The 72,089-nt window shown below is 40.2% G+C and overlaps 1 protein-coding gene across 1 annotated transcript; it reads left to right on the top strand.

Annotated features, from left to right (window-relative positions):
* The first annotated feature begins 8,051 nt into the window (after positions 1 to 8,051).
* Positions 8,052 to 27,632, top strand: LOC127967833 (gastrula zinc finger protein XlCGF57.1). Its single transcript, XM_052568564.1, has 3 exons — positions 8,052 to 8,119; positions 10,397 to 10,517; positions 23,847 to 27,632. The coding sequence occupies exons 2-3, from the start codon at positions 10,433 to 10,435 to the stop codon at positions 25,445 to 25,447; spliced, it is 1,686 nt and encodes a 561-aa protein (XP_052424524.1). The 5' UTR covers positions 8,052 to 8,119; positions 10,397 to 10,432; the 3' UTR covers positions 25,448 to 27,632.
* The last annotated feature ends 44,457 nt before the right edge of the window (positions 27,633 to 72,089 follow it).

Raw genomic sequence — 72,089 nt, forward strand, 5'->3', positions numbered from 1 at the left:
GATCAGCGCATACAGAGTTGAAAACAAACGAATTTATTCTTGTTTAAGAGCTTTTTCAAATAAAATATTGCCATAAATGCACACAATACACCCATTATAACACAAGAGCTAAATGCAGGTGTTTGTGACCCGTTTAAATGTACAAGACTATTTGAAAGCGCGACTGGCACAATATCTCTCGAGCTGCAGGATTCTGCCTTTCGTCGTACGAACGAACACATCACGGACAAGATTATTTCAAAATACATAATAGCTTGGCAAATATAAACGAAAACAGCCACGTGGACATAAACTGTTGAGAAATAAATCTGAAGTAGATCTACTGGATTTGAATATTAAGTGACCGCATATATACCAGCTGCTTCTGTCTTCAATTTTAATCTACATATAAAAAAGGAAACTCATTCATCTTGGCTGCTTTTTAATGTGTGTACGTATTTATTTATTTATTATTTTGCTCTAACAAGAATTAATCTATATTTAATTAAATCAATTACATTTTATTTTACATTTGATTTGTCCATTTCTGCATCTAAACGCCTAAAAACCTAAAACATGCTCTATTATACTATTATTAGCAATTTCTTTATCGTCCAATTTATCTGGTGTACACACTTTCATTTTCATAATAAATTTGCTTGTTAGATTTTACACAGTTACAGTGGTCTATAATAAATGTTAACAGGTTTTATTCAAGCTGTTTAGAATGATTGCAGTAGGCTAATTTTTTAAAATGTAAATCCAAAAAAATAAATAAATAAAAAACATTGGAAAACAATAACTGTTGTACTTTTTCATACATTTTGTATAATTTCATAGTTTATGCATTATAGTTATAAAAACAAATAAATTTAGCCACTCACATAGAAATCTTAGGCCTTATCCTTTTCTGACAGTTTTAGGGATTTTTTAAAATACAAAAAAACCTTATTTGTGCTGCAAATAATAATTTCAAACTCATTTGATACTGACCTCTGACATCCTGTGACATGATATGTATTTGAATTTACATAATCTCATGGATGTAACAGTAAATCTGTTCAGCTCACAGATCAAGACTAAGCTGTAATGCAAGCAGAACTTTCACAAATGCTTGTAGGTCAATAAAATCATTACTAAACAAAAATCATTTAAGGATTTGATAACACTGTAAAATAATGTCTAATTTGTTAACATTAGCAAATGCATTAATAACACTTTGTAACAACTGCACTCATTAGTAAATAGTCAGTTCATGCTTTATAAAGCCTTGTCCCAACATTAATAGTCATTAGTAAGCAGTTTATAAATACAGCTATAAATAGCTTGGTTTATAAGCACATTTATTAAAAAGGAGAGTAAAGGGTCGGTTATCTTCCTATGAAAAATAAAAAAATAAAAATAAACAAACAACAACACAGATTGATACAGAACTCAGAAATTTTATTGTGGATTTATGATAAAATCAGCCTGTAAATGAATTCATACTCCTCCAAGAAGACACAATTAGTTCACACCAAACTTTTTTAACATGAAGCCAATATACTGAAGATGTTAAATTGCGAATGGGTTTAGGATTCCTTAAATGGTGTGGCCATAGCGATTTATTAAAGTAACATAAAAAAATACAATATTTATTTTACTATATGTTTAAAATTTTTCATTCCAACTCTTCACAATTTTTATATACGTAGAAGTCATCATTTGAAGGAAGCACAGTAAGTTTCATAGCTTTATCATTTTCAAGAGCCAGCATAAAATTAAAACTATCATAACTTATAAATCAAGCTTGCAATTCTTAGTACCAATAATGGCCACCAGATGGAGCTATAGGATTACTTTTAAATAATTATTGTAGAAACAAGTATGATTTAAATCATTTATAGAAATCTTTCAAAGAAAAATAATATGAATTTTATGTATTTTACTGATAAAATGACCCTCACTTAATTAGAATAACAAGCTGAAGTATTGTGAACTGAATATTAAGAATTATTCTTAATAGGCTTTATGGACAGATACGTTTTGAGTGACTCTTGAAGGTTCAGCACCACATCCTCTTTTACCACTGTTTAAAGAATTTATCTTACAGAACAGGTGCGAATGAATATTGGATAGCTTGAATGGTTTTGTCGTGGTGATTTTTTTAAATAAAAGTAAAAAAGTAACCAGTAAATGTCTTTTATTTTTTAAAAGTGCAGCTTTTAAACACTTCAAAAATATGTACACATAGAAGACAAGTCATTCTGAGGAAATATGCATAGTTTCATGACTATACAACACTATATGGATGATAGAAAATTAAAAAACTATCATACATCTGATGTCACTGTGGGTAATGTGTGTGTGTGTGTGTGTGTGTGTGTGTGTGTGTGTGTGTGTGTGTGTGTGTGTGTGTGTGTGTGTGTGTGTGTGTGTGTGTGTGTGTGTGTGTGTGTGTGTGTGTGTTTGTGTGTGTGTTAAGTGAATTAGGTGTGAAACTATCAGGGAGAATTTAGTCTCCAGCGCCAACATTTTACAGAACTGCCACTTTCCTGGAGTCTCGGAATTACAATGTGTCAGGTTCTGAGAGATCTAAGATTCCAAAAAATGATTTAATTAGAATACCATGAAGTATTGTGAAATACTATATATTAAGACTTTATATATAGGCTTTATGAACAGATTAGAGTGACTCGTGAAGGACCAGCATCACCTCCTCTTGTCCAATGGTTTGAGGAACATATCTTCCAGAATCCGGGATTAAGATTTAGGAGCTCATTTTTATTCCACCTCCTTTCCTGAAAGTCTGTCTTGCAGAATTTACTAAAAATTAATCTTCACATTAATTCCTAATTATTTGCAATTCTTTTTGTCAGCTCTTGACCTGTTTTTTTCTTCTTCTTTTCTGACCTCATGACCCAGTCAGCATTTTTTGTACAATGGTCAAGTCTTAACTTATCCATTTCTGTATTGCATTTGTGTTTGATATTTCTCATGGGCTTTACAGTTTGAGTTAAAACTCTTTTTTAGCGCATTTCATCTGTAAAAGAAAACATGCCCAATAATTCTGCACACATGAATATAAGGAGTTTTTCTCTTCCAAATAATGGTAGTTATTAAGATTGATATGGTTTGGAATTGGTAAAATGTGCTTGGAAAAAAATCACAATAAAACAATGTTTTAATGTTTAATTTGGAATATTAACTGACATGAATGAATGCTATATAAATATTGTTCATGTTAACATAATGTTTATAAATGAAATCTTATTGTAAAGTGTTAATAAAGTTATATATATATATATATATATTGTTCTGTGAATGTGATTTTAAAGTCTAGATGATTCGGATTAACCCTTTAACTGCCATATCATTTAAAACCTCACTGCCAGAGGGATATTGTGAATGCATGTGCCCGCTGGGCACAGTTTACCTGATGCCACCGGGGGTGGCGATGGCATTGGTGGCTTGAGCCCGCCATCGCTGCTTGCAGCTATATTTATTATTATTATTCTTCTTCTCCAAAATGAATCGCATTTTTGAGGGCCTAAACATGCTCGAAAAGTCATGAAACTTTGCACAAACCTCAGAACTGGCGAAAATTTACGTCTGATATGGGTTTCAGAAGTGGGTGTGGCAAAATGGCTCAACAGCGCCACCTATACACGTTCAACGGTGTGCGCCTCGAGCTACGTTTCATGTACATGTATGAAAATCGGTATACACATGTAACTCTCCAATACCTACAAAAAAGTCTCTTGGAGCAAAATCCGAAACCCAACAGGAAGTTGGTTATTACTAATATTATGAGCAAATTTTGTGTCATTTTTGTCATTTCCATGCGTTGTATTTTAACGAACTCCTCCTAGAGATTCATTCAGATCAACACCAAATTTGGTATGCCTAATCTGAAGTCCTTTGCGATGTTAAATTGCGAAGCTTTTGAGTTTTCGTTAATGGGTGTGTCCGTGGCGGCCTGGCGAATTTCGATGATTCGCCATGAAACAGGAAGTTGCTATAACTCAGACATACAATGACCAATCTGCCCCAAACTTCACATGTTTGATGAGACTCCTGACCTGAACAGATTGACATGCTCATATTCAGTTATAGTCATAGCGCCACCTACTGGCAACAGGAAGTGACATATTTTACACTGCAATGAACTACTCCTAGAAATTTTATGACATCAATGTATTTTTTGTGGTCAGTCTAATCTAAAGGCCTGTGCGATAGTAAGTTGTGAAGATCTTGAGTTTTCGTTTAAAGGCGTGTCCATGGCGCCGTCACGAAGTTCGATGTCTCGCCATGGGAATAAAAGATGTTATAACTCAGGCATAAAATGTCCGATCTTCCCCAAACTGCACATGTGTGATAAGAGTCCTGGCCTGAACACATCTGAAGGCCAAAATTCCATCAGGTGTGGCAAAATGGCTCGATAGCGCCACCTATACACTTTCAACAGAGTGCGCCTCGAGCTATGTTTCACGTACATGTACAAAAATCGGTATACACATGTAACACACCAATACCTACAAAAAAGTCTCTTGGTACGAAATCCGAATCCCAACAGGAAGTCGGTTATTTAGAATTTTCTCTGCAAAATTGGCGTTGTTTTTGCCATTTTCAGGGGTTGTACTTTAACGAACTCCTCCTAGAGATTTATTCAGATCAACACCAAACCTGGTCAGTGTAATCTTAAGCCCTTTGCAATGTTAAATTGCGAAGATCTTTAGATTTCGTTAAAGGGCGTGTCCATGGCGGCCTGACAAATTTCGATGTTTCGCCATGAAAAAGGAAGTTGCTGTAACTCAGACATACAATGTCCAATCTGCCCCAAACTTCACATGTTAGATGAAGCTTCTGCCCTTAACAGATCTACATGCCCACATTCAGTTATAGTCATAGCGCCACCTATTGGCAACAGGAAGTGACATGTTTTACGCTGCAACAAACTACTCCTATAATTATTTTGAGATTAACATATATTTTGTGGTCATTCTAATCTATAGGCCTGTGCAATGTTAACTTTTGGAGATCTTGAGTTTTTGTTAAAGGGCGTTTCCATGGCGCCATGACAAAATTTGATGTCTTGCTACAGCAAGAGAAGTTGTTGTAACTCAAGCATAAAATGTTCAATCTTCCCCAAACTTCACATGTTTGATAAGAGTCCTGGCCTGAACACCTCTGAAGGCCAATATTCCATTATAATGATAGCGCCACCTGCTGGCAACGGTAAGATTGGCACATATATGGGATATACTTTGATATATTCCATTTATATTTAGGACATTAAATGCATATTTCTCAACGTTCACCTTTTTACTAAAGCCACACGATGGCGGTGAGCCCGGGTGCGAGGGCCCGTTCATCGCTGCTTGCAGCTTTAATTACTAATATTAATAATGTTCATCGTCTGGTTGATTATAAGCTACTACTAAATATTTTAGAAACATAATTTGCAATGATTTGTATCATAAAAACACTATAACAAATAAACTTGAATTGAATAAAAATGAGATAATCAGCTTGATAGTTCTGCAATAATGGAGCAGTTTTGGGCACCACTGATTTCCACTGTAGGGACAAAATTGTATAGGTGTAAAAATACTGTGGAACTGCTTGGTTACAAATATTCTTTAAAATATATTCCTCTGTGTTCACCAGAGCAAAGACATTCATACATGTTTGGAACAACATTATAAATGATTAAAACTCTTTAATCAGTGACACCGATATACATTATAATAGATTAGCTGATGATGCTCTCGCTAGCTGTCAAATAGTGTTGCCCTTTGATTACACTCGCAGGTCCTAAAGCTGCACATGAGCATGTTCTTGCAGGTCATTTAGGGATTGGAAAAACTTATTACTGTCTCACGAAGTACTTCTATTGGCCTGGAATTAAGTCTAGAGGTCCAAATCTGGACACCAGTACATCTTGACAATAATGTGTACTGCGACTCACTTTCCCGAGGCTATCCCTCTGCATACTTTAAAAGGTAAAACTGTAGTCAAAGAACTAGTTAAGTTTCTTTCTACTTTTGTGTTACCACGAGTCATCCAGATGGACCAAGGGACTAACTTCACTTCAGAGTTGTTTGTGCAGGTGTTTAAAAGAGCTCAGTGTCAAGCGATTATCACCCACAGAGTCAAGGTGCTGTGGAACGCTTTCACCAAACTCTTAAGTTGATTCTGTGTTCAGATTGTTTCGAGTCTGGGAAAGACTGAGTTGAAGGCTTAGGGCCGATTCATAGTCAACGCGAGAAACGCGAGCAAGCAACGCGAGCGACGCGCTCCCTTTCATAGTCTAAACAGTGAACGCAAGCGTCACGGGTGATGCGTGTATGCAATACACCGCTCACGCAACAGGGGGTAGTAGAGTCGGGTGATATTAGTAGAGTCGGGTCGCGTGATATTCAGATCACAATGGCAACTGAAGAGGAGTGTATTCTGTTGCTGATGAACTATCGTATAAATGTGGATGAATACGTATAAGTTCGCATAATTTTTCCTCTTCAGCCGCCAATGTATTCAAACCTTCTTCTTCTGTACACAATATACTTGAATTAATGTACAATACTTGCAATGTCGCCCCCACCGACAACGCATGGTATTGCGTGAATTGGCGCGTCTAGGACGACACATTTGGCTACGCACCGACGCATAATGGCGGCCGAAGCGTAACGATGCGTAGTCTCAGGGACACGTATGCCTACAGATGCGTTGACTATGAATCGGCCCTTACCCTTGCTGATGTTTGCTTCCAGAGAAACAAAACTGGAGTTAACTGGGTTCAGTCCAGAAGAACTGGTGTTCGGCCATACTGTGAGGGGTGCTCTTAAACTGCTGCAGGAACAATTACTGTCTGCAAATCAAAGCCCAGTGTCTGTGTTGGATCATGTCAGCTGTTTTCATGAGAAACTTCATCAAGCTCATGATTTGCTAAAAGTCAGTTGTTAACTGCCCAGGCTAAAATGAAGACCTATTTTGACCACAAAAGTCTGAACCGCAGCTTCCAGCCAGGGGACTCTGTATTAGTGTTGCTCCCTATTCAGAAATCTCCTTTACAGGATAGATTTGCTGGTCTATACTCTATTAAAGAGAAAATGAGTGAAACAGACTGAAACACACCTGATTGTAAGAGAAAGACCAGGGTATGTCATAAACATGCTGAAAGACACATGTGAAGACATGGTGTGTCGAATAAGTAGGTTCCCTGTGCTGTTTCAAACTACTGTCATTTATCATGACTTTGATGTTGGAAACGCCCCTCCTGTCAAACAGAACCTAATCAGGTTAACCACCAAAAACGTGAGCTAATGAGAGAGGAAGGCGATACTTGTTGCAGCATGGTTTCGCTCAACCCAGTCGAAGCCTCTGGAGCTCACCGCGTTTGCAGCTGAAGTCTGACACTACGTATAGATTCCATACAGACTATCACAAAGTCAACAGTCTTGCTAAACCGGACTCTTTCCCATTACCTCGGATGGAGGATTGTGTTGACCGAATTGGTCCACTTTTTCTTTTGTCCATTTTGTTTGTACGTTCATCGACACAACTTAATTTTGGCTTAAGTAGCATATGTTACTCCCCTTGTCACCCCTAGACACAGAGGGGGATGAAAGAACTGCCTAAAATATACACTTGCCAGACGCAGAAGATGACATCACACATCTGCGACTTCTCTCCTCATGGTATTTAATTATTTACAAATAACCTGTAGTAGTATACTAACCCTGGAGAGTTTCCCGTCGCAAGCGTGAAAAACATAAGGAAAAAACTTATTTTCGATTATATTAGTATTTCCTGACAATATATCTGAAGTCTTTGCCTTTACAAAATGCCTTAATACAAAAATAAAACGTATGTAATTTTAGATAACGGTATGTTTGTCACTTTGTGAATGTTGCGATGCTGAATCTGGGGAGGTCAGGTGAGCCACAGGAAGACCTCATGTCTCACGACAAGCGCTTTATTCTGTGTTGTCGAGATCTTCTTGATCTCCCGAGGTATTCTGGAAAAAGAACGCAAGTCCATTGCGTTCTGGGAGCTGAGAAACAGCCTGAACGTTTTTCGTGTGAACAGGACTCTTATTTTGGCGAGGCCGTGTGACGTCATAAGGCTGCGCTGCGCGATTCTGCTGCTGGACAAAAAGGTTTGTGTTTTTCATCTTTTAAAGCGTTTAAGTCAGTACAAACCATTCATATAGTTTGGTAGAGAACTTAGAAATTAATTATGTTTTAATGTTAAGTTACAATGTGTCTAAAACTGTTAATGAACAGATTTGTGTGAGTAAAGTGCATCTACACAAAGTCACAGAAGAGATGCGTACCGATTTGACGTTGGATATTAGACCGATATTCAGCCGCGAAAATATGCAATAAATTCTTAGTGGACAAGTATAATTGTATAAAAAAGGCTTCTCTGGAACACAATATAACGTAGAACTGAAAACTCATCGCATTTCATTTGTTTTAATTCTCCTCGATTTGTTGTGACATATAAAGACTCGCTTAGGCCAGCTAGGGACCGTCCACAAAGTACACGGTCATGATAAAACGATCATTTCCCCACCAGAATGTTTTTATAATTAACCAAACAAGAACAATTCTTGCATCCAAGGTCTTTGAAAGATATAAAAGCAAACACTTATAATGCTCACTTCAATTTAAATAAGAAATATTGTAACACAACATTTGGCAGTGGTTATTATATTATTACTATTAATAAATATATTAATAAAATAAAAGCAATATTAAAAGCATTAGTATTCCATAATCCAGTTGTTATGCAGTAAATAAATAAATAAATAATACACTCTCCCGTATCAACCTTACGGTGTGTGTCTTGTGATTTGTTTTCAGAAGATGTTTTATATTTGTTTCAGTCACAGAACTATAACCGAAGCCACACTATTGAAATTCAGCAAATACTAGACACTGGTGAAGAGTGTTGCTTTGACTTGAGTTTGAGAATCTGCATTTTAATAAATTAATTTATAACACACACAGTTTATTACACAACTTCAGTGGGTGTGTCTTGTAACAGATTAGACAAACATGTTTAGTTGTGTTATAATAATTTGACCACCACTGCATATTATATATGAAATGCTAATCCAAAAAAGAAAAAAACTGCCCATATATATCGTATATTAGTTTATTGACATATAGTACATTCGTTTTTTGAAGCATATAAGTATGGAACAACACGAATCACAATTAATAGTGGACAGTTAAGGAGAAATAAGGGACGACTATCAAAAGAAAGAAAGAAAAGAAATGGAAAGGAATGGATTATTTATTTAATTCAATAGCATGTGTCCTGATTTACATATGAGTGTAAAACCTGAACTGAAATCAGAAACAAGACACACCTTTTGAAGTTGAAATAGAAGACTTTATTGATTTTAAAAGAACGTATAACTTTGAATGTCGTACTGGTTCAGAACAAGGGATGCCCCGATCCGATATTCAGATCTCACAAATCTCTGTTATAACACACTAAATATATGCATAATTAATGTTTTATAATGTCTACAATTCGTGTGTTATAATGAGAGGATTTGTGAGCATGCAAATGTCAGCACTGCATTGCTCAACGCTGCAAACATGCGTTATAGCCTAAATAGAAACTCTGCATACACTTGACATGCTAATCGTTTATATTTTATATTAGTTCATGTTGCTTTTGAGCAATAGATGAACAACCATTTATTTGTTTTAGATATTTTCTGCATAGATATTTCTATCATGCGTCAGTCCTGTGACTCATTTTCACACGAGTTCTCCCGCTCTCAGCATCATCATCCCGCGCCGCACTCGTTGCTTCAGGTCTAATCCACTGAACGCACTTGACTTGACAGTGTGTGTGCTACATCCTTTTACAATCGCGAGATCATAAAACACTGCATTCTGCCAGCAACGTAATGACGCACTAACCTATAGAGACCTCGGTTTGTAACTACACTCGAAGTTCTATTGTTAAAATTATAACGTGTTAAATTAACCCGTTACTAAAAAAGTAATCAAACTACAGTAACGTGTTACTGCCCAACACTACACATCATAAACGCACTGTTTGCTCACTGGCTCATAGAGAAACAGAGCTTTTCTCAACCAACTTAAATCAGACGATTCACTGTAGAGAATCTAAATACAAGAACAACAACACTAACATGTGAAATGAACCTCAAATACACTCACGATGACTGCATGAAAATGTGTTCTTTTATTGATCTGTAGTTCTAGTTTTGAGCACTTTTGTCTAATCAGGTCATTTAGTGTTTTTGTCTAATCAGGTGATTAACTCTCACTCTGACTGACTCCCTTACTAGTGTGCTGACTACTGAACTAGAGCTGATTGAGACACACCCAGAGATTTAGATTGGGTTTATCTTCCTGACTGCTAATTATTCTGATCTTAAACACAGAGAAACTCCCGCTGAAGTGACTGAGACACACAAAATATGGCAGTTATTAAAGAGGAGAGAGAAGACGTGAAGATTGAAGACACATTCAGAGTCAAACAGGAAGAGACTGAGACACAAACAGGTTGGGTTCTTTGGTCATTCATCTCTTTAACTCCATTTTATGCAGGAAGAAATACTAGGTGGGAGGGAAATTATAAGTTCAATGCTTTTCGTTCTCTTGCAAACGTTCCCCCAAGAAACTTTACATTCGATTGCAAACCATTTCAGACCTTTGCTATCACTTCATTATACAGTATGTTGCCAGACTGATATACGAGTTTTGGTTGGTTGGGGAAAATTGACACAGACACGAACACATAAATGAGTCATGGTGTTCATTTGTTTCTTTTAATGGCAGCAGTGAATAAACTAAACATGTAATTTATCCACAAAGTGTGCAGCTTTTGTCACTACAGTGTATCTTTCTATTAATATGTACACTATTAATTTTAAAATAATTAAACAATAAAAAAATATAGATGTAACTAAACTCACAACCAAGCAGAAGATGAAAATAAAGAATTCCAGAAGTGTAGTATGCGTTGCGAAAGCTAGACAGAAAATACCAGCAATTTTACACCTATAAGACCCAGTGACGTCGAAAGCGTCCTCTTATGCTGCGTTCACACCATCTGGCGCGAATAATTTCAGTGGTAAGTCAATGTAAAGACGTGTTTACGTGCGTCTGGAGGACTTGCGGTGCAGTAGACGTGAATTCGCCTCATTCAAAAATTGTCAGTAATACCTCCACCTTGCGCAGCTGTACCCGAGTGTCCCTGGGACATCAGTGCATTCGGAGCGCGTCTTCTCAACAGCTGGACATATAGTGAATAAAAAACACTCTGCTCTGGACCCCGAAAGTGTTGATCGACTTGTTTTCCTGTCCAATAAATTTGTAATGGCCCCAGCCTATTTGTGCATTTCATTATGCCTGCCTAGTGCCGTCTAGACTAAGTGTCGGTTACGTTCAATAAAAAAAACACATATGGCCTGTTCTCAAGTCCATTTAAAGTTTCATTTTTTGAACAGTTGTTTGAAATGGATTGAATCATTATTTTAAATAATCTTGGAGATATTTGAAATGCCTAAATCATAAATGCAGCCGGGTAGAAGCCTGCAGTGATGTTTTTCTTGTGTTATGGCAGCCGTCCCCTCTGCATATATATTTTTTCGAGAATGTTGCACTCCTGTTGCTGTTTGTTATTCTGCACTTCATGCCAATTGTGGCGAGTGGGGCGGGGCCGAGATGCGTGGGAACGAGGAGTGAGGCCAGGTGTAGTGATTGGAGATGAGCTACACCTGCGCCCCACCGCTAGTATCGAGTCCCACGTAGGAGATGGAAGGATATAAAACTGGAGTGACGACCGTGAAGGACGAGAGAGGACCAGGCCTGGGATATTATTTTAAGTTTTGGTTTTTATTTGCGCGCACCAGTCGTCCGCGAGGGGCTGGTGCGCCGTTGTGTATTTACTTTTGAGTATTAAAATGATTTTTGATTGTGCACCGGTTCCCGCCTCCTTCTTCCCGATGAATATGGAGATTTGCATATCGTTACAGTGGTGCCGAAACCCGGGAGAAGGAGGGACGCGCTGCTGAAGATCCCTCGCCACTGTGGTGAATCCGCAGTGCCCTCGAGCTGGCGAGGTACGTGCCGCCATTGACGCTCGAGGCGGTGGGCTGGAGCGAGTTGCCGGGGACGGGCGAGCTCGCTGCTGGCCGCCCACGACAAGGAGGGGCGGCTGCCGTCCGTGAGGGAGCGGAGGAGTCGGCGCCGTTCGCCAGGGGGCCGGAGCCTGCCGCCTCCGTGACGGAATCCGGAGGGGCAGGGAACGGGGGACTCCTGCCGCTGCCCAAAATCGGAGGAGCCGTCGCCGTCCACCGGGCGGCGGAGGAGTGTCGTGCCGTCCGCCGAGGGCCGTCCAGTGCCACCGCCGGGCACCACGGAGGAGATCACCCAGCTGGTGGAGGGCCGAGCAGCAGTGCGTCTGGGAACCGGATTTTTTTTTTTTTTTTTTTTCCTCTCTCCCCTCTCTCGTCCCTGTCGCTCCTCCTTCCATCTCCTTTTCTCTCGCCTCGTCTGTCCTACCCCCAGGTTCCTGCAGGTCCCCGTGAGCGGTCCCCCCCCGGAGGGAAGGGGGGGGGGGGGGAGTAGAGCGCAGTCTCGGGAGTACCCCCCGGCCTGCGAGGGGCGATGGGGGTATGTGGCGAGTGGGGCGGGGCCGAGAGGCGTGGGAACGAGGAGTGAGGCCAGGTGTAGTGATTGGAGATGAGCTACACCTGCGCCCCACCGCCAGTATCGAGTCCCACGTAGGAGATGGAAGGATATAAAACTGGAGTGACGACCGTGAAGGACGAGAGAGGACCAGGCCTGGGATATTATTTCATGTTTTGGTTTTTATTTGCGCGCACCAGTCGTCCGCGAGGGGCTGGTGCGCCGTTGTGTATTTACTTTTGAGTATTAAAATGATTTTTGATTGTGCACCGGTTCCCGCCTCCTTCTTCCCGATGAATATGGAGATTTGCATATCGTTACACCAATAAATAAGAAATATTGCTGACGTGTGTTTCCAGCGCTCTCTTTACGTTCGTCCGTTATTTGACGTTGAAAAAGGAAACGTCTTTTTTTAGACATGGAAAATCAATTTTACAATCGATTCAATGAACACTTATGTCTTAAAAATCGAAAATGCTTTTTTCACAAAAGTGACAGCCCTAGTCAGAAACGTCTGGCCCATTTATTGAGATCCGCATGCATGCTGCAAGATTGTCTCCTCGCAGCCTATTGCGGATGTTTGTCTTGACCTTCAAATGCATTAACTGTTAAATGTGATCGCTTAACATATAGCTAAAAGCAACAAATCCTATTGTGAAAAGTGTGTATTACCCTCTTCATGGTTGAGAAGTCCCTTTCACAGTTTACACTACTGACTAGGACCGTCAGAGCAATAGAAGCCAGCCGGCTGATGGTTGGGTACAGGACCCCAAACTCCTCATATTTTGAGGATAGTTCAGACAGTATTGCCAGCTGTGTCTTGTTCTGAAAAGGTTAAAAATTATATCAGTTACACGGTGTACTGTTCATGATAATGCCATCTAAAAATGTCATATTTGTAAGTTACCTTAAGTGGACCTAAGACCACTTGCTCCTTGAAAGAAGCCCATTCTTCGAGGACTGTTCCAAAATCGACACAGGAACAAAACCTCTCTAGTAGTATCCTGCGTTTTGTGTGTACAGTGTCATCAGGGAGTGTAGCTGCTTGTGGACCGACTATTCCAACCTCACAGAAACGTCTCTCGAGATGGGCAATGAGGCCATCCAAATATGGATCCATCACCTAATCAAACACATGAAAAATCTCAGTAAATTATTAGTGTAAATAAAACCGTGCAACAGCTATATTTAATTAAGATCAATAAAGTCAGACAAAAGCCACATAATCATACCTGTGATTGAAACCTTTGCCAGTTGTCCTGTCTGACTCCTGCATTACCCCCTCTTCTCCCACTTTCCTGTTCAGCAGAGATGCAGAATGCACACAGTCCTGAAGGGTCTTCCAAATTTTGGGTCAACTTACTCAGGTGTGAGCCAGGTTAATGACCACCAGAATGTTTTTGCCCTTTATTAAGGCCAGGATGACATGTACCTGGAAAAAATAAGCATATTGTCTCACTCATGTGAAAAGATTAATTGTGGGAACCTATATAAACAAAAATAAATAAACAAGATAAAACATAGCAGTTGAGTTAAGTTACCTGCTCTTTGATTGCCAAGAACATGACGTGCTCCTTCTGAAAGAGCTTAGAGAGGCGTGCCAGGTGAGGGAGCACATCAGCTTGCAGATGTTAAAAGCTTACACTGTGAGTACAACTACCTCATGTGAATGTCTAGCTGTCTGCACACAGATACATCTGTGGTCTCATCCATCTCCAAGCCTGTGGCTCGTGACTGAGAAATATCCCTCAATATTGGGTTTTCAATGACAGTTGCCAGAATTTCAAGCATTTCATCAATTATTCTATGTGATCTATAGTTGGTGCTTTTGCCATTCTAAGAAATGGAAAAGATGCTTGACAAGTAAATGCAGTATGAATTCTTTAATTTTATGCAATAAACTTTCTATTACTTGTCAATATATGGATCACATAAGACAAATAAGAAGTAAGCTAACAATTTACAAAAGAAGCTTACATTGAGCTTGTCAAAATAGGTGCTGCCCAAAAGATCAGCTAATTGCAGGAAGGCTGGATAGTTGGTGTGGTGGGATATTTCATGCTTTATTTACCCAGTACAAGCACTTGAACGCCCCCACCACAGCTTCATGTTCCAGGACAGCTGTGGGCTCAAATGATGCAAGGACGGTGTTGCCTGAAATCAAGTGAATCATTTGTAATAAAGAATCAAACATATTATTGATCGAATCATAATAAAATAAAATGACCTGCTATCAAACTTGACTGGCGCTGACAGGCTGTTCTGTGATGCTCAGATGACATATATTTGTCAAGATCTGTCAAGACTTCAAAGCCCTGCAGAGAGTTGTGCCCTTAGCTGAGCGCATCTCTGGGTCTGCTCTCCCCTCTTTGCAGGACATCTACCTCAAACACTGCAGAAGCAGAGTTGCTAAAATCATCAAAGACTTCATCCACCCCAGTAACTATCTTTTCACTTTGCTGCCATCTGGTCAGAGCTTCCGTAGCCTGATGGCAAAAACTGAGAGACTCAGGAGTATCTTCCCCCAGGCCATCAGACCTCTAAACTCAAAACAAGAGCACAAACCTAATGTTTTTATTGTGAGTGTGCACAAATGAAAGTAAACACTTTTCTGTCTCAGCTGTTTTGATCGCAACGGAGCCTGGCGCACACGTATATTCTAGCGATTCAAACTTACATCACAGTCTGTTGATTATAAAAATAAAATAGTCAACTGAACATTTAAAAGGTTACACTGGTCAGTTCAAATAGACCAGTATACCGGTCCACTCTGCTGTTATGACAAGGAAATTTTTTCCTGTATGAAGAGGATCATCTTTTCCATTTATGTGCGAATGTGCATAAAGTACAAGCCTAGTTTACATTATAAATAAGTTTCACGAGTTCACATCTACGTATATTAATACCGTAAGTTTATGCGTATTTGGCGTGCTGTCCAGGTGGAGGGCTCCGAGCTCAGGATGTGCTCGAACCCAGAGTACTCCCCCCGGTTGTGGTAAGAGTAGATGGATCTATAAGTGAGGAGAAATGGGGTGGAGGAGGGATGCTGAAAACCGTCAATGAACAGAGATAGGTTCTGCTGTTATTTATACCTTGTCATGAGTTGATTACTGATTGGTCTCCACTTGTGTTAATCAGGTTAATGAACTGCGACTGTTCCTCCCGAACTTTGTTATAAAACAGCATTTCACGAGTTCACATCTACGTATATTAATACCGTAAGTTTATGCGTATTTGGCGTGCTGTCCGGGTGGAGGGCTTCGAGCTCGGGATGTGGCCCGAACCCAGAGTACTCCCCCCCCCAAAAACAAGAGAGCAAAAAGGACAGCCGCCGGACTACGAACCCCCCAAAACGCAGAGATTTGGCGGGCTGACATTTTTAGAAGTATGGTCTTTTGACCAGGAGATCTCGCATTGCCTCTGGCAGAAGTAGAGGAGCAGGCAGGTCCTGTTGGTTAATAGTTGAGGAAGAAGCGGTTACGATGTCGGGAAGACAGGCTCCACCGTCTGCCTGCGAGGTGTAATGATATATTGACTAGATGCGTACTGTGTCTGCTGGGAGGCTGAGGCTCGCTGGACAGATAGAGGAAACAAATTATATTCCTGCATCTGCTGGAAGACTGGCTCGCTGGATGAAGAACAGAAAGAGATGGATGCATACTGCGTCCACTGGGAGACTGAGGCTCGCTGGACGGGTAGAGGAATGAATAGGCATTTACTGCGTCCGCTGAGACACTAGTGCTCGTTGGACAGACAGAGGAAACCAATAGATATTACTGCGTCCGCTGGGAGACTGAGGCTCGCTGGACAGATATGGGAGACGAATTATGTCCCTGCGTCCGCTGGAAGACTGATAGAGACAAATAGATATTTACTGGGTCCGCTGGGAGACTAGTGCTCGCTGGACTGGTGGAGGCAAATGGGTATTTCTGCGTCCGCTGGGAGACTGAGGCTCGCTGGACGGACAGTTGAATGAATAAATATTTACTGCGTCTGCTGAGAGACTGGTGCTCGCTGGACGGACAGTGGAAACTAATAAATATTTACTGCGTCCGCTGAGAGACTCGTGCTCGCTGGACAGACAGTGTAAATGAATAAATATTTACTGCGTCCGCTGAGAGACTCGTGCTCGCTGGACGGACAGTGGAAACGAATAAATATTTACTGCGTCCTCTGAGAGACTGGTGCTCGCTGGACGGGCAGTGGAAACGAATAAATATTTACTGCGTCCGCTGAGAGACTGGTGCTCGCTGGACGGACAGTGGAAACGGATGAATATTTACTGCGTCCGCTGAGAGACTGGTGCTCGCTGGAGGGGCAGTGGAAACGAATAAATATTTACTGCGTCCGCTGAGAGACTGGTGCTCGCTGGACGGACAGTGGAAACGAATAAATATTTACTGCGTCCGCTGAGAGGCTGGTGCTCGCTGGACGGACAGTGGAAACGGATGAATATTTACTGCGTCCGCTGAGAGACTGGTGCTCGCTGGAGGGGCAGTGGAAGCGGATAAATATTTACTGCGTCCTCTGAGAGGCTGGTGCTCGCTGGACGGACAGTGGAAACGGATGAATATTTACTGCGTCCGCTGAGAGACTGGTGCTCGCTGGAGGGGCAGTGGAAACGAATAAATATTTACTGCGTCCGCTGAGAGACTGGTGCTCGCTGGACGGGCAGTGGAAGCGGATAAATATTTACTGCGTCCGCTGAGAGACGGTGCTCGCTGGACGGACAGTGGAAACGGATAAATATTTACTGCGTCCGCTGAGAGACTCGTGCTCGCTGGACGGGCAGTGGAAACGGATAAATATTTACTGCGTCCGTTGAGAGACTGGTGCTCGCTGGACGGGCAGTGGAAACTAATAAATATTTACTGCGTCCGCTGAGAGACTGGTGCTCGCTGGACGGGCAGTGGAAGCGGATAAATATTTACTGCGTCCGCTGAGAGACTCGTGCTCGCTGGACGGGCAGTGGAAACGGATAAATATTTACTGCGTCCGTTGAGAGACTGGTGCTCGCTGGACGGGCAGTGGAAACTAATAAATATTTACTGCGTCCGCTGAGAGACTGGTGCTCGCTGGACGGGCAGTGGAAGCGGATAAATATTTACTGCGTCCGCTGAGAGACTTGTGCTCGCTGGACGGGCAGTGGAAACGGATAAATATTTACTGCGTCCGCTGAGAGACTGAGGCTCGCTGGACGGACAGTGGAAACGGATAAATATTTACTGCGTCCGCTGAGAGACTCTTGCTCGCTGGACGGGCAGTGGAAACGGATATATATTTACTGCGTCCGCTGAGAGACTCGTGCTCGCTGGACGGGCAGTGGAAACGGATAAATATTTACTGCGTCCGCTGAGAGACTCGTGCTCGCTGGACGGGCAGTGGAAACGGATATATATTTACTGCGTCTGCTGAGAGACTCGTGCTCGCTGGACGGGCAGTGGAAACGGATAAATATTTACTGCGTCCGCTGAGAGACTGGTGCTCGCTGGACGGGCAGTGGAAACAAATAAATATTTACTGCGTCGGTTGAGAGACTGGTGCTCGCTGGACGGACAGTGGAAACGGATAAATATTTACTGCGTCCGCTGAGAGACTGGTGCTCGCTGGACGGACAGTGGAAACGGATAATTATTTACTGCGTCCGCTGAGAGACTGGTGCTCGCTGGACAGGCAGTGGAAACGAATAAATATTTACTGCGTCTGCTGAGAGACTGGTGCTCGCTGGACGGACAGTGAAAACGGATAAATATACTAGTGCTCGCTGGATGGGCAGTGGAAGCGAATAAATATTTACTGCGTCCGCTGAGAGACTGAGAGACTTTTAAATTAAAATTTTTGATTATGTTTGAAAATGGCGTATTATGCAGAGGCTAATGCGACTGGGAATGTGGGGCATCAAGCTGATCATGAACCCTTGTTGAAATTCACGTCGCCTATTGTGAAAACTGAACAGCTTATTTCAGTGAAATGGCTTAACATGATGAAATTTTTTTTTTTTTTTTTTTTATATATATGGGGGAGGTACAGAAAAGGCTCCTGCGGGAGCAGACACTGCTGCGGCAGTGAGGAGATACGAAAGGGGCTCCTGCGGGAGCAGACACTGCTGCGGCAGTGAGGAGATACGAAAGGGGCTCCTGCGGGAGCAGACACTACTGCGGCAGTGAGGAGATACGAAAGGGGCTCCTGCGGGAGCAGACACTGCTGTGGCAGTGAGGAGATACGGAAAAGGCTCCTGCGGGAGCAGACACTGCTGCGGCAATGGGGAGATGTGAAAAAGGCTCCTGTGGAAGCAGCTATAAATTTTACCCATCCAAAGTGCACACACAGCAGTGAACGCACACACACCGTGAACGCACACCCGGAGCAGTGGGCAACCATTTATGCTGCGGCACCCAGGGAGCAGCTGGGGGTTCGGTGCCCTGCTCAAGGACACCTCAGTCATGGCATGGCCGGGCCGTGACTCGAACCCACGACCCTAGGGTTAGGAGTCCACTCTCTAACCACTGGGCCCCGAGTTCCCCCTCCTTGACTGTGGGAAGAGTAGACAGGTTAGTAACGTTTTCAACCTTTGTTCATTTTCAACCAATATGGAGGAAGTTTTTACAGTATAAAATAAGAGGCAAAAAATTATTTTACTATTGTAAATATGAGTTTATGACCGCATTTATAATTAAACCACGGTAGCAATAAATTTACCGTTGTCTGAGACGTCATGAACTGTTCTTTAGCATCATGACCATAGAATGTAGTCATGGTTCTGCAAGGTTTAGCATGGTTTCCAGAGATCTGGAGCTGATTCTGGGTAGCTCGGTGATTTGTGACTGTTGTCTCGTGGCACGCTGTCTTTTAAGGGGCCGGTCACCTATCACCCCCTTTTTTTTTTTTTTTTTTTTTTTTTCTCTCAGGCGCGTCCGCACCGCATCGAGTTGAAAACATCTCAACTTTTCAGGATGCCGCAGCGCAAGAATATCAGACCTGAACCAGGAAGTTGGTCACCAGATCACAGGGTAACCAGTTAAATTGCATGGAGAGCGCCTAGATGTTCCTCTGAGGTGCTCGCTCATCGCAGTTGTGCTGCCGTGGTACACCATATCGGTTTTGCAAAGGGAACAAAGAGACGTTTTATTTGTCCTCTGTTTAAAGTATTCTCATACTTTTAATAACAGTGGTCTCTGTTTGTGATAGAATGCAACTTCTTCATTCGCCGTATGCCATTATGCGAGATGTAAACAGTGTGACGCGTCCACGAATTTCGACGTATTTTTGTAGTCGACGTAAACGATGATGTCGACGCGTCGTTGCAGCACTAATTAGTGGTGGAATTATGATTCTTTCTAGAGATTCGTTCATTTTCGGTTCATTCACCAAAATGATTAGTTCAGAGATAATTTCTTCGTTTTACACAAAATATGCCAGCAGGTGGCAAAAGAGTGTATTATGTGTTATGTCTTACGTCAACGAACGCATTCACTTGTTACAAAAACTGATCTGGCTTTATTAAAATGTGTGTATAATCGCGTTCAATATATGAAGTCTAATTGAGTTGTTCAGATGAACAAAGTACAGGGTTTCTTGCCTAATTAGCATTTTAATTGTTTGGTCAGACAGTTTGTATATTATATATTCACATCCATAAATCGGGGATTAACCTTTCTTTTACGGTCTATGGATTAAACGTGGAGTTGCTAAATATCAAAACGAGCGTATGTGCACAGTACTGTACCTATAACTGCGCTTTGCATTTTCGAGATTGACATGCTAAAATAGCAGATTAACCCAGTTTACTCTAATTCATTTCGTTCACAAACAAGGTAAGCTATGTGCCAGTTCATTTAATTCACAAACGACATGTATCCGTTCATTCAGTTCGTTCACGAATGACAAGTGTGCCAGTTCAGTCATTTCACTCACGAACGGTAAGATCTCTAGATCTAGTTCAGACTCATATGAAACTCGTTCATTGAAGGGCGTATTCGTTACTACATTCAACAAATCACATACTCTGTCACATCTCATACTCGAAGGCTATCGGCTCGATGTTGAGTAATTCTTTGACAGGATGAAACGGTTGTTACCCGGTTCACTGAGCTGCGCATGCGCTGCTTAAAGCGCCGCGCTGCTATGAAGGGTGGAACTTTACTGAACGAGAAATAGGAGTCCGTGGATAACATGAACGATTTGTTTCGCCTAAAAGATTCGTTCACCTAAAAGATTCGTTCAAAAGAACGATTCGTTTACGGACGACACATCACTAGCACTAATGGATACATCTGGAACACTGGTTTCACGTTGTAGTATAGACTGTGGAAACAGAGGCTTCTGAAAACTATGAGAATCATTATGCAATGAAAATCATTATGTCTGTAAATCGTACCAACAGACATGATTATGGCAATAACGTTAATTGCAGTTATGTGCTATTCACTTACAAGCAGTTCTAAGGATATTTACTTGCATGCTTTCATATTACGGTCCTAGGGAAAAACTCAGAATTTACTCACACTGCTGTCCTGCGGCAAAACGAGAGTATAGTGATCACGCCAGTAGATGGTGAAATATGTCCCCAAAGAAATTGGTCCTGCCAGAATAATTGCATGAAACTTGTCTGTAAAACCTCAGTGAGGTTTAAACATGCACGGTAAGGCAGATGATATCTTTGAACATTTCAGTGTGGATGATGACTACCTCATGGCCTGATTTAACAAACTTTAAGCCTCCTTTCCACAGCACGCGACATTTGTACACGATTGTCGCATTTCTCCCTCTCGCGGCAGGCGTGCTTAACTTTCAAACTGGTCGTGCAGTAACTGTTACCTTGACATGTTCACCATGGTAAAGTTAATAATTTGAATGAATATAATGTATAATGTATGAATACATCGTCACAAATCAGATTACCCCCTAAATAAAAACAGTAGGTTTTATGGGGCTAATCACGTAAATAATGGTTTAATAATTATTTCTGCCATAATTATTATGAACCACCATTTTACATAAATTATGTTGAAGAATAATGTCAAGGTTAACAAAATATAGTTAATTCTGACCTCGCACCGAAAGATCACATCCGGTCGGGCGTTTGCACACGGCCTGGTCGCAGAAGTTTAAATATTTGAACGCATCCGAGGCTCAATTTCGATCTGAATTTCCACATACATATGTGATCGGAACTCCACGCGGCTCTCGCACTACTTCTGGCCGCAAACCTGTATTTACCGTCTTCATCTGAAAATGTATTGATTTATGACGCACGGTCTGCGCCGCTAGAGGAGGCGGCCTCAAACTGCGCCTCGGCCGGAAAAAGCCGCGGTGAAAGGCTGAGCCGCTGCGGGAAGTGAAAGAGGCTTGCTGCAGTAAGAACTGAGGAGCGGGCTGGTTGAATGCCTGCTGGTGCTGCGGTCTTGATCGGATCAATTGTGGTGTCAAGCGAGGCGAGCTTGAACTTTGCACGGTCTATTGGCCACGACGTGTGGCTTGGCAAGAAGAACAGCTGTCGCGATGACGTTTGATGGTGCTCAACGGCCGTGTTTAATGATCATGGTCAGCAAAGTAGCAGATCTGAAAAATCACCGGTATGGATCTCCTTGTTGGAAGGAAGATTTCGTCTGTGATAAGATGACAGACAGCGAGAACCGGGATGCTGAAAACCGTCAATGAACAGAGATAGGTTCTGCTGTTATTTATACCTTGTCATGAGTTGATTACTGATTGGTCTCCACTTGTGTTAATCAGGTTAATGAACTGCGACTGTTCCTCCCGAACTTTGTTATAAAACAGCATTTAACATTCAAATACATTGTGAACATGGAAACATTTGGATTTGTGTCGAAATTAGACATGAGCAATAACCTCCAAATAAATCTAGCCAAAGCCATGCTCACTCATACTCATATGCCGGATTTATAAAAACAAATAGGCCTACCGGAATGCAGAAATTCAAAATCTGACATTTTCCAGAACACAAAGCACCAGGATCAAATTAATGCCGTGTTCCAGGCGACCCCTAACCCGTATTTTCCTAACCTTAAACCTTAATCTAATTACCTGTCATTCACTCATTCACTGCTTAAAATGGCGGTTTCAGGTGGTTTGTCGACGTTGATGCCACCTTCACATAAAATTCAGAGGTATGAAAGCATTTTAGATTTCGAAAGCAAGACGACGATGATAGTGTTGTGGACAAGAACAAAGAATTTTTCATCTTGCATCAAAATTGTATTTATTTAAAATAATTGTATGCATTTGAAAATTAGAGATGGGTTCTGTTTTAATGTACCCAAGTGTACCTAAAACTAGTACTAGATCGAAGTACTCCGGGAGCTGACGCCACTCAGCACGCGAAACAACAGTGGCAACCCGACGGGATAATATTGCCTATGGATGCAGTGTTTATGCAAGTGGTACACGCTGAAAAAAAAAAAAAGATTTTAGGACAATATAAGGTTGCAATAAAATGTATAATCTACCTACAATTTCTTGTGCTCAGGAAGTTTGGTGTGACTTGCCTGGAACGTAAAGCCATATTAATGTAAAATTCTGATAGTGTTTTCTGAGTGCACAGAATGTGGCTGTCATACGGCATGAACACTAAAGTTCTCTTTTACACATAAGTTTATGTTAAGGAGATAAAAGTTACAAAAACAAAGTCGATTATGTCTGTGAAGGTAAACAGCTGGGAAGAAAGTGCATGTGTATATTAGATCTTCATATAAGTGAGAGTAATTTAATATACAGTACCCACTGCTGTCTACACTGTAAATATGAGTCAAACAATAAAATAAAATCAGAAAATCATAATAATAAGATTTTTAAATGCAGTAAAGGAAGGATAAATAGTGGACTGTTAACAGCTCACTCAGGGCGGGTCTAAGGTAATATAGGTTTATACTGTTTTACTTTATTGTTGTATGTCTGTATTTATGTAGCACTATGGTCCTGTGAGGCACAACATTTCGTTTTACTGTATGTCCACACATGTAGCAGAATGACAATAAAGATCAACTTAAACTTAAGGATCCAAACAAAAAATGTGTGCAGAGCTCTTATGAGGGTTTTCATGAAGGGTAGTATTTGAGATGTGTCCTTAAGAAAGTTAAGAGTTAACGGTGTTCTGGGATTACAGGTCTAAATGTTTCATGTCTGTTGCTTTGTGCCATTCAGCTAGTGTTGACTTGTTTTTGTTTCTCTTCACACTAGACCTGATGGCACTGAAAGAGGAGAGTCAAGAACTGAATGAAATGGAAGAGAAAAATGTCATGCCTGAAAAAGAATCTTTCAGTTACTCACAGAACCATAAAGCAGAAGCTAGAAATCTTAATACCCACATGACGATTCACACTCCAGAGGAGCTTTACACCTGCAAACTGTGTGGGAAGAGTTTCTCACTAAAAGGGAATCTGAAGACTCACATGAGAATTCACACAGGAGAGAAGCCATTCAAATGCTCTCAGTGTGGAAGGACTTTTACACAGAAAAAAACCCTTACGGTCCACATGAGAATTCACCCCGGAGAGAAACCTTACACCTGTAAACCATGTGGGCAGAGTTTCACTGAAGAACAAGACCTTAAAGGCCACTTGAAAATCCACACTGGAAGGAATATGTTTACATGCCCTCAGTGTGGAAAAAGTTTTATTCAGAAAAAAAACCTTGATACCCACATGATAAATCACAGTGGAAAGAAGCTTTACACCTGCAAACTGTGTGGAAAGAGCTTCTCTCTAAATAAACATCTTAAGGCTCACATGAAAATTCACACAGAAGAGAAACCGTTCACATGCTCACAGTGTGGAAAGAGTTTTAAAGGCAAAAGAGGTCTTAATGTCCACATGAGAATTCACACTGGAGAGAAACCGTTCACCTGCTCTCAGTGTGGAAAGAGTTTTAAGCAGAAAAGAGATCTAAATGTCCACATGACCAATCACACTGGAGAAAAGCCTTACGGATGCAAACTGTGTGGGAAGAGCTTCAAGCAAAAAGAAACTTTTAAGACTCACATGAGAATTCACACTGGAGAGGATCCGTTTGTTTGTGATCAGTGTGGAAAGAGCTTCAGATGTAGAGAATACCTCAATCATCACATGAGGATTCACTCAGGAGAGGACTGTTTTATATGTCATCAGTGCGAAAGGAGTTTCACAGAGAGGAATCAACTTGAGAATCATGTAAAAATTCACATCGGGGAGAAGCCTTACATGTGTCATCAATGTGGAATGAGTTTCACAAATAGATTAAACCTGGAGGATCACATGATAATTCACTCTGGAGAGACGCCTTTCACCTGCAGACTGTGTGGAAAGAGCTTCACAATTAAAGGAGACCTTAATATTCACATGAAAGTTCACTTTGGAGAGCAGCCTTACAAGTGTCATCAGTGTGAAGAGAGTTTCACAGACAGGAATAACCTTGAGAGTCATGTAAAAGTTCACATCGGGGAGAAGCCTTTCTTGTGTCCTCATTGTGGAAAGAGTTTCTCACACAGATCAAACTTTGAGTATCACTTAAGAATTCACACTGGAGAGAAGCCTTTCAGCTGCCCTCAGTGTGGAAGGAGCTTCACAGTTAAAGGAAACCTTACACTGCACATGAGAGTTCACACTGGAGAGAAACCTTACAAGTGTCTTCAGTGTGAAAAGAGTTTCAGAATTAAAGGAAACCTTAAGATTCACATGCGAGTTCACACTGGAGAGAAGCCTTACAAGTGTGTTCAGTGTGACATGAGTTTCACATATCACATAAGCCTGAAACAGCATTTGCAAAATCATTGTGAAAATAATTTCTCGTTTTCCTTCATGTGACGAGGTTTTTAAAAAGCAAAAATCTGTGTATTCACTCTGAGGAGAGACAATTTAATTGTGATCAATGCAATAAAATCAACACACTTATCCGTATTTGAATTCATGTAAATGTGAGAGCCCGTTTATGTTCTTAGTATGACAATATAAAATGCATCTTCTTGAAATCACAGCTGAATGTGAGTTTGAATGTCCACCTTATTGACCAATTATTTATTTGCATTATTCTATCGTATTATATACTACATCTCTTTATACAGGCTTTACCTTGAGCTTTATTATTTTATTTTATGCATGTTTACTGCAGAGAGAACACCTGACCATCTTTGCTACAGTTTAAAATGTTATATGGTTGAGGTAGACACCTTTTAATTTAGATTATGTAGAGGTGTTGCTAATTGTCATAAAAGTTCATTAGCTTTTCTGCAATGTCTTTGTGGGGTGTTTTGAATGTGCTGTAAAAGAGGGATGTATCTGGGGATCCCTTCAGTCATTCAGAAAAAAACAAAAGCCATGACTGTCCACGAAAGTACTTTCCACAAAAAAAGGGCATGCTCATGTTGGTATTGTTTGTGTCAACATATACAGAAGCAAGAAAAGGTTTGTGAGCACTACTGAACTGATTTGATGGCATGTTCAATAAAGACATTACATTCACAAAAATGTTGAAGAAGTAACTACCTGGTTGACCTGGATGACCCACAACTGATTTCTGAGATTAATGAGTCTCTTGTTTGTCCTTAAAAATGTAACTGTCCACGACTCTTCAGAAAAATTATCTTGGTCCTGCACATTCTTCTTAGGGTGCTTTTACACTTGGTTCACTTGCCTGGTCTGAACCCGAGTTCGGTTGCTCCCCCCGCCCCCGCTGGACTGTATTCATTTTATAATATTTGAGTCTGAACCGCGGTTCGCTTGTGTCATCAAGCCAGCAGCTGTTTACCCCGTTGTTTGGTAACGTCAGCACAGGAGAAGGCGACAAATGCATAACATTACTCTCTGCACTTTTATGTATTATGTTTTTGAACTGTTCGTTTTGTTTTTAAAGCTTCGGTAGATAACGGCACTTGCGTCTGTCTTACGAATGTACTGAAAATGGTCTAAAGAACGTTGAGTTTTATTGGATCTTAGTGTTGCGTTTGACACAATTGACCACAACATTCTTTTGCATAGACTTGAATACTTTGTTGGCATCAGTGGAAGTGCATTAGCATGGTTTAAATCGTACTTATATGACCGCCATCAGTTCGTAGCAGTGAATGAAGATGTATCATATCGATCACAAGTGCAGTATGGAGTACCTCAAGGCTCAGTACTAGGGCCGCTACTCTTCACGCTTTATATGTTACCCTTGGGAGATATCATCAGGAAACATGGTGTTAGCCTTTACTGTAATGCTGATGATACTCAGCTCTATATTTCTTCGCGGCCCGGTGAAACACACCAATTTGAAAAACTAATGGAATGCATAGTCGATATAAAAACTGGATGACGAGTAATTTCTTACTGCTAAATTCTGAAAAAACAGAGGTGTTAATTATAGGACCTAAAAACTCAGCTTTCAATCAACTAGAACACTGTCTAAGACTTGATGGTTGAAAGGACCTCTACATCCCTGAAAGACAGCGGAGACCAGGACAACTAGAGCCCCAGATACAGATCCCCTGTAAAGACCTTGTCTCAGAGGAGCACCAGGACAAGACCACAGGAAACAGATGATTCTTCTGCACAATCTGACTTTGCTGCAGCCTGGAATTGAACTACTGGTTTCGTCTGGTCAGAGGAGAACTGACCCCAACTGAGCCTGGTTTCTCCCAAGGTTTTTTCTCCATTCTGTCACCAATGGAGTTTCGGTTCCTTGCCGCTGTCGCCTCTGGCTTGCTTAGTTGGGGTCACTTCATCTACAGCGATATCGTTGACTTGATTGCAAATAAATGCACACTATTTAACTGAACAGAGATGACATCACTGAATTAAATGATGAACTGCCTTTAACTATCATTTTGCATTATTGAGACACTGGGCCCTATTTTTAATGATCTGAAATGCAAGTGTCAAAGCACCAAGCGCAAGTAACTTTGTGGGCGGGTCTCGGTGCTGTTGCTATTTTCCCAGCGGGATAAATGGCTCTTGCGCCCTGCGCAAATCTAAAATAGGTTGGTCTGAAGTAGCTTCATTATTCATAGGTGTGGTTTGGGTGTAACGTGAAATAAACCAATCAGAGCGACATCCAACATTCCCTTTAAAAGCAGGTGCGCAAGTTCCATTATGGATTGCTATTATTATGGTGTATTTACCAGGCGCACGCCAGGAGACTGATGTTCTTGTAAGAGCAGTGAAAGACAGAGAAGTTGTGTTGTATGGGGATGGGAGAATAATTAGCCTGAATAATTTGTAAGCTAGATTTATGCCTATTTTTTCACATCTTCGTGGTACACCACAATGATTTCCATCATCTCATGTGTTAATATTTTTTTAGTGTAACAATTTATGATTTGCAAAAATAACTGTTGCATCTGTGTAGATTACATGAGCAAAGTGTATGCATGCTGTGCACGCTATACATTATGGTCAAGCATGCGCCCTTAAAATAGCATAATGAGCAACGCGCCACTGACTTTAGGAACACGCCTCCTTTTTTGCACTGAACCGCACAGGGAGCGCAAGTTCATTCACTAGTTTAGCGACGTGCTTCTGTGGAGGGAAAAGCGTGCTTTGTGCGGGTGCAAAATAGGAATGACACATGCGTCAGTGTACAAAGTCAATTGCGCTGGGTGCAAGATAGGGCCCACTGTTTTCCTAATGAATGTTGTTCAGTTGCTTTGACGCAATCTATTTTGTTTAAGCGCTATATAAATAAATGTGACTTGACTTGAAGGAGAACATAAATGAGATGTACAGCTCTCTGCTTGACAGCTCTAAGTAAAGTGAATGAAACACACACACAAACACACATTTTCATCAAATAATTTGCGGTTCACCTCCGTGATTTGGTAAGATTGCGTTCACATAAGCAGCAAACCGTATCAGAGTTCACATGAAGCGTACCCCAGAGCACCGTTTTTAAGCTAACTCTGGTACGGTTCGTGGGTGTGCATCCGAGTACAGAAGACAGCGTTCACATCATCCAGACGAATCGAACTCTGACATCAATCGAACCCAGGTGCGCACCAGAAGTGCTAGTGTGAAAGCACCCTTACAGATTAATACAATCAGAGTTCAGCTCTTCAAAACTTTATAATGGCAGTTGATAGTGTTCCAGATTTTGAAGCAAAATAATGTGTGTCAGTCCATCATATAAAGTATTCCACATGGCTCCAGGGGCTTAATATATGGAGTACAGTATGGAGTACCACAAGGCTCAGTACTTGGACTGTTGACTTTTATGTTACCCTTAGGTGATATCATCAGGGATCATGGTGTTAGCTTTAACTGTTATACTGATAAAACTCAGCTCTATATTTCTTTACTAGGATTCATTGATCCGATACTCTGGATCGGTATCGTCACCGATACTGGCATTTTCTGCGGATCGGGTATCAGTCAGGCGAGACCAATCCAAATTCGATATTGTGCATGTACCATTCTGTGTTATTGTTGAGACCCACAAAAGGCACAAAAACATTATAAAGCACTAAGACATTTTCATGGACATATTTCAAGTGTCCTGAAGCTGTTCCATGTGAGGTACATATTAATATTGAAGTCATTAATATCATTAAGTGCCTTGCGCTGCTTATTTAATTTTATTTTTATTTTTTATTACATTCCATTATTTGAATGGTTGTATTTTATATTTGATCTAGTAGGCTCTATTAGTGTTATCTGTATGCACCATGGGTCTGAGAGTAGCACAATTTCATTTTTCTGTATGTATGTACTGTACATGTGAAAGAATTTACAATAAAGCAGACTTAACTTGATTAAATTCAAGTTCACATAAACTATGCTTTCCTCTGCGGCTGTCTGTCATCCTCCACATGTAGTGTTTGATTAATACAGTCAAAACCATGCAACTCTCTTCAAGAGCACACAGTAACCGAGGTTACTGACACTACGTATCAATATCTCTTCCCTTTGTACTAGTTATGTCCAGTTCGTGAATGAATTGTAAATGAAGTGACCCCAACTAAGCAAGCCAGCGGTGACAGCGGCAAGGAACTAAAATGCCATCGGTGAGAGAATGGAGAAAAAACCTTGGGAGCTCAGTTGGGGGGCCAGTTCTCTGACCAGACGAAACCAGCTTTGGTTTTTTGAGATGGAAAAATGCAGTTTTACAAATGCTAGAAACGTGGCTTTCTAAGGAAAGATTGCGATCAAGTAGCACACCTAGGTTCCTAACTGATGACGAAGAATTGACAGAGCAACCATCAAGTCTTAGACAGTGTTCTAGGTTATTACAAGCAGAGTTTTTAGGTCCTATAATTAACACCTCTGTTTTTTCAGAGTTTTGCAGTTAGAAATTACTCGTCATCTAGTTTTTTATATCGACAATGCATTGCGTCCATTTTTCAAATTGGTATAAATATATATACAAATATAAAACGTGAAAAGCAACGGTCCTAGTACTGAGCCTTGAGGTAGTCCATACTGCACTTGTGATCGATATGATACCTACAAATTTATGGCGGTCATATAAGTACGATTTAAACCATGCTAATGCACTTTTATTAATACCAACAAAGTGTTATAGTCTATGCAAAAAAATGTTTTGGTCAATTGTGTCAAACGCAGCACTAAGATCCAATAAAACTAATAGAGAGATACAACCACGATCAGATGATAAGAGCAGATCATTTGTAACTCTAAGGAGCGCAGTATCAGTACTATGATAGGGTCTAAATCCTGACTGGAAATCCTCACAGATACCATTTTTCTCTAAGAAGGAATATAATTGTGAGGATGTATGAATTTAATCAACTATTTTCCTTTCAAATTCACAAAAAGTAAATTAATATTGCTCATATAAAAGTACATTACCACTGAAATCAATAAAATAAAAGGCAGACAATACAGGTGCTGTATATACATTAGAATATCATCAAAAAGTTTATTTTACTAAATCTGTTTCTGTGCAGGTGTTTTGAGTTAATTAACTGATTAGAGTGTGGCACCAGGTGTCTTCAATATTTTCAACGTTTTCACAATATTATAATTTTCTGAGATACTGAATTTGGGATTTTCCTTAGTTGTCAGTTATAATCATCAAAATTAAAAGAAATAAACCTTTGAAATATACCACTTTGTGTGTAATGAATGAATATAGTATTTCACTTTTTGAATGGAATTAGTGAAATAAATCAAACTTTTTGATGATATTCTAATTATATGACGAGCACCTGTTAATTTCTTTTAGAAAACAGATTTGTTTATTTTCTCCATGTATCTGTTATTCTGTATGGGGAGTTATGTTTGTAAATTGATTTTCCAATAAATGAAAATCTGTTTGTGAATCTGAAAGCTTTAAAGATGTTTAGACACATTTCAGTACAAATTCCAAGCCATGTTTAATTAAATTTGAAACAATCACAAGCTTAATATTTATTGTTTTAATTCTTTAAATTAACTTTAAATTCTTCATGAGTTGAATCTAATCCTTTTTTAAAATGAAGATCAAGATAACCTGACTTTAGTTATCACCAGGGCTGGGGAGTAACGATATTCAAAAATATGAAAATACATTTTAAATAAGGGGTAATCAGATTACAGTTACATCTGAAAAGTATTTTAGATTACCAGTGATTACTTTTATTTTGATGTCATTTATTAATTTAATATTTAAGTAAACCGTTTGGGTATTTCAACCAATACTGCGACTGATTTTCTATTGAAACATAAAACTGCATGCAGCAGCTGTTCATTTATCAACTCCTAGTGAGTGATACATGCTCATCATCAACACACAATCATTATCCTAGAACTCACACTTTGCATTTAGTTAACAGATCCATACGAATCATGCATGAAATAAAAGGTTATAAAGTCAAACGATAGCTTTGTGTGTTTTACAGATGAACTTGACTTCTTTATTCATTCGAAATGTTCAATAACAGATCATCTTTGATTCAGTAATCCAAGTTCATGATCAGTTGATTCTTTTAAATCAATCTTTTAAAAGAATAATTTCTTTTGTTGAACGAAATCAGTGTGGGAACCAATGGTTCACGACCTGGACAGGGCTATACTAGTCTCTGAATGAACACATCGACACAAAATTATTTAAAAAATAATTGTCTCTGCAAGTATTCTCGTAAACACAGTCGGTTATATCTTAAGTGAACATATACAGTGGAGAAATAAATCTCCTGTGCGTTATTATATTGGATCTGTGCACTCGGTCTTAAAGGGGTAACAGCCTTTAAATACCTGCTGTTCCGTTAGTGGCACCTGCTGTCAGAGAGAGACATTTGCATCTCATTCTCAAAGATAAAATCTGACCATTTTGTTTTTACTTAATTTTTTAAAAATTATTATTTAGCCCCTTTTTTGGATAGTAATTCAAATGGTATCCTCTGGTTTAAAATATTTCTATAAGTTATTATATTTCTTTAAGTTGTATGATTTTTTATTTGATTTGATTTCAGTTTGAAGTTAGTTATTTATTTAACATTTTAATTTCACAAAGAAAAATGCAGCATTTTGTCTTTTGTCTAATAATAAAAGGACACATTTTTATTTATAATTTGTCTTAAATCTCATTTTGTAAAAAAAAAAATAAAAAAAAAAATAAAATAAAATAAAAAATATATATATACAGTCTTGTTCAAAATAATAGCAGTACAATGTGACTAACCAGAATAATCAAGGTTTTTCGTATATTTTTTTATTGCTACGTGGCAAACAAGTTACCAGTAGGTTCAGTAGATTCTCAGAAAACAAATGAGACCCAGCATTCATGATATGCACGCTCTTAAGGCTGTGCAATTGGGCAATTAGTTGAATTAGTTGAAAGGGGTGTGTTCAAAAAAATAGCAGTGTGGCATTCAATCACTGAGGTCATCAATTTTGTGAAGAAACAGGTGTGAATCAGGTGGCCCCTATTTAAGGATGAAGCCAACACTTGTTGAACATGCATTTGAAAGCTGAGGAAAATGGGTCGTTCAAGACATTGTTCAGAAGAACAGCGTACTTTGATTAAAAAGTTGATTAGAGAGGGGAAAACCTATAAAGATGTGCAAAAAATGATAGGCTGTTCAGCTAAAATGATCTCCAATGCCTTAAAATGGAGAGCAAAACCAGAGAGACGTGGAAGAAAACGGAAGACAACCATCAAAATGGATAGAAGAATAACCAGAATGGCAAAGGCTCAGCCAATGATCACCTCCAGGATGATCAAAGACAGTCTGGAGTTACCTGTAAGTACTGTGACAGTTAGAAGACGTCTGTGTGAAGCTAATCTATTTTCAAGAATCCCCCGCAAAGTCCCTCTGTTAAAAAAAAGGCATGTGCAGAAGAGGTTACAATTTGCCAAAGAACACATCAACTGGCCTAAAGAGAAATGGAGGAACATTTTGTGGACTGATGAGAGTAAAATTGTTCTTTTTGGGTCCAAGGGCCACAGGCAGTTTGTGAGACGACCCCCAAACTCTGAATTCAAGCCACAGTACACAGTGAAGACAGTGAAGCATGGAGGTGCAAGCATCATGATATGGGCATGTTTCTCCTACTATGGTGTTGGGCCTATTTATCGCATACCAGGGATCATGGATCAGTTTGCATATGTTAAAATACTTGAAGAGGTCATGTTGCCCTATGCTGAAGAGGACATGCCCTTGAAATGGTTGTTTCAACAAGACAATGACCCAAAACACACTAGTAAACGGGCAAAGTCTTGGTTCCAAACCAACTAAATTAATGTTATGGAGTGGCCAGCCCAATCTCCAGACCTTAATCCAATTGAGAACTTGTGGGGTGATATCAAAAATGCTGTTTCTGAAGCAAAACCAAGAAATGTGAATGAATTGTGGAATGTTGTTAAAGAATCATGGAGTGGAATAACAGCTGAGAGGTGCCACAAGTTGGTTGACTCCATGCCACACAGATGTCAAGCAGTTTTAAAAAACTGTGGTCATACAACTAAATATTAGTTTAGTGATTCACAGGATTGCTAAATCCCAGAAAAAAAATGTTTGTACAAAATAGTTTTGAGTTTGTACAGTCAAAGGTAGACACTGCTATTTTTTTGAACACACCCCTTTCAACTAATTGCCCAATTGCACAGCCTTAAGAGCGTGCATATCATGAATGCTGGGTCTTGTTTGTTTTCTGAGAATCTACTGAACCTACTGGTAACTTGTTTGCCACGTAGCAATAAAAAATATACAAAAAACCTTGATTATTCTGGTTAGTCACATTGTACTGCTATTATTTTGAACAATACTGTATATAGCCCTGAGGTGTGTTTGCCAAAAGCATCATTAATAGCTCATTGCTTGTGACCGTGGGAAATGAGCCCTGTCAACTCTGACTCCGCGATTCTTTTGCAACTCTTTTCCACTTAAAGTTTGCTCCATTCATTAAACAAATCTATTGGAAAACTGTGCCAGTTGTTTTGGCTACTATCATTATGTGTTTGGTGTGTCTGGATTCGTTTTGAAGCTTGGAATGCAGCATGAAATGGCACAGAATCCTATTCATTGTATTCAAATTTAATTTATATTGATTGGAAGATGTTGTTGTTTTGTTAATAGTAAAATTCTGTGGACAATTGATGTTGTTAAAAATAAAATGCAAAGAAAACAACTCTTATGGCTGGTAGATGTCAGAAAGCATAGAAACAAGACAAGCAAACACTCTGTGGGTGGTGTTATTAGTTGCGATCACTTCACACTTTCTTACATTTAGATACAAGACGGACTTTCTTACAGCAAAATCTGTGACATCGATAGCTTTCTGAATCTGTTTTATCCTCTCAATCCAACCTTTATCATCATTTACATTTGTTTTCTGTATGTGAATTTCTGTTTTAACATTGTCATTGCATCTGCACTTGAAAGTATAAAATCTGGCAGATCATCAGTTAGGATGGATATTATTAATGAAATATTCTACAGGATGTATGAAATAAAAGCTAAGGGTATGTCTACACAATTCATTTAGGTTCCTGCACATGTTGGTGTGGAGGGAAATGAAGAAACTCTTAGAATAAAGCAAATAGTTCTACATATGCCATTTAGTAAAGCAGAAGCTAAAGTAAACATTAGAACATGTACACAATCAGTATGGCAGATATATTGGGGTGACCATTGAACAGGTGGATTTATATAAAAACAGCTGATGTGGGAAGAAAGGAGAGTAGGAATCGAAGAGAAGGAGCTATCATTACATGTCTTAGAATTGGGCATACTGGACTTAATAGCACTTTATATTGAATTGGTAAGCACCCAATTAGCAAATGTATACACTGCATTCAACAAGAGACAGGTAAACATGTATTACTTCAATGTGTAAAATATAACAATGAGAGATATCGTCTTAATTCAGTCAATGAAGAAAGTTAAATACCATGACTTTTATTGGGGAAATCAGTTAACAAGACATATGACTATGTTATTAAGTTTATTAAAGATTGTGAATTAAGAGAATATTGAATATAATAAGGTTGTTTTTTTCCATTTGTTTTGTTTTATATGGCCCTTTTCTCCGCCATCATAGATACTGCATAAATCTTGATCCACACTCCAGTCCAGTCGGTGGTGGTAATGCACCTATGAGCTGGTTTGAAAAGTGCCAATAAAACACCAAAGATGAAGAAGAATTTCTGCTTTGTGTGAAGGGAACCTTTAATTGGGTGTGGTGACATGATGTCATAGGTCTGCGCCACACTCCTGCATCTGTGATTCTGATGATGAAAGGTTTGTTTTTAATCCTTTAAAGAGTTTAAATCAATACAACCCATTCAGATTTAAAGAGAGGTTTTATAGTGGAAATTTATAATGTATGGTTAAAATCTATTTAATAACAGGAATGAACAGATTTTTATAGGAAAGCACATCCACCTGAGTAACAAAAGAGATGCATCTCATTTCACTCTAGTATAGTGTAGCAGTTTGTTTACTGGCGAGTAAGTAATGATAGAGTTACAGAACTTTTAAAAAGTCAGATGTGCTATAACTAAATGAAACGCTTGTTAAAATGATTGCGGAGGCCGATATAATTCGGTCAGTGCTCTGTTCTCCAGCTCGTCAATCGTCGGCCCCGAGTTGGTTCTCGACCGAAGGCCGATGCCACGCTTATCTGTGTGCGCGTGCCCAGTTATTCATCTCTTTTAGCAACACACAGAGAGAGAGAGAAGAGGATAATCCCATCTGTGGCTTTCAGGTAACGTCACGATTTAACTTCAGCTCAATTAGACTGAAAATACTACTTTGTTAATTCTGTGACACTGAAAAGGTACTAGTAAGGCACGCGGTGTGTTTTATACAGTCTATGGGCAGCTGAAGAGACTGGCTCATTTTCTAATAATGTTACCGTTAACTTGTTTAGACAAGTTTTTTTAAAATAATGTTAACGCCAGTTTAATTGTACAGATAATAGCAAAATTGAATCTGTAAATGGTCTACTTTTTTTGTATACAGACATAATAACAACAAAACTTTGTGCACTTATAAAATAAAGATAACAAACAAGGTGTGCTGTCTGCAGCCTGTCTGCACTGATCTTCATTTACAAACACGTCATTAAAATGAACTGTAACTCAGTGAATACTCAACGAAGAGACATGAGAGATATATCTATAGAGAGCTTGACATGTCTACTTTTAAACTAAACAAGTGCTGCCGAAAACAAATATTCTGAGATAAAGTAATCCATATGAAAACAACGTGATGTCTATTTTTCATGTCTCCCTTCATTATATCTAATTCGACCACGCCCCCGCGCCGGACACGCTATTCAGATTCTAATGTTAAATAAAGTTTTTATTTTTATTTTACTGTTTGCTTCGCGATGAGAGGAATAAGATATAATTCAACCCAAAATGTGATGTGGTTGAGGATTTGACAAATGGATTTCCTCAGAAAAAAGAATGAAGCACTTTATTCAGCAGAGATCATAAACATGAGTAAGTCTCCTTTTATTTACTTATATACTTGTTCTAGTTTTCACATAACGTGTAAACATTTCACTAGTTAGACTAAATGTATAAATGTATAACTGCTCCAGGTGTGTGTTCACAGTGTGTGTGTGTGTTCACTGCTCTGTGTGTGTGCACTTCGGATGGGTTAAATGCAGAGCATGAATTCTGAGTATGGTTCATCATACTTGGCTGAATGTCACCTCACTTTTCACTTTCAGCTCACTCATTAAGACAGTCACTTGCTGCCACCTACTGTTGCCAACAACAGTTTTATTTAAACAACAGTTATGCACAATCCATCTATGAATTTTGTTGATCATGATTTCATTTGATTGTTAATAGCCAGCATGTCTTTTCTTTGAATAAATGTATTTATTAAATAAGAACCTGACACATGAAGACACTGATATTTTTATAAAAAATATTTTGAAAAAATGTTCTTGCTCAAAGTTATTTCAGGGTTTTGATCTCTGAACTGAGAGAACACATCATGTTACTCCACAGTGATTCTATGTTTGAGGGCATTTACAGTGTATAGGTATAGGGTCCAAACATAAGCTCAAGCCCAGGGTCCCCCACCTAAGTCCTGACCTGGCTCTATATCTCATTTCTGTTTGCCTTCAGCATCTTTTAGAGCATTTGCAGTACATTCGTAAGACAGGTGTAAGTGCCATTATGTACCGAAGCTTTGTAAACAAAACAGTTTAAAAACATAAATGTATGAAAGTGCAGAGAGTAATGTCGTGCATTTGCCAACTTCTCCAGCGCCGTTGTAACTAAGCACAGTGGTAAAGAGCTGCTGGCTTGATGACGCAAACAAACCGCGATTCAGACCCAAATAATATGAACGCAGTCTATTATAAAGATGGAGTTTAATAAAGAGGGGAGAGAAGACATGAAGACTGGAGAATTATTCAGTCAAACATGAAGAGACTGAGACAGACACTATTACAAAGATGGAGTTTATTAAAGAGGAGACTGAGGTCATGAAGATTGAAGAAACATTCACACTCAAACGTGAAGAGATTGAGAGACAAACAGGTTAGTCAAGTCATTTTTATGTAGCAATTTATTCAATAATGCTTGTCAAAGCAGCTTTACAGTGTCCAACAGGAAAATATGTTGTCAACTATGGAAGAAGACAATAACGGAGTAATTTTCAGCTGAAAGGTTAGTTTCATTCTTTTAAAGTCTTTCTTTAGTCATTCTGCATCATGAATCTCTTTTTTTACTAAACATAACATGCAACAAAATTAATGACGTCACAGATTAAATTATGATAAACTATGAAAATATTGCCAAAACAAAACAATTACACTGTGTAACTGGAAAAACTGCTGACTACTCTTGTCTTACTCGGGTTCGGATTCATTGAACGGCTACATGGTGTCCTGTCAGAACATTAGGTCTCACACCAGGAATGTATTTCAAGGTGATTTAGTGTTCAAAGATGTGTGTGATTCTGTAAATATAAAACAGTATACAAATATGAGTAAACACACATTAACAGATCTTTATACAACAGCATTGTAAATTATATACATGTAATATAGATACAAATACGACTCAGAGCTCTATTAAATGATCGCATTACTGCTCTGTGTGTCTAGCTCATCAGGTGAACAAGCCTGAACATGTTCCCCAAGATGCGTTTTAAGTCAACTCATTGTTGCCTAATATGCAATATAACATTAAATAGTCTATAAAACAAAAAACACAGGAGGATCATACCATTTTCTCTACAAGGAAATTTGTAAACCTAATATACAATTTGAACATTTAGGAGGAATGCTGCTGTAGCGGTCATTAATCTCTCTCGTGAACTTGTCATACAATGAATTAAGTAAATGTACTTACGATTAGTTGCACGCACACATATATCCACACAAACCTTAAATGGGCCACTTCTAACTAATTTAACTATGAAATATTTACTATAAACACTTCTACACATCCAGCCTCCATACTGTCTTGGTTCTCACTCTGTGGAAAGTTTTGGAACAGTCCAAATCCTGAACACAGGCGGGAGGGTTTGGAAGAGTTAACTTTCAAGGGATGGCCCTACTTACAGCTGGGTGAATTTGAACAAAGCCATACTAAGGATTGGAATGTCATTCAGTCAAAGGAGGTAGGCAGATGCTCACTGGCCTTGGGTAAGTTCTGTCTTCCACTATGATCTGACTCTTCCCAGGGAAAACTTGAACAATTCTTCCTACAGGCCAAACTGCGTGAGGTAGCTGTGGATCCACAATCATAACCGTTTCACCTATCCGTAGGTTGTCTATTTCTGACATCCATTTCTGTCCATTTGAAGGCTGGGTAGGTAGTTACGGATGGATTGCCTCCAAAAATGATCAGCTAGCAACTGACTATGTCTCCATCTCCATTGACTCAGAATCCTGGTATGTCATTTGGGGAAGTGAGGTGTCCTGCCGCCCCATCAGCAGGATCAGCAGTAACTGGGACAGTGTCAGCAAATGTCCGAAGATGTGTAACCAAGAGGTTTGGCATTGAGGACTCCCACAATTTCAATAAGAACAGTCTGCAATACTTCTTCAGTAAATACTGTGCTCAGAGTGTCACTTGCAGGGCTGTTTTCAAGGACAGAATAGCTGTTTTCCTGCTCCCAGCATCCGCCAAAATGTGGGGCATTAGGTGGATTGAATGTAAACTTAATTTGATGGCTTGCAAGTTGAGGTTGGAGCTCAGGATAAAGAGCAGTGTAGTAGGTATCCCTAAGTTCCCTTTCACAACCTTTGAAATTCGATCCCTGACAGGATTTCAAATGGTTTCCCCCCGTCGAGCAATGAAGCCAAGAAGGGCCATCAGCAATGGGTCACTGTCCATACTTCTGCGGAGATCAATATGCACTGCATGGGTGATCATACACTTGAAGATGATCCCCCAATCCTTATAATTTAGTCGTCCAAACATTATGAGATAGTGACCGAAGTAATCTATACCTGTCGAATAGAAAACTGGCTGGTGAATTCTGAAACTGGCAGGTGGGAGATCTGCCATCCTGGTAGGTTGGGTTGGGGGTTCGGTCATTAGCCCACAATTTCAGCGCATTGGCATTGGTGATGTTTGACTGTTGCTCGTCCTCTTAATACCCAGTATTTCCTCCTGAGCTCCGCAAACACCCTCTCTGGTCCAGGGTGATGCAAATGGTCATCGTAGTCTTTAATAATTAGTTTGGTGAGCGGGTTATGTGGGTCAAGGACAATGGGGTGAATGGTATCCTCAACTAATTGACTGATTTGTCGGAGGTGACCACCAACCCAAATGAGATTGGCTTTGATTTCAAGTGCAATATCTCATCAGGGAATGATTCTGCCTGGATCTGTTGGAAGGCTCTGAGCTCAGCTTCTATATAGTCTTATATGGAGTGAGAGCTTTCTGCTGATGGTAGTATAAGAGCATTTAAGTAGTCTGTGAAGTTGCAAAATTGATGAAGACCTGGCAGTGACAGAGCAGAGGTTAAAGGCCACAGAAAGTTGACCTTTTCGGCTCACTGTCTTGACTTACATGAGCTAATGGTGGCATCTCTCTCCAGCAGTCTGGTCTTTGTCAGAGGAATGCTGGGCCTTGGTTCCATTTGGTTTCTTTGTTGAGATCAGAGGCAGACTTTCCTCTTGTAATTGCATCTGCTGGGTTGTCAGATGACTGCATGTAATTCCAAGTATCAGATTCAGTCAAGTCCTGAACTTCTGCCACTCTGGTCCCCACAAAAAACATTAAAGCAATATCAATATTATAAAAGCCTTTAGCAAGGACTTTAATAAAAAAGGACTTTAGCAAGCTGTGCACCTGTGAGTGCAGCACACAGCTCAAGACGAGATATGCTCTGCCATTTTTTGGGAGCAACACGAGACCTAGTTGTTAAAAAGGCCACCTCCACTTTACCTTGAGGGTTCTCTGTTCTTAAGTAAGCCACAGATCCATATGCCTTCTCTGAGGCATCACAAAAGATGTGATGTTACCTAATACTACTAGAGCAGTCTTGTTCCTTGCTGCAGTGACATCTGTTTAAACTGATATTCTGCAGATCTTACAATTTACTCTCCCAGTGTTTCCAAGAGTTTAATAGGTCCTCTGGCAGCCTTGAGTAATCCCACTCCTTTTATTTGTGCCACAACCTATGCACTATAACCTTGGCTCGAGTGGTGAAGGGTACATTATAGCCAAGGGGATCATACTGGCTGGTAAGGATCTGATAGATGCTTCACATTGTGGGAACTTCACTGTCTGGTTTGCATCATTTGTAAGAGAGGGTATCTGATTGACAATTCCAGTACAGGCCAAGTGTTAATTCCTGAGCTTCTTGGTGGCCTTCACTGAGCCAGAGTATGCTACTCGGAGACTGACTGTCAGATGGCAGATGGCTAATAACTGAAGGGTCATTGCTAGCCCACTGTCGTAGCTCAGAGCCACCAGATGCTAGAAGGCTACAGAGTTTGTCTACAAGATTCTTGGCCATGTCAGGGGAAGCAAAGATCCGGAGGCACTTGTCCACAAAGAATGATTTCTCCACTGAAACTTGTGTGTCCTCTCCAGGCAGGAAGTGATCTTGAATGTGCTTCTTTTAAGCAAACAAGGCGCAACGTGGACTGCAAGTGGTTGCGAAAGGTAGTACCTGCTATTCATAGACATTGGGATTCTGTCTCTTTGCATGTCTCTCCAGATGTATCTCAGCAGAGGTTTATCTTATGGCAAGAGACGTACCTGATGAAACATCCTGCAGCTGTCACTAATGATGGCAACAGAGCAGTGTTAATTTCGTCAGCAAAGATGACGAAAAATATTCATTAAGAAACATTTTTTCTGCGACTTAGGCTACGTTCACACTGCAGGCTGAAATGACCCAATTCTGATGCGACCTGTATCTGATCTTTTCATGACAGTCTGAACGACACAGATCCAATCTTTTCAAATGTGACCCAGGCCACTTGGGTATGTGGTCCTGAATCCGATACGTATCCGATCTTTTGAAATGCGACCTCCGTCTGAATGGCCAGGCCACATGTATCCGACCCGTACGTCATGTGATACGCTACAAACGTCATAATTCTGGATTGAAGTAGGCGTTAACGAGAAGATAAACAACAACCATGGCGGACAATGCGGACAAGTTAGCTATCGTACGATAGCACCCACCTGTTGCTAGCCAATACACTCCAACTCCAACGCGTTTCTGCACTGTTATGGGCCACCGCAGACATGTCTTTTCCCATGACAGAGTTAATCAAAGGCGCTCACAAACATAATCGAAGGTGGATCTGGTCATTCGAAAGTTACTGATGAATGCTGTATTAGTGAAGCCGCTCACATCAGTATCCCACCACTCCTGGTTGCGACGCCGCACCCACACGTTTCTCTGTACCGACGTTGCTAACACTGCTCCACAAAACGCCATGCCCAAAAACCTTGCTCTCCTCCTTCATTTTAAATTTCTTCTTAAAACGAGAAGATTGTAATTGTGCTGGCTCCGTTGGTGAAATAACTTTAATATTGCAAAAAGAGCTGTTGACTACACTGTTGTTGACATCCATGTTTAACGTTAGCTTTGACTATCCGTGCACACCCCGTGCACATGAATGCTGTGTTTTCGTAAACTAGACGAGACTGGACTATAATGTTATTTGAGGACTACCGGACATTCAAAATGCATCCTATAAGCTATTGTCTTTCAAAATGTGCGTCCTTGTCACTGGATTGTGATCGGATAAGGGCTGTTTGCTTATATAGTCAGTATAGCAGCCACAATGGATAGACTTATAAACATGAACTATAGCGATCTGAAACAATGGCCTCAGCACCCGAAGGAGTAGGGATATGGTGACCAGACATCCCATTTTTCCCGGGAGTCACAATTCATTGTCGTTAACTTAACCCTTAAGGTGCCAGGGTTTTTTGGAAAAAATGCTTATTTGATTTCAAAAACTTGTGGCTTCAAAGGACTTGAAGATAGAGATCTACTGTCAACTAGAAAAATGTTTGGCATGATCTAAAGTTTATGTGGGGTGTAAATATACTCATCTAATTTGCATAATATGACATCACCAGGGGCAGCCATCTCGAATTTCATGATATTCAGGAAATATTAGATATTGAATTGATGTTTGTGTGTGTGTGTGTGTGTGTGTGTGTGTGTGTGTCTTTTTTATCCTCATTCCAAATTATAAGAAAAGAGGAAGCCATCAATAAAACAGTAGAAAATACTAAATTATTACTATATTACAGTGTTGGGTGTAACGCGTTACAAATTAACAAACGTTACTGTAATAATATTACTGTTTTCAGTAACTAGTAGTGTAAGGCATTACTCGTCTGAAAATGGTAATATTATTACAGGTTCCCCGAGCTAGTTACTTGCGTTACATTTGCCAGTAGCACCTTCATCACACACAAGGCACACAACACAGAGAACAGCAGGGAAGGGGAGGAGGGCGTGAATGGAACAGTGATTGGTCTGGGTTTGGCACGAGGTATCATTTACCATCACTGATTGGTCGACAGCCGGCAGCAGAGCGGCACGCTCAGACAGATGGGGAAAAATGGAAGCGTCAACAACGGCAAGCTTTTTTTCAGAGGAAGGTTCCCAGCAACAGAAAGCTAGTTTCGACGGGTCGTTTTGTAGGGGTGCTCCGATCACGATCGGCCGCTCGTTAATGCGCATCTCGTCAGTAACCGGTTCTCTAATCAGCGGTTTATTCCATCAGGTGCGTGAACCGTATCAGGTGCGTGAAACATATGTTCATACAACCGTGCTAATAAACGCTGAAAATGAACGTGGATTTGCGCATCTTCTCAGTTAATAACGGCTCTGTGTAGTGACAGCTGCTTTATGTGAAATCACGCACCTGATAGAATTAACCGCTGATTAGAGAACCGGCTTTACTGACGAGCAGAAATATAAGTGAGTTGTGTAAACAGTGATTTATTTGACTTCAATTATTTCTTATTAAACTGAAATCGAAAAGTAAAAAGTTTTTTTTGAAAAAACCACATCCTGGTGTTAGTCTTCATATGCTGCTGAATAGTGTTAACACGGATATAGAAAAATAAGGAGTGCAAGAGATTGATTCCTAATGTCAGTTTATTTTTAATTAATACTATAGTAGTTCAGTTCCCTTTACATCTTTAACTACCCGTTAATTTATCAATTGAATGGGTGACCTATCCTCATTAATAGAGAATTGGCAGGAGCCGCCACTGATAAAGACCCTAAAGAACACTCCTCCTTTGTATGTTCTCCCTCCATCTGATGCATCTCAGGCAATCATAGAGTAATTAAGAAAAAAAGATGTAACTAGTAATATAACTAGTAATATAACTAGTTACTTTCTCCAGGGAGTAATAAAGTAAAGTAAGGCATTACTATTTTTGAGAGTAATATGTAATATGTAATATATTACTTTTTTGAGTAACTAGCCCCAACACTGCTATATTACTACACTATATAGTAGTAAAACGCAAGTGAACAGTAGCCTACTTTTTGATCGGTTCATCAGTAATATTCAGGAAATAATAGATATTGAAAGGGTGTTTTAACTTATTTCCAAGTTTTTTTTTTTTTTGTATTTGATTGTTGACTTTGATGCTTGGAGGATTAAAGGTAGTGAAGGTGGGATAGGTTGAATCCATACAGTCCATACAGTATGGTTAAATCGTGCTGATAGAAGTGTTCTCTCTCACGCTTGCGCTTCACTTCCTCAGTTCTCATGTAACGTTACAGTGCGCGATCAGTTCTCAGCCCTCAAATACACCCAAAGCAGTCCAAATGTTTATCGTGTAGAGTATCTCTCATAAATACAGTAGGTTATGGATTAATTGAACGTGAACAAGTGGGTGAAAACTCAACATGTGTCAGTATTTCATACATGCCTTTTGACTTAAAAGGACAGCATTACAAATTAAATAGCTATCTGTCATTAATGTTAAACAAGTAATTTGCTCACTTTTCACTTAGAGGGATAGTTCACCCCAAAATTTAAATTGTAATAATTTATTCAAGATTTTCCAAGTTCAGTCCTTGATTCAAATTTCTCATAAGCTTAATTGATTTGGTCTAAAGGGAGAAGAATAAATGATTATTTTAATTTGAAAACTACATATAAAATAGCACATGGTGCAGAATGTATCAGTGTCAATCCCAGACGTGTTCGTACTGCTGCTGGCTCACCAGAGGACCCCAGTCGGACTGGTTCTATGGATGTGAGGAGGTGGGGGCAATCGGAGCCAAGGAGATGAATGGGATGTACCTTGTCCAGCTGTTGTAGAGGTAACCCTGCAAGATGCTTACATTTCTGTTGCAGGATACTGACTGGGTGTGTATGTTCTGCCAGATTGAGTGCTTTGGCTGTGAAGGCATTACGGATCTTGTAAGCTTTGCTGGGGTTAACAGTTTGGAACACAGTAAAAGTCACTGCCGCCCTGTGAGTGATCTGGGTATCCTGTCTCACTGTACGAAGTACAAGGTCCTCTGGCTCCCCCACAAGTTCTGCACTGCATCATTCAGAATGATTGGTCCCTTCTGATTCATCATCTAATATGGTGTAAGCCTCAATTGCCACATTGCCATACTTGATCAGAGCCTCAGTCACTTTGAGCAGTACTTTACTTCCCGAGTTCCGAGCCAAGTTCAGCTCATTCCTGTGCAGTTTTATATGTTGATAGAGATGGCTTGACCTGTTCATTGACATTGACATCATGTAGTACCATAAGATACTTCAAGAAGCTCATATTCAAACCAATCTGCGAAGTCCACCAAAGTGGGAATAGAGACTTGCAAAGGGTGGGTGTGCCACTTGAAACTTGATCTGAGGTTCACTCAGGAGTCGAGACACATGTGATCTACATTCCAGCTCTACAGTAACTATGTGAAGTTGCTGCAACATACTGACAAGCGAGCACACCTGTAGTCTGAACATCCTGAAGGTCTTTATATCTCCAGTGTGTATATTGGCTCAATCCATCAGCTCTGAGCTTTCATCTTGCACAGCTGGATGTGACAGTCTCTTAGTGGCAGATGGTGGCAACCTGGAGCGTGGAGCTGGTATTGGGCGGTATGGTTGTGGAGTCTGTAAGTTAGTTGCATGCACACATATATTCACACAATCCTTAAACGGGCCATTCCTAACTAATTTAACTATAAAATATTTACTATAAACACATCTACACATCCACCCTCTCACTTTGAAATCCAGAAATGCTGTTGTGTGTGGGGAACCCCGAGGACAAACGCGCACATGCCCTGGAGATTATCACTTGAAACGAAACAATATCCAATCAGAAAGCGAGATGGAAGACTGAAGTCATGGTGCAGCACAAAGTGAAATTGATGTGGACAGCAGAGATAGAGGATCAGCTTGTTGATTTATTTAAAGTTTCAAAGAGAATAAGATCTCTTTTCCAAGAGAGACCTGAGAACAGCAATTATAAAAAACAGCTCTGTGATTTTTTTTTTTTTTTTTTTAACAATTGGTCACCTCTAGCTCACTCTGTAACTTGTACAGACCAGTTCCCGCCATTCCCACGACTTCACCCAAACCCTTTTCTTTCTTTTTTTTCATTAATTTTCAGTGAAAATCATTCAAAACACTATCATTGCAATTTCTTTCTGCATATCGTCCACCATGTTTATGTCATGCTATGTGATATGTCGGCAGCCATATCACCCTGGAGCCCTAGACCGGTTTCCCACTGAAGCTAAGCAGGGCTGAGCTGGTCAGTACCTGGATGGGAGACCTCCTGAGAAAACTAGGTTGCTGCTGGAAGAGGTGCTAGTGAGGCCAGCAGGGGGCGCTCACCCTGTGGTCTGTGTGGGTCCTAGCGCCCCAGTGTAGTGATGGGGACACTATACTGTCAACAAGCACCGTCCTTCAGATGAGACGTTAAACCGAGGTCCTGACTCTCTGTGGTCATTAAAAATCCCAGGATGTCTTTCGAAAAGAGTAGAGGTGTGACCTCGGCATCGTGGCTAAATTCACCCATTGGGCTCTGACCATCATGGCCTCCTAACAATCCCCAGATCCGCTGATTGGCTTCATCACTCTGTCTCCTCTCCATCAGTAAGCTGGTGTGTGGTGGGCGTTCTGGCGCAATATGGCTGCCGTCGCATCATCAGGTGGATGCTGCACACTGGTGGTGGATGAGGAGATACCCCCTGACTATGTAAGCGCTTTGAGTGCATAGAAAAGTGCTATATAAATGTAAGGAATTATTATTATTTTGGAAGTCTCTAAAGGTTTTGGGAGACTTCCTGTGTTAACAGTCGAGACTCTGGTTGAAAATCTGTTTGTGTGTGGACACTATAGGAGCAAAACGGTTGAATCTAGGATTTTTTATCCTAATGTTTGTAGTCGATCACATTTTCAAAATCTTATAAGATGTAAAAAAATATTTTGGTGTGTACCCAGCATTACAATAATGTTAAACCCAAAATCTACTTCTATCTTAAAAACAATTAAAATAATTAATTTCTATCAGTTATTTATGTAAAAGTTTTTAGGAAAATGCAAACAATGAAATTTATTAAATTTACATTTGCTGTCTATATATTACTTTACATTTGCTTTAGTCATCATAGAATTATCTAAAAAAAATTATCAAATTGGGGTCTTGTTAATATTTTCTTTTCTTCTGCGCTTACTGATGAAAAACATTTACTTCTCAAAATAATAACTTCAGGAAAAAAAAAGCTTAAACACTTTTTGTTTTTGGGAACGGAAAGCATTAAGTGCTGTTTTTATTTATTTTTTTACATTTCTGTTCAATGAACATAGAAGCTTAACCATACTCTCATTAAAAAATAACTGCGGAGACAGGATTTGTCTAATGTGTTACAGATGAATGGCATATTTGTTCTGTCTTTAAGTAACCAGTTCTCCTGGGTCAGACTGTGGGTTATAGTCCTGCAGGGACTGTTTACTTGATCCCGCTTGTACTGAGTTTCTGAACATTTCTGAACATTCACACAGTGATTTCACTCCTGCCTGCACTGGTAACATTGCGACAGCTTGCTATTATCAAGTGTTTCTGAACCAGTGCTGCCTTGATGTTGCTGAGTTTGAGTGCTGCCTTTAATAGCCTAGATCAGGGGTTTTCAAACTATGGGTCGCAGAGTGGGACAAGGTAAGTCGCAAAGTCACTTAGCCTCAGATGGATTTTGCATTTCAATGACACACACACTCACACAGATCAGTCCAGTGCTTCATGATATAACAACATTATTTATGAAATGTTATATTGTTAGTGAGATTTTTGAATCACAATTAAGTCTGTGATTTAAAACATGCATTGCAGGTTTGGGTCTCTGACAGTTAATTATTAAAAGGCTCAATAGTTTCGCATTATTAAAAAGAAGAAAGCTCACTTTTGCTTTTTGGGTGTCCACAGGTGCATAAAAGTCTTAAAATGTCTTTAATAATATTCTCCTTAAACATGAAAGTCTTAATGTCTTGCATTTGGATTTGATGGATCTTAAATATTTTTGGTCACATTAGTGCTAAAACATCTTCAGTCAGATGGACCTCATTACTGTCTACAATCATTGAACAGACCAATGATTTCCGCGGTGAGTTACTGTGTCATCAGAGAGAATTGCAGTAAGTTAGCAGGATACAGAAAACAAGGTCGTTCAGGTGCGCAGCGAAGCTGTGAGGTAATCGGGTGGATTTGGTGCATCGGTGCACAGGTGTGTCTATTGATAAGAGCTTCCTGTTGGGCGTCCTCGTGAGCGTTCCTTTCAGTCACATCGATCCCTGACCAGGACTGTGATGTTAATCAGCGTTGCGGCGTATTGCGAGAGTTTGAGAAATAGTCTTTGTTATGGAGAATGTGAAAAAGAGAGTATTGTAACCAATTCAATTCAAGTTTATTTGTATAGCGCTTTTTACAATACAAATCGTTACAAAGCAACTTTACAGAAAATTATGTTTCTACAATATTTAGTAGTAGCTTATGGTGGTGACTGTCAGTTTGTGCACGTATGACAGGATTTGTAGAAAAATTAATACAAGACGTAGTCAGCTAGACGATGAACATTATTAATATTATTAACTAATAACTATTATATAATGCAGTCACACATGTAGCAATAATTGTTAGTTCTGTTTGTTGATTCAGGGTTAGCATCATCTGAGGTCCTCTGAGGGTCAGCATCATCTCTTCTCAGGTGTTCTGGATCCAGACGTGGCAAAACATAGAAACAAAATATAGACATCATTAGCATAGCTGCTGATCCAACAAACTAAAATTAGTTAAACCCAAGCTAATGAATAAAAATGCACATTTGATCAGATGCAACTACACTCACAATTTAAGAGATAAATTATTCCAATGCTTGGTGAAAGAGATGTGTTTTTAAACAGAGAGAGTGTGTCTGAACCCCGAACATTATCAGGAAGGCTATTCCAGAGTTTGGGAGCCAAATGTGAGAAAGCTCTACCTCCTTTAGTGGACTTTGCTATCCTAGGAACTACCAAAAGTCCAGCGTTTTGTGACCTTAGGGAGCGTGATGGATTGCAGTGTGGTAGAAGGCTAGTTAGGTACGCAGGAGCTAAACCATTTAGGGCCTTATAGGTAAGTAATGATAATTTGTAACTGATACGGAACTTCATAGGTAGCCAGTGCAGAGACTGTAAAATTGGGGTAATATGATCATATTTTCTTGACCTGGTAAGGACTCTAGCTGCTGCATTTTGGACTACCTGTAGCTTGTTTATTGACGAAGCAGGACAACCACCTAGAAGTGCATTACAATAGTCCAGTCTAGAGGTCATAAATGCATGAACTAGCTTTTCTGCATCAGAAACAGATAACATGTTTCGTAGCTTGGCAATGTTTCTAAGATGGAAGTTTTTATAACATTGGAAATATGATTTTCAAAAGACAAATTGCTGTCTAATATAACACCCAGATTTCTGACTGTAGAGGAAGTAACAGTACATCCGTCTAATTGCAGATTGTAATCTACAAGATTCTTTGTAGTGTTTTTTGGTCCAATAATTAATATCTCTGTCTTATCCGAATTTAATTGGAGAAAATTATTTGTCATCCAATCTTTTACATTTTTAACACACTCTGTCAGCTTAGATAATTGAGAAGTTTCATCTGGTCTCATTATATAGCTGAGTATCATCTGCATAACAGTGGAAGGTAATTCCATATTTTTTAATAATATTACCAAGGGGCAACATGTTTATTGAAAATAGAAGGGGACCTAGGACGGATCCTTGTGGCACTCCATATTTTACTGATGATTATTGAGATGACACTCCATTTAAATAAACAAAATGGTAGTGATCGGACAGGTAGGATCTGAACCATCTTAGAGCCTGCCCTTGAATACCTGTATAGTTTTGTAATCGATCTATGAGTATGTCATGATCTATGGTGTCGAACGCAGCACTAAGATCAAGTAAGACTAGAAATGAGATGCAGCCTTGATCTGACGCAAGATCATTTCTCATTTGTAATTTTAACAAGTTCAGTTTCTGTGCTATGGTGGGGCCTGAAACCTGACTGAAATTCTTCATACCGATCATTTTTATGCAGGAAGGTGCTCAATTGAGCAGACATCAGGGTTTCCCATACATTCATTAATTTGTGGCAGCCCGCCACAATATCAACGCTGACCGCCACGGATTGATTCAGATTTTTAAACTATTTAATATGGGTACAATTATATTTTATTGTACAGCTGTGCGCTGCTTGATCCCTCCCTCTTACAAACTGACAACGGAGGCACGCACGACTAGCCCCTTCTCTTCTAACACAATCTGAATCAAAACATGAGCATGCGTTAGTTAGAGGACTGATCACCGGTGCTTAATGCTTATTCCCCAGGCGAAGATTCCAGAATCAATCTGGAGTTGAATGGTTAGTAATGCTAACACTATACTATAAAACACTATTGCTAAACATAACTCTGAGAAGTTAGTCTGAGTTAAGTGCTGTCGCGTTTCCATTACAGATTCACACAACACTTTTGTGTTTTTTTTCTAAATATCGATAAACAACTATTGCAAAATGACGGCATCTCCATTAATTGATTTTATGCGACTAAAACGTCATTTTTTTTCCTCTCGCGATCAGTTATTCCAAAAATCATGGCAACGGAGGTTGGTAGGTTTATATATATATCACAGCCACCAGGCTAGACATTATATTATTATTATTATCTCCAGGTTCCTATGGAAGTCAATGGGGACCGAGATCTGTTTGATTCTGTCATTCTTCCAAATATCTCCAAATCTAACCAATTTATCCCTAAAGGTATCTGAGTGTTGGCAATGGAAATGTGTACTTGTCACTAAAAATATATGATATATATTTATTCCCCCTGTCCCCAGTCCCCAAACACCACACCACCGCAAATAGAATCTAATTCTGTGGGAAACACTGGAAACCACTTTTTCTAAAATTTTAGACATAAATAGAAGATTTGAAATAGGCCTATAATTTGCCAGTACTCTAGGATCTAGTTTTGGTTTCTTAATAAGAGGCTTGATAACCGCCAGCTTGAATGTTTTTGGGACGTGACCTAAAGATAATGACGAGTTAATGATATTGAGAAGTGGTTCTTCGGCTACAGGTAACAACTCTTTCAGTAATTTAGTGGGTACAGGATCTAATAAACATGTTGTTGGTTTAGATACAGTGATAAGTTTATTTAGCTCTTCCTGTCCTATAGTTGTAAAGCACTGCAGTTTATCTTTGGGTGCGATGGATGAAAATGAAGTGTTGGATGCGGTAGAATCTACATTCGCTATTGTATTTCTAATTGTTAAGTTCAGAGTTTGGCTAGGTACCAGCTAAAGGCAAACAGGCTTCACAAAGGTTGCAGTGAGAACACAGTCATTTGTTTATTGGTACAGGTGCTGCTTAAATAGAGCATCACATGGCATGGACACATGACCAACACACCTGAGAGGAACCCACAATAATTGGGAGCATACTCATTTAACCAATCAATCAATTAACACTAATGTTATCTATTTCATCAGTGAAGAAATGCATAAAGTCATTACTATTTAACGTTGGTGGAATATTTGAACCAGTTGGCGTCTCGTAATTTGTTAACTTAGCCACTGTGCTAAATAAAAAACCTTGGATTGTTTTGGTTATTTTCTCTGAGTTTGTGTATATGCTCTGCCCTAGCAGTTTTTAGAGCCTGTCTATAGCTGGACATACTGTTTTTCCATGCAATTCTAAAAACTTCCAAGTTAGTTTTTCTCCATTTGCATTCAAGGCTACGAGTTACTTTCTTGAGAGAGTGAGTATTACTGTTATACCATGGCACAGTACGTTTTTCTCTAACCTTTGTCAATTTGATGGGGGCAACAGTTTCTAATGTATAAGAGAAAATAGTGCCCATGTTGTCAGTCATTTCGTCTAATTCATTTGTATTTCTGGGTACAAATAGCAGTTGAGATAGATCAGGCAGGTTATTTGCGAATCTTTCCTTGGTGGCTCGAACAATAGTTCTGCCCAGACGGTATCGCTGAGACATATAGTTAATATCAGTTATACGCAGCATGCACAATACAAGGAAATGGTCTGTAACATGATCACATTGAGGTACAATATCTATATCAGTAAGATCGATTCCATGCGATATAATTAAATCTAGTGTATAATTAAAACTCCAAAAGAGTTTATTAGGTCAGTAAACGCAAGTCCTAATGTATCATTTGTATTATCAACGTGAATATTAAAATCTCCCATGATTAGCGCCTTATCAACTGTAACTAGAAGTTCTGAGAGGAAATCTGCAAATTCTTTTAAGAATTCTGTATACGGCCCTCGTGTTCTATACACAGTAACCAGAGCAAGAGATACATTAGATTTCTTTTGCATGTCTGACACTGAAAATGCTTTCTCCTCCTTCATTTGTTGCTCCCTAATAAGGGCGTAACAATTGGGGGCTCGTTGAACAAAAATTTGGGTATGGATTTGTGCAAATTTATTTTGGAAAGACAATTGTCTTTGAAGGAGGATAAAAGGTAGGATATTTGAATTGAATATATTTGTATATTATCCGCCTATTTGTAAATTGATAAGTTGGAACGCTCTATTAGTTTGTTTGGTTCTATAACATAATTTGTTGGGAGTATTTAAAGAACAAACCTTCCGGGTAGGTTTAGTACGTGTTTGGGCACATATATTTTTTTTATTTATGGTTGGCTTACCGATGTAATTGAAACATTTTCTCGGTCTCCGACGGAGGAATTGTTAGAGGGAATGAACAAAGAGCAATTATTAGAATTATCTGCGCATTATAAAATCGAGCTAACTTATAATCAAAAAAGGTCAAAAGACGGAATTAAATTAATCGAGACTGCGCTGTGTTATCTTGAAATCTTGAGAAGGAAATCTAGGGTGCCTGATTCAGCTGCATTGTCTGCTTTAAGCACTCTTGGTCCGATTGCTCTTTCTCTGTTCTCCAGAGCTGAGTTGTGCTTTAAGCCTGCCTATTCCGACTACCCTTACATTGCCTGATTTAAGCACGCTTTCATTTGAGCAACAGAAATAATTGTTGACGATACAATGTGACACTGAGTGTGAGAAGCGCCGATTGGAATGTGGCAAGGTACGTTTGGATATAGAGTTGGAGAAAAGTCGACAACAATTAGATCACCAGCATTTACAGACTGAAAGGTGGCGACTAGATTTACAAGTAGAAGGTAAGCCGGTGGATGCAGGTTTTGATATTGGTTCGACGAAACTGAGTGTGGCATGAATTTGCGGCTGGTACTGCCATTTAAAGATCCTGTTCTACGTGATCCCATGTTTTAAACTTTATTTAGTGTGTAATGTTGTTGTTCGAGTATAAATAATATCTATAAAATTATAAAGGTCAAAGTTCAGTGCCAAGCGAGATTTTTATTTAACAGAATTCACCTACAATGAACGACCAGTTTGTTCTACATCCCCCTAGTTCCTGCAGTATAGACATCACTAAAACAGTTTTTTGACCCACATGAATTCACAAAAAAGGGGGCATGGTCTTGTTGCACTCCGGAGAAAAGGAAGAGCTGCGTTTATGTTTGTCGCCATGTCGTCGAAACGCTGTTATTTTCATCTCTGAGTCCAATCATCTTTGTTTGGGCTTCCCAGGGACGCTGTACTTTGAGATCAATGGTTACAATTTATGTTTAACTCTGTTCCCGAAAATTATAATCCACATGTAAAACTATGTGCAGCACATTTGGCTGAGGACAGTGAGTTTCCTCAATCTCAATCAGTTTAATGCCGTATTTGCACAAAGATTATTCTTGAAAGATGGAGTAGTTCCCTCTTTGTCTGGAGAAGGCGATTCGAAAAATCGAATGCGATTTTCATGCGCATCTCGTCAGTAAAACACTCCTGTGATTATAAGTACATCTCCAGCACATGCATTCTTTTACTGTCTATGGTTCTGATCAGGATTACCAGGTTTTCAAAACAAATCCTGCCCACTTGCTTCTCAAAACTAGCCCAATCACGTTTCCAGGAGGGCAGTCTGCGCTCAGCTGCTATGTAATCACAACACAGGAACCGGTGGCACAATCAGAACTCTTTACGTATTTCTCAAGGAGGGACTTCATAGAACAAGGAAGTCATCAGCCCATTTTTATGACAGTGAAAACAGCGGTATACAGATAGGTGAATTGTGTGAATTTTTTTTTTTGTTGTGTGTGTTTTTACACGCAAAACATGGACATGTTATATTGCACACTGTAAACACAATCAAAGCTTCAAAAAAGCACTAAATACGGGACCTTTAATGAGTCTGAGTTGGAGAATTTCTTTTCCTGTTTGAGCGAGTCACAGTAGCATATAAATAGAGTAATGTTGAACGCACTATGTTGCTTTAGTGTGTTTTAACAGGTAAAGCCCAACAAGCCTATTCTACGCTGTCTGATACTGACAGCCATAATTATGAAGCCATTAGGGCTGTGGTGTTAAAAATAAATGAGCGTGTGCCAGAGAGTTATCGGCAACAGTTCTGTTTGTTACAGTGAAAGTTCATAAGAGGATTTACTGTGCAGTTTGATCGTTGGTGTACAGCGGCAGATAGTACAACAATGGATAAGCTGAGAGAGTTAATTTTATTTGAACAATACAGAAATACACTTCCTTAAATTGTAGCTACTTATGTTACGGAGCATCAGGTTAAAACTGCTTCAGAAGCTGCACTGTTGGTGGATGACTGGGAACTTATTCATAAGCCCTATGTTGAAAGATTCAGTGAACATCAGGTTCATACACGGGTGATTTCTTCCATTGAAAAACATCAAGTGACTATGATAACTGCAATTATTGTCTGGGAAAAGGAAATTGGAAGTCGAATTGTCCAGTGCTTAAGTCAAAGAATTCAAGTGTAAAATTTGTTAGAGATTCCCATTCCGCGAAGCTGGCTGTTCTGGCTACTTCTGTTCCTGTATTAAATCAGGCTGGTATTTTGAAAGGAATACCGGGGGTAGCGCCCAAGAATGTACAGAATCACCAGCAGTTATTTGAACAATTTTTTTTCTAATGGTTTTGTGTCGCTTCCAGATGGTGTTGAGAAAGTAGCAGTGAAAATTCTCCAGGACAAGGGCTCATCCGAGTCATTTATTTTGGAGTCTGTGTTACCCTTCTCAACTGAGTCCCACACTGGTAGTTCGCTGCTGATTAGCGGAATTGGGCTTAATACATTATCTGTACCTCTGCATACAGTTGTTTTGATCTGTGACCTAGTGCATGGGGTGGTGGATCTTGGTATACGCCCTTTTCTACCTATTGATGGCGTTTCTCTGATTCTTGGAAATAATTTAGCCGGCGGACGCGTTTGGAATAATGAATCGCCCTCTCTGGTTGTGACTAATGAACCGTCCTGTACTGATGGTCTGGATGAGAATGTGCAACAGTATCCGAAATTGTTTGTTGCATGTGGGATCAACCTAGAGCTTAAGAAAAAATCTATGTATGAAATTGAATCATGTTTTGTTTTGAAGGATTATCCCATTGTGGTTTCTCGGGAAGAGTTGTCAATTGAACAGCAGATTGATGAAAATTAAAACCATAATTTGAACAGTTTGTTGACAGCAATGAAATTTGTGACCGAGCAAAATTGATGGTATGGGAGATTCTGTCATTCAGGTCGTGATACCTGTAAAATTTTGCTCGTTAGTGTTAAAAAATGGCCCAAGATCAGCTCGCTGGTCATGCTGGTGTTCAGAAAACGTATGACGGAGTTCTTTGCTATTTCTACTGGCCTCGTATTAAAAAAGGACTTTGCCAGTTTTATTAAAACCTGTCATACATGCCATCTTACCAGTAAACCGAACCTATCGTTGATGCAAGCTCCTCTGCGTCCAATTCCGGCTGTATGTCAACCGTTCAAGCACCTTATTATTGATTGTGTCGGTCCACTTCCTCGCTCGAAGGCTGGAAGTGAGTACTTGTTGACAGTAATGTGTCAAGTTACGCGTTATCCAGCTGCGTACCCATTGCGCTCAATTCATACAAATCTATTGTGAAAGCACTCACTCAGTTCGTGTCTATTTTTGGGTTACCAAAAATTATCCAATCGGACAAAGGAAGTAATTTAACTTCGAAATTGTTGCGGCGGTGCTTTTCGAGCTGGGTATTAAACATATGTCAACCGCGTACCACGCCCAGAGTCAAGGGGCACTTGAATGTTTTCATTCTACGTTAAAATCCTTATTGAGAGCCTACTGTCTGGAAATGCAGCGGGACTGGGAAGAAGGTCTGCCATGGTTGATGTTAGCAGTCAGGGAAGTTACGCAGCAGAGTATTGGTTTTAGCCCAAACAAACTAGTTTTTGCACACAAAGTCAGGAGGTTATTAGCTGTCTTACGTGATCAATAGATTGATTCAGAATGAACGGAAAACTTGTCAAAGTACGTACTTGGTTTCTGTCATTGGCTTTCATTAGCTGGGAATGTTTACAGTTTTTTTCAATCGCTAACAAGCGCTTAACCATACTTCAGATACTTTTTCTAAACTCTTAACACAGACTAACACCTACAAAACACAATTGGCCAAATGGATAATTTTCTTCTCAAAAACACATTTTGTTAAATATATACTAAATCTTCATTTCAAAACAGAACACATCTTTCTCTGCACACACCAACTTTACCAAAACACTGGAAATCTTACTCAAAATTAAATTATTCTGTCAAAGAATAACACTTGTTTTCACCTCACAAGATACATGCAGTCAATCAAAGTACACCAGGTTTTACACTAAATGTCTTGGTTAGGAACTGTATGTCCAAATGTACAGTAATGTTCACATTCAAAAGCATTCCAGTAAAAAAGTTATTTTTTTCCTTTACTGTTTACTGCAGGAGGTACAGTAGAAACACGGTTAGATAGAACAGAAAAGGTTTGACAGTATTGCCTACAGTGAACAAAATATCCATGAAACACATAAGAGCATTCAGAACAAAAAAACAACAACAGCAAAAAAAGGAGGGGGGGGGGGTTAAAATAAAAACAATCTCTCACTGCTCCTGTCACTGCTCCTGCTCCTCTCACTGCTCCTCTCACTTCTCCTGCTCCTCTCACTGCTCCTCTCACTGCATCTCTCACTGCTCCTCTCACTGCTCCTCTCACTGCTCCTGCATCTCTCAATCTCTCACTGCTCCTCTCACTGCTCCTGCTCCCCTCACTTCATCTCTCACTTCTCCTGCATCTCTCACTGCTCCTGCTCCACTCACTGCTCCTGCATCTCTCACTGCTCCTGCTCCTCTCACTTCATCTCTCACTTCTCCTGCATCTCTCACTGCTCCTGCTCCTCTCACTGCTCCTGCTCCCCTCACTGCTCCTGCTCCTGCTCCACTCACTGCTCCTGCTCCTCTCACTGCTCCTGCTCCACTCACTGCTCCTCTCATTGCATCTATCACTGCATCTCTCACTGCTCCTCTCACTTCTCCTGCATCTCTCACTGCTCCTGCTCCTCTCACTGCTCCTGCTCCTCTCACTGCATCTCTCACTGCTCCTCTCACTGCTCCTCTCACTTCTCCTGCTCCTCTCACTGCTCCTGCTCCTCTCACTGCATCTCTCACTGCTCCTGCATCTCTCAATCTCTCACTGCTCCTGCTCCTGCTCCTCTCACTGCTCCTGCTCCCCTCACTTCATCTCTCACTTCTCCTGCATCTCTCACTGCTCCTGCTCCTCTCACTGCTCCTGCATCTCTCACTGCTCCTGCTCCTCTCACTGCTCCTGCACCTCTCCCTGCTCCTCTCACTGCTCCTGCACCTCTCACTGCTCCTGCATCTCTCACTGCTCCTGCTCCTCTCACTGCTCCTGCATCTCTCAATCTCTCACTGCTCCTGCTCCTCTCACTGCTCCTGCTCCCCTCACTTCATCTCTCACTTCTCCTGCATCTCTCACTGCTCCTGCTCCTCTCACTGCTCCTGCATCTCTCACTGCTCCTGCATCTCTCACTGCTCCTCTCACTGCATCTCTCACTGCTCCTGCTCCTCTCACTGCTCCTGCTCCTCTCACTGCTCCTGCTCCTCTCACTGCTCCTGCATCTCTCACTGCTCCTGCATCTCTCACTGCTCCTCTCACTGCATCTCTCACTGCTCCTGCTCCTCTCACTGCTCCTGCATCTCTCACTGCTCCTGCTCCTCTCACTGCTCCTGCATCTCTCACTGCATCTCTCACTGCATCTCTCACTGCTCCTGCTCCTCTCACTGCTCCTGCATCTCTCACTGCTCCTCTCACTGCATCTCTCACTGCTCCTCTCACTGCATCTCTCACTGTTCCTGCTCCTCTCACTGCTCCTGCATCTCTCACTGCTCCTGCTCCTCTCACTGCTCCTGCATCTCTCACTGCTCCTCTCACTGCATCTCTCACTGCTCCTGCTCCTCTCACTGCTCCTGCATCTCTCAATCTCTCACTGCTCCTGCTCCTCTCACTGCTCCTGCTCCCCTCACTGCTCCTGCATCTCTCACTGCTCCTGCTCCTCTCACTGCTCCTGCTCCCCTCACTTCATCTCTCACTTCTCCTGCATCTCTCACTTCTCCTGCTCCTCTCACTGCTCCTGCTCCTCTCACTGCATCTCTCACTGCTCCTGCATCTCTCACTGCTCCTGCTCCTCTCACTGCTCCTGCTCCTCTCACTGCTCCTGCATCTCTCAATCTCTCACTGCTCCTGCTCCTCTCACTGCTCCTGCTCCCCTCACTGCTCCTGCATCTCTCACTGCATCTCTCACTGCTCCTGCTCCTCTCACTGGGCCTGCTCTTCTCCCTGGGCCCCTTGCTTTACTCTTCCTCGTCCATACATTACAGTGTTTGTCTTTTTCTGTTTCTGTTTCCAAAAACATCACTCTTCAAAGTCCTCCTTTTATTGTATAAGTGTCAATGTAATAGAAAAAATAACCCCTGCCATTGAGTCTAAGCCAGATAGGAATCAGCTGTGGTTGGCCCAATTTACACAACATAAATCAGCTAAAATATATTGTTTTTTAACTGATATAATTGCAGAAGCAGAGGTTTTTATACTGTCTCTAAGGTTGGGAACATTGTTTTTGCTATTGTGTGATGTTGTGTGTTAACATTTGTAAATACTACAAAAACGATCCATAATTTTGTTGGGAGGTATAGCTTGTCTGTTCAGAAAATGTAAGTATTGTGGAAATGTATTTAATGACCCCATATTGTGTGAAAACGACATGAAATGTGTGAATGGTATGGCCACAATAGACAGATGCTGTGCTAATTGTGTTTAGAGTTTTGAAAATGTGACAACTGATTGGACAAATGCTTGTTAGCGACTGAAAAAAACTGTAAATGAAACTCAGGGGAAAATGAAAAAGTTCATGGGCACTCCAGCTAATGATCGTCACAGCAGGGCCATGGATAATTACACGATTCTGACGCCAGACCGAAGAAAGAGATCCCAAGTCTGTCATGTAAATCTCCTTTAGCCTTATTATCAGCGTAACCGATTGGTTTTAAAGCCAGGGGCACCTGTGGTGCTAGTTGACAGCTCCCCCCAGACAGGTGTTCCACATGAATTGATTGGTTTGCTTTCTGAGTTCCCGGAGCTGTTCTCGAATTTTCCAACTCAAACGACCGAGTTGGAGCATGATATCGAGGTGGGCAAAGCTGCTCCTGTCTGTCAGCGCTTTTACAGGGTTCCACTGAATAAACGAGAGTTTTAGAAAAGGCAGTCCAGTATTTGCTGGATTACAGATTAGCTAAGCCTTTATTTTTTCAGCTGGTCAAATCACCTTTATTTATAAAGCACTTTAAACAAAATACATTGCGTCAAAGCGACTGAACAACATTCATTAGGAAAAGTGTGTCAGTAATAGAAAGATTTAGACAGAGCGCGCGTGCGCGAGATTTCATTGTTTATAACACCTAATGGATTATTTTGTTACTGGGTCATGAGTTTTGGATGATACGAACGTGGTAAGTGATACATGGTCAGAAAACCTTAAAAGTTTACACTTGTTTTTAGTCCGTCTCTCTCAAGTAAGTCTTATCTTGCTAAGTGTGAGTTTGCAGGAGCAACAGTAACGTATCTGGGTAAGGTAGTGGGGCAAGGAAAGGTGCATCCAATGAGGGAGAAGGTGAGAGCAATAGATGAATATCCTGTTCCAGTCACTAAAAAGGAGTTAATGAGCTTTCTAGGTCTGGTAGGTTTCTACCGTTGTTTCTGTAGGAATTTCTCAACGTCGTTGCCCCTTTAACGGACCTATTAAAAGCTACTATTTGTGTTGTCTGAGTCTTGTCAGAATGCCTTTGAGTCAGTGAAATCGTTGTTATCTACGACACCTGTCCTAATGGCAACTCAGCTGGAGAAAACATTCAAAATTCAGGTAGATGCCAGTAAAGAGGGAGCAGGGGCAGTGTTAATTCAAGAGGATGATGTGGGGATTGAACGGCTGGTTTGTTTTTTCTCACGGAAGTTCAATAGTTATCAAAAGTTACCAAAACTTCTCCATAATTGAAAAAGAGGCACTTGTGTTAATTTTCCCACTCCAACATTTCGAAGTGTATGTTGGTGGGAACAGTTCACCAGTAATAGTTTATAGTGATCATAACCCGCTTACATTTTTACACACCTTAAAAATCCAAATCAACGGCTGATGCATTGGTGCCTGTTTCTTCAGCCCTTTCATTTAGATGTTAGGCAGGTGAAGGGCTTGGAAAATGTAGTGGCCGAAGCACTGTCTAGGGCACCCTTGTAGAACACTTTTGTAAGGTGTTGCCTTGGATTACGAGTTAATAGGTTTTCTTTCTTTTTTTATTCTATCAATGTGGGGGAAGGATTTTGTTGGTAATGTGTATGTATAGGCCTATACTAAAATTATATATGTTGGTGCTGATATAAGCACTTAAGAATTGTTGGCGGAATCCTATTGGATTCCTTTTCTTATGTGGGGGGGGGGGGGGGGTCACAGCTGTACTTTGTATTATCTTCACTGCCATGTCTGGTGTGTGTTTGTGCTCCCCCTACAGGTGCACTGCTGAGCTGTGAGGTAATCAGGTGGATTGGGTGCACCGGTGCACAGGTGTGCCTATTGATAAGAGCTTCCTGTTGGTTCCTTTCAGTCACATCGGTCCCTGACCAGGACCGTGATGTTGATCGGCGTTGCGGCGTATTGAGAGAGTTTGAGAGGTAGTCTTTGTTATGGAGAATGTGAAAATAGAGTATTGTAACTGCCGAAAACACTTTCTCCTCCTTATTGTTGCTCACTAATAAGGGCATGACAGTAGTGGAATGGAAAAGTTTGGAAATCCCTGGCCTAGATCACGGCAACTTAATGAACATCTCAGAGATATGTGGCTATCGCAGGTTTAGCCCTTAATTGCTTCCCCTCATATTTGCAGGACAGGACATGTTCAGTTAGGATTGGGACCTGTGGCTCATCATCTATAAATTTTTTGGGAGGGATACCCCCTAAGGATTCTTATTTTACGTTTTGCCCCTGGAAATAATTCTTAAGAATTATGGAGTTAGCTATAATTTTCATGTTGATGACTTACAGACCTACATCTTTCCTTTGAGAATGATGACTGTCAATCTGTTTCCCATTTGACAAATGTTTCTATAAAAAAAAGCAATAATTAGAAAGATAATAATTTTTTTCTTAGGCAAAGTAACAATCTATAAAACTGAAGTTCTGCTCATGCAGTGGTAAAAACGATGCTGTATTTGTAAACATGTATTGAATCGAAAGACTTCCTAAACATTTTCGGTATGAATACGTGTACCGTTACACCTCTGGTAAATAGTCAACTTAATTTAGATGTTTTGACTGAAGAGTTGTTGCATGTGTATCATGAACAATTTTTCTTTTATATAACTAGTTGCATTTTACAGAGCATGTTATTGGTTATTAAATAAACTTATATTTAGCCAAATTTGCCCCTTCATTCAAGTCCTCAGTTGTGTCAGCACTCAGTTGTATCAGCACACCATCAGTTCTCCAAAAGAAACAGTTCAGTTCAGTCAGCTTCACGCATGCTTGTTTAGGGTTCTGGAGATTTGAAAACTGCTGTACCCAGTTCTTGAATGGAGATCCACTGTGTAGCACCTCCCTTAATGTAAGATGATACAATCTGAGGGGTCCAACAGAATTCGACTGGTACTAATAATAAAACCACTTCACCAAACAAATACGTTTCTCTTTTTGGTTTTATTCCCAAGTGCACGATAGATAATCAACATAAATAACTGAGCATTTTTATGAGCATTTAAGGAAAGTCAATAATAAATGAAACTTATCATGTTAGTTCAATGTTAGATGAATCAGATGATGATGATGATGATGCTGATGAGATGATTAAGATCCAAACGGTTATTTGAGGACGATGCAATGTTATAATCCAGTGAGACCAGTGAGAATGGAATGGAGATAAGCAGCACTGTAGATCTGTAGCAACAAACCAAGGTTGCTTATAGAAGATCCTGTGGTAAATAGTGCTCAAATGAGGAGAACACGTGCAGTATGGAACAATAAAGGTATCAAATGTCCAAAGAGTCCACTAAGGTCCAAAAAAGTCCTTCTATAAAAGAAAACAAATAGTGCACATCAGCCTTTGGAATTTCAAATAAACCATATATCACATTTGGAAGTCAGCAATCACACATTTTAAAGTCAGCATATACTCACGTTTGAGCGTAAACTTAAACAGTTCTCAAACAGAACTTGTGAGAAAGAAGGTAGCCAGCCATGTGCTCAACCATGAGGTTTCCCTCTACCAAAGAATCTGACTTGCTCGTCTATGATCGGGGCTTATATCCGGTAATCAATTACCTCTAGCACCCTCAAGCGGCTGCTAGTGGTAACATGTCCCAGATGCATCATTTACAACAAAAAACCAATATACAAAACCAAGTAACGTTCTACACCGTTACATACCCCTCCCCGTGACCTTAAAATTTCCCATGGAAATTTTTTAAATTCTGAGTATGGTAAGTATCTATCTGAGTCGGATCAGACAACATAGCCACCTTGTAATTAACAGGTCCTAGCTTTTTTTCCACTCTGGCTGGGCCCTTCCATTTAGGATACATTTTTGCCATAAAGGCATCATCTGCTCGAGAGAGGGGATGAGTTTTTACCCAAACTAAATCTCCCTCATCAAAGTTCTGAGTCCTTCTTCTCAAGTCATAATACCTTCTTTGTTTAGTTTGAGCTTTCTCAACATTCTCCCTTACTGACTCATACAAACTTTTTTGGCGTTCAAGGGTACTATATGACGGTTGATCAGGGTCTGGAGGAATCTGTAAGGCTCTCTGCAGAGGACCTTTCAGTTGTCGGCCTAAAGCTACCTCTGCAGGGGAATAATCTGTGCTTTCGTGCCATGCAGTATTTAGAGCGAATCTGAACTCATAAATCCACTGATCCCAGGTACGGTGGTTTTGTTCAACATATGTGGCAATCATCGTTTTTAGGTTCCGGTTGACTCTTTCCATGAGATTGGACTGAGGATGATATGGCGTGGTGAGTTTTTGTGTTACGTGCCATTGCTTACATACTTGGTCAAGAATGTTGGAAGTGAATTGCGTACCTCTGTCAGACACAATAAAAGCTGGTGTTCCCCATCTCGTGAAAATTTCCTCTCTTAATATTCGCACAATGGTAGCAGATTTGGCAGCTCTCATGGGAAATACTTCTACCCATTTTGAGAAGTAGTCCACTATAACCAGCAGATATTCGTTCTGTCGGGTGCTTCAGGGAAATGGTCCCATGATGTCCATTCCCAGCATATAACTGGGCTTGACTAGGGGTACACTTTGTAGGGCTCCAGCTGGTTTTAAGATGGTCGGCTTATGTTGCTGACATTTCTGACAATTCCGGCAGTGCTGCCATACATCTGTGCAAATTGAAGGCCAATAGGCGAACTCTAAAAGTCTCATCAGTGTCTTAAATTTGCCCAAGTGTCCACTCAGAGGATTGTCATGTGCATAAGTTAAAATTGCTTCCTTCAACTTTGCCGGGATGACAACTTGGAATCTCTGGCCTTCTTTGGAATCTGGTACACTCCTAAATAAAACTGCGTTCTTGAAAACATAGTGCGTTCTCTTCAAATCAGTGGATTTCTGGTTCTCTGCTTTAAACATCAACTCTTGACACTCTGGGTCTAGTTTTTGTTCTGTTGCAATTTGTGACAAATCCACTGGTAGATCACACGTGACGGGATTAAAACCGCACTTAGCTGGTGTATGTAACACCACCGCTGGTGACTCCACTGTATACCTCCTGGACAATACGTCAGGCACTACATTACATTGACCTCTTATGTACCTTACAGTAAAATGATACCCCTGCAGCCTTATAGTCCATCTTTCCAGTCTAGATGTTGGTTTTGGATGCTGGAATAGCCAGACTAGGGAAGCATGATCTGTGATCACTTCGAAAGCTCTACCCTCCAGGTAATGGTGCCACTTCTCTACAGCCCATACTACTTTTCCGATGTTGAATACGTTTTCTCAGCACCTCTGACCAATCGTGACGCGTAGGCAATTACTTTCTCCTGGCCATCCACCTCCTGCGTTAACACGGCTCCTAGACCCACATCGCTTGCGTCAGTCTGTACTTTAAAAGAAGTTTCAAAGTTAGGTGTGTTTAAAACCGGTGCCTTAGTAAGTTCATCTTTAATCAGCTCAAATGAACGTTGGCACTCTTCAGTCCAATTCCACTTTGCCTCTTTCTTCTTCAGTGCATGCAAGGGTGCTGTTTTACTAGAAAAATCAGGGATAAAATGATGATACCAAGCTGCAAGACCCAGAAATCGCTGAACCTCCTTTAAGTTCTTAGGTGTAGGAAATGTCTTGATCGCATCCACTTTGTCTGCATTCATCTTAACTCCGTCTGCAGTGATTGTGTGTCCCAGGTAGTCCAGTGAAGGACAAATGAACTTACATTTTGTGAGGTTAAGAGTGAGACCGGCGGTGTTTAAACTCTGGATCACTTGCTTGAGATGGTGCATGTGAGACTGGATGTCTGGAGAGTATATAATGATGTCGTCGATATAGACCATGCAACATATGTTCTTGTGCTCCCTTAAGACTTGTGCAATAAGTCGTTGGAATGATGCAGCGGCATTTTTCAAGCCAAAAGGAAGACATAGAAATTCATATAGACCTGAAGCTGTGACGAAAGCAGTCTTTTGTACACTTGCAGGATCCATTTCGACTTGCCAGTAACCACTTTTTAAATCTAACGTGGTAAACACTTTGGCTCCTTGGAGAGAATCCAGAATGTCTGTGATTTGAGGCATGGGGTATGCGTCAAGGTGTGTTTTAGCATTCAGACCTCGGTAATCAATGCATAACCTAGATCCCTTATCTTTTTTATCTACGACTACCACCGGGGAGGCCCATGGAGACGTAGAAGGTTTGATCATTTTTAATTGAAGTAACTCCTTAATTTGCTCTTCAATAAAATCATTCTTGACTTTCGAGACTCTGTGTGGTCTCTTTCTTATAGGAAGTTCGTCAATAGTTTTAATCTCATGCTCGATCAGGCTTGTACGTCCTAGATTTGTGGTGCATGCCGAAGGCCAATCATACAGGAGAGCTTTCAATTGACTCTTTACCTTGAATGCAGCATGAGAGTTTTCCACGACTTGGTCGATTAACTTCAACTTCTCATTGCACATCAACTCAACTTCTCCTTGGGCAGCATAAAATCGTACAGCAGGGTGCTTGATCGTCTCATTAAAACTGGGATGACTAGAGTTAGTATCAGGCAGAGATATACGTGAAGTATTAAAATCGATGGTGACCTTGGCTTCTTTAAGGAAATTCAAACCTAAGATGATAGGTACTGCCAAATCCTCATCCTTCATCACATAGAATGTGACCTCATGTTTTGATCCGTACATCTCACATTCCCAGAGTATTTTACCTTGGGTTTTTTGACTCTGGCCATTAGCAAGCATGAATGTCTGATCACTTCTGGTCAAGAGCTCATCCTTTCTCTTTAGTCTCTGCCATACTTTCTGCTGCATTAAAGAAAGAAAAAGTGCTTCCCGTATCAATGACAGCATTGAAGAATGAGTGATTTAAAATCAAGGGTGCTTGCAATACATTATCACACTGAGAGCCAACAGCAGGATCAATCAGCATCACGCGATTAGACTGACATTTCTCACCAGTAGAGCTCTTCTTCTGTTCTTCACTTTTCTCTTGATTCCACCTTCTCTTATTCTCAGTCCAGTCCCTCTCTATTTGGGTACCGAGACGAACCAGCTCATCAATGGTTTTCACCGTTCCTCTCAACAGTGACGCCAACCACTGATTGCAGCTTCTTAATGTTGCCTGCACTAATTCGGCTTCAAGCAACAAAGGGTTAATTTTTAGTGCCATCGCTCTATAGTTGAAAGCAAAGTCTCTCACCGATTCGTTGACCCTCTGTCGGTAATTTGCCAATTTCTGTGCAGCAACTTCCTTGTGGTCTTCATTCAAAAATGAGAACAGGAATTTTTCTTTGAATGAATCCCAATCTCGAATATACGGTTTCTCCGCTCTCCACCAGCTCTTAGTGGTTCCCTTAAGACTCACGGATAATGCTGCCAACACCTCTTCGTGGGACATGGGTCTCAATTCATTATATTCTTCAAAGCGATCTGTAAATTCAATGGGGTCTTCTGAAATCAAATTACTAAAGGTAGGTAAATCCATTTTAACAGAAGGCGGATGAGATGCTGAAGAATGATGCGTTACTTGCCTCGTCGCGTCTTGTGTTATTGAGGTAATCTTAGAAGGTGCGTGGGACTTTCTGTGAGATGCATCTGTGCTGAAATAAACAGGAGTTGATGTGACCGGTTGGATATCCTTGAACTGCTTCTCCAGCTGTTTATCACGTCGTTTCAAACAATTCACCATGCTCTTTGCTAGATCATCAATTTTGGCATAGCACTGTTGGTGAACTCGATCTATCTCTCTTTGAAGATGATAATTCATTCTGTCTTCATAAGCTTTTAGTTTCATACTCAAAGCCTCTGAGGTAACAAAGTCACTGATTCTGTGTTCCAGATCCACAAGGTGCTCTTCAATACAACTCATTCGTTGCACTTTTTCATCACTGCCGAATTGTAATTCCTCTTCTTGAAAATCATGAGGCGGAGGAGGTAAGGGTAAGGGTAAATCATCCTGTTTCACTCTATAGTCTGATGGCTCAACTCTACCTTCCTTTTCTTCCTCAGAATCTAAGTACAATTCGCTAAAAGTATCTATCAAATTTGCCACCGGATCCCTTCGCTGTATGAAAGCTACATCAGAAAAATCTGAGATCTGTTCCCTTTCTTCCATAGCAGATGATTGTTAGGAATATTTGTTGGTGAAGGGTTTTCAGTACCGTCAAAATTTATTTTTAATTACAAGGAATCCCACAAATGCTTAAGCGGGTCCTTGTTTGGGCGCCATTCTGTAGCACCTCCCTTAATGTAAGATGATACAATCTGAGGGGTCCAACAGAATTCGACTGGTACTAATAATAAAACCACTTCACCAAACAAATACGTTTCTCTTTTTGGTTTTATTCCCAAGTGCACGATAGATAATCAACATAAATAACTGAGCATTTTTATGAGCATTTAAGGAAAGTCAATAATAAATGAAACTTATCATGTTAGTTCAATGTTAGATGAATCAGATGATGATGATGATGATGCTGATGAGATGATTAAGATCCAAACGGTTATTTGAGGACGATGCAATGTTATAATCCAGTGAGAATGGAATGGAGATAAGCAGCACTGTAGATCTGTAGCAACAAACCAAGGTTGCTTATAGAAGATCCTGTGGTAAATAGTGCTCAAATGAGGAGAACACGTGCAGTATGGAACAATAAAGGTATCAAATGTCCAAAGAGGCCACTAAGGTCCAAAAAAGTCCTTCTATAAAAGAAAACAAATAGTGCACATCAGCCTTTGGAATTTCAAATAAACCATATATCACATTTGGAAGTCAGCAATCACACATTTGAAAGTCAGCATATACTCACGTTTGAGCGTAAACTTCAGTGTTACTTGAGCGTAAAGTTCTCAAACAGGGCTTGTGAGAAAGAAGGTAGCCAGCCATGTGCTCAACCATGACGTTTCCCTCTACCAAAGAATCTGACTTGCTCGTCTATGATCGGGGCTTATATCCGGTAATCAATTACCTCTAGCGCCCTCAAGCGGCTGCTAGTGGTAACATGTTGTCCCAGATGCATCATTTACAACAAAAAACCAATATACAAAACCAAGTAACGTTCTACACCGTTACAACTTTAGCAGTACAGGTGCTGGTCTTATAATTAGAATTTCATCAAAAGTAGATTTCATTAATTTCATTCAAAAAGTGAAACTTGTATATAATATTAATTTATTACTCACAGTTTGATATATTTCAAATGTTTATTTCTTTTAATTTTGATGATTATAACTGACAACTAAGGAAAATCCAAAATTCAGTATCTCAGATAATTAGAATATTAATTAAGACCAATACAAAGAAAGGATTTTTAGAAATCTTGGCCAACTGAAAAGTATGAATAATGAAAGTATGAGCATGTACAACACTCAATACTTGTTGGGGCTCCTTTTGGGGCTCATTTACCTGAATTCCTACAGCAGTGCGCCTTGGATGGAGTAAATCAGTCTGTGGCACTGCACAGGTGTTATGAAAGCACAGGTTGCTCTGATAGTGGCCTTCAGCTCTTCTGCATTCTTGGGTCTGGCATATCTAATCTACGTCTTCACAATACCCCATAGATTTTCTGTGGGGTTAAGGTCAGGCGAGTTTGCTGGCCAATTAAGAACAGGGACACCATGGTCTTTAATCCAGGTACTGGTAGCTTTGGGACTGTGTGCAGGTGCCAAGTCCTGTTGGAAAATGAAATCTGCATCTCCATAAAGTTGGTCAGCAGCAGGAAGCATGAAGTGCTCTAAAACTTCCTGGTATACGGCTGTGTTGACCTTTGACCTCAGTAAACACAGTGACACCAGCAGATGACATGGCACCCCAAACCATCACTGACTGTGAAAACTTTACACTGGATCCCAAGCAACATGGATTGTGTGCCTCTCCTCTCTTCCTCCAGCCTCTGGGACCCTAATTTCCAAAGGAAATGCAAAATTTACTTTCATCAGAGAACATAACTTTGGACCACTCAGCAGCAGTCCAGTACTTTTTGCCTTTAGCCCAGGCGAGATGCTTCTGACGATGTCTGTTGTTCAAGAGTGTCTTGACACAAGGAATGCGAAGCTGAAACCCATGTCTTGCATACGTCTGTGTGTAGTGGTTCTAGAAGCACTCCAGCTGCCGTCCACTTTTTGTGAATCTCCCCCACATTTTTGAATGGGTTTTGTTTCATGATCCTCTCCAGGGTGTGGTTATCCCTATTGCTTGTACACTTTTTGTCTTTTGCCAAAGTACAACAAAGAGTATGTTCCCTTGAGGTTAAAATACTGGCAACCTGATATACCTCCCATTCATTGCACCTACACAACTGGGCAAGTTCCACCTCTCCTTGAAGCCGTAGGTGATCTCCTGCTAATCAGCTGTCTTTGGTACAGGCAGAAATTAATTCACTAGGCTGTCCCAAATGGCCTTGGACACATCTGGTACAATGACTGGCACAGTGGAGATGCCCACTCGGTCACTTCTCAGCACAGGACAGATGCAACAATCAAATGACTAGACGTATAGAAATCCCTTTAAATGTTGAAAACTCTGTCTACTTTGCATAATTTGCCTTGTATCCAAAGGGCTGTGCTAATCCCATGTCCTGTGTGAAAGGGCCTTTAGAGATCATGTTGGCATTCAGGGGTTTAATCTTAGAATGGTCTTCTTCATATTTAAAAGATAGGACTTTTTCAGTTAGTCTAGGAAATTACCCATCAGTTGCCACTCTCATTTGTGGGGTTCCTCAGGGTTCAAACCTGGGACTGGTTTTGTTTTTCAAACAAAATGCTCCCTCTAGGGTCTATTTTTGAAAAACATGCCGTTAGTTATCATTTGTATGATGGTGACCAATTGAGTCCAATTGAAGCACACATCACTATTGCTGACTGGATTATTTTAGTTAAATCTTGGTAACTGTGGTGTCTTTTTCCCATCCGAAGCAAATGTAAACATGCCTGATCCATATTTGTGTTGGGACCCGAAGGATCCCAATAAAGTGCTCTACTGTGAGTTTTATGAGGATTTTGATAACTGCCAGTTTGAAAGTATTTGGGGCATGTCCTAAAGAAAGCAAAGATTTAACATTGATGAGGTTCTGAGATTACACTCTAGTTATATAGTGGGTATAGAATCTAGGATACATGTGGTTGGATTTGATGTTTTAATGTCTACAGGCTTTCATGTCTTTGTACCAATAAACTGGGGTTGACATGTTTTTGTTTCTCTTCACCCTAGACCTGATGCGACGGAAAGAGGAGAGTCAAGACCTGGATGAAATTGAAGAGAAAGATCAGTATGAAAAAATATTAAACTTTTATTTATTTGCAGACTCAAAAAACAGAAAATGGATGCCTTGAATTCCAGATGAGAGTTCATAATGGAAAAAAGCCTTGTGACTGCCAGCAGTGTGGAAAGAGTTTCATTCGAAAAAACAACCTTAAAAGCCACTTGAAAATTCATAGTGGAAAGAAGCTTTACACCTGCAAACAGTGTGGGAAGAGCTTCTCACTAAAAGGAAACCGTAATAGTCACACGAGAAGCCATGATGTACCGAAGTCATTCATCTGCTCTCAGTGTGTAAATAATTTTAAACAGAAAGAGTACCTTAATGCTTAAGTTTGAACTTGATGTTGGAAATGAATGGACGCCAGCAGGCATATGGTTTTCAATTTATTTACTTATGGATTTTTATCAGTTAAATCACATTTTATTTTTACTGGAATAAACCAAGAATCTATTGAAACCCCTGAGGCGTCTGAAGTGACTTACTGGAAGGCACTACAATGCCCATGGGACAATACACACTAGAGAGAAGCCTCACACCTGCAAAATGTGCGGGAAGAGCTTCATGCGAAAAGAACATCTTAAAATTCACATGAGAACTCACACTGGAGAGAAAGAAGCCTTACATTTGCCAACAGTGTGGGAAGAGCATCATGCGAAAAGGAATTCTTAATATTCACATGAGAATTCACACTGGAGAGAAGCCGTTCATCTGCTCGCTGTGTGGGAAAAGTTTTAAACAGAAAAAGTATCTTAATGGCAGTTCACACTGGAGAGAAACCGTTTGTATGTGATCAGTGTGAAAAGTGTTTCTGCTTTAAAGCGCACCTTAAACTTCACATGAACATTCACTCAGGAGAGAACTGTTATATATGTCATCTATGTGGAAAGAGTTTCTCACACAGATCAAACTTTGAGAATCAAAATTTCTGTCAAAAACCTCTGCATGTAATAACCTAGAACACTGTCTAAGACTTGATGGCTGCTCTGTCAATTCTTTGTCATCAGTTAGGAACCTAGATGTGCTATTTGATCGCAATCTTTCCTTAGAAAGCCATGTTTCTAGCATTTGTAAAGCCTCGTTTTTCCAACTTAAAATACAGTGCCTTGCGAAAGTATTCAGCCCCCTAGAACTTTGCGACCTTTTGCCACATTTCAGGCTTTAAACATAAAGATATAAAACTGTAATTTTTTGTGAAGAATCAACAACAAGTGGGACACAATCATGAAGTGGACCGAAATTTATTGGATATTTCAAACTTTTTTAACAAATAAAAAACTGAAAAATTGGGCGTGCAAAATTATTCAGCCCCCTTAAGTTAATACTTTGTAGCGCCACCTTTTGCTGCGATTACAGCTGTAAGTCGTTTGGGGTATGTCTCTATCAGTTTTGCACATCGAGAGACTGAAATTTTTGCCCATTCCTCCTTGCAAAACAGCTGGAGCTCAGTGAGGTTGGATGGAGAGCATTTGTGAACAGCAGTTTTCAGTTCTTTCCACAGATTCTCGATTGGATTCAGGTCTGGACTTTGATTTGGCCATTCTAACACCTGGATATGTTTATTTGTGAACCATTCCATTGTAGCTTTTGCTTTATGTTTTGGATCATTGTCTTGTTGGAAGACAAATCTCCTTCCCAGT

This window comes from Carassius gibelio, chromosome A4, assembly GCF_023724105.1.
Source record: "Carassius gibelio isolate Cgi1373 ecotype wild population from Czech Republic chromosome A4, carGib1.2-hapl.c, whole genome shotgun sequence".
Lineage (NCBI taxonomy): Eukaryota > Metazoa > Chordata > Actinopteri > Cypriniformes > Cyprinidae > Carassius > Carassius gibelio.

What these genes read in the sequence shown, in the direction of transcription:
- LOC127967833 (XM_052568564.1), top strand. Translation starts at nt 10,433, where the DNA reads ATGGCAGTTATTAAAGAGGAGAGAGAAGACGTGAAGATTGAAGACACA. An exon ending in AGAGACTGAGACACAAACAG is followed by an intron (nt 10,518 to 23,846) that starts GTTGGGTTCTTT and finishes TCTTCACACTAG; the next exon opens with ACCTGATGGCACTGAAAGAG.